Genomic DNA, 72089 nt, shown 5'->3' with positions numbered 1-72089 from the left:
AACATGATGAAACATAGCTTGCCTATTGATTATATGTCTAGATGAAAAAGTAATATGTCACAAATAGGCTTTCATATATTTTACTATCTCGTCGAGGGTTTCCCCCTTTCAGCGTATTTTTCAGTGTATACTACTTAGCCCTGACCCTAGTAGATCCTGCTTCTATACTTATGTAATTGTTTCTTAACAAAGCTACGTACTATAGAAGGCTGTGACAAAAACTGGGTCACTATAACTGACTGTGTACACATTCAACGTGTGCAACAACTGCGCAGATATTGAAGTAGTTCATAGGCAACAGTATATTGTTGACTGCAGAAAACACTTTATAGTCTACAACTTGTCAAGTAAGTAACCAGCTTTTACATATCAACATCCTCAGAAGTAGGATTCTTCATGTGTGTACAGATAAAAATAGTAATGCTTTACATTTTTGATGAGGAAAATAGGTTTGAAGTGTTTCTTTTTTTAAAGTGAATATTTGATATGTTGATAATCTGATGAATGAACCTACTTAGGATGCCATTAAGACTATGTGGGAGATGCAACGTTCTATAACATAGAGATATATAGGTTAATAACATCTTTCAATACATGCAGTATTTGCACAATTTAGGAGAAAGATCACTCGGACTCTTTTCACCGACGGCGATGCAAAGTAATTATTTTTCATATCTTGACATGGCAAAGATCATTGCCGTATCATTATTTTACGCATGATCGCTCCTCTATGTTTATGTTCACTGGTAATACAACCAATCCCTCCATTTATCTGTGTATGTCTAGGATATGATATCAATTACCTTTTTACAAAGGGAAAAGTTTAATGTTGCTACCCACGTATATTTATCTTCCGGTGAACAACCAACACAACAACTTATGCATGCGTGCTCAATTACAAATTACAAAAAATGTACCTTTTGCAAACTAATAGACCTTGTAGGGCAACATAAATAATATTTTCGTCTTCTATTTTTTTCAGATAAATGTTTAGTAAATTTCGGCAAAATTGTGGATGGCTAACCATTAAATTTCAAATATCTAAATTGAAAAGAAAAAGAAGAAAATTATGTAGTACACGTACGTCATGTTAACATTTTTTTCCATTGAGGAAACAGAAACAGACAACAAACATATATCATTCATATTTGTTATGATTACCAATATATTGATGCGTGTGTGAGAATGACATTATATTTTTAATCGAACACGTGTTCGATAACACAGTGGTTGAAAAAATCGCCGCAAAATATTCTTGAAGGAGCTATGGGTAATTGCTGCAGAAATAATTAAGTTAACAATATCCATTTAAGTATTTATCTTGACTGATCATGAAATACTGTTGCCAAATTATAGAATTTGTTTCATTTACAGAATAACTGATGATATGGCGAGCCCACCCTCTGTCTCTATGCCCATTTTACATGTTCGTGGTAATCACTATGATGTCGGATACCATACTGGTGTTACGTTCCAGAATAGAATTAAGTTGTTCTACCAGAGTTCACTATTAGTTCAGGAGAAACTACTTCCGTTCTACTCCCAAAAACGTGGACGAGAAATAACAGAAATTTACCTCAGAGGGGCACGTGATCACTTCCCCAAGCTGATTCGTGAGGTACAAGGTATGGCCGATGGCGTGGGAATGGCATTTGAAGACATTTTTTTGCTTAATATTGCAAAGGAAGTTTATAATTGTCATTGTTATGAAATGGAAACTTGGCCCCCGGAATCTGATAACCTGGGATGTTCAGACATTATGATCAACACCCAGGCGGTGAAGCTGATAGGACACAATGAGGACTGTGATCCACAATCAAGAACCTCTGGCTACATTGTCAGTGCTCACGTCATAGAAGACTCCACTGACGAAAAGTTCACAACCTTTTCGTACCCCGGCAGTTTACCAGGCAATACGTTCGCTTTTAATCAGCATGGTATGATATTTGGATGCAATGGACTCTATCCCATAACAGCTATAGTCGGGGCGACTCCGAGATTTTTCCTGAACAGATCTATGATGGCTGCCAAAACCGCAGAACATGCGCTAGAAATTGGCAAGAACGTGGGAGGCGGATGTGCTGTCGGGTTTAATCTGAACATGGGGAACTGGAAAAATCTTGGTGATATGTGGGGGTTGGAAATAGGCCCCGGCGCGAATGAAGGCATGACCAATTTGCAAACATTTAAAGAACAGACCAAAGTCGACGATTCGCCATGTTATCTGCATAGCAACAATTACAAACATCTGAGCGTCAAGGAAATGGATAATTTGTCATCATCAACAGCTCGAATGGAACGTATGCTAGAGTTTAAACCGCCTTCGACACTGGAGGAAATGAAGACGATCCTGGGTGACACGAATAATGCTAAGTATCCAATTTATCGAACACCTAGGGCCACAGACAGTTCACAGACTGTAGCAACGGCATTGTTTGACCTTATTGACAGAAAGATGAATTTGTACATGGATAATCCCAAGTTTGCTTCATCACCCTTCCTCACTTTGTCTCTCGAATAGTTCATGTCTATAGATATCGACAACCTGGCGGACTGAATTTATCGAACGCAATCACATATATGGCCTGATTTTAAGCAGGCGCTGTTTGACAAGCAGGTGTTTGATTAGCAGGTTTATGTGTCTAAATACCTAAATCAACAAAATAATTCCGTACGTCATGTGCAAGTGACTTTTACCGATAGCTTTAAGCAAATAGAATGAAATGTTTACGATATGACAATGTCTGTTTTCTTTCAATTGAACGTGTTCGAATGATTGTGTTGGAAGACAACCATGGTTTCATTTATGTCATTGAGTCCTTGAAGATGTCACCAAAGACAAGGAGAAGAATTGAGAATATATAATTTAAAAGTCTCAGTTTAATAAATTATCGTTTTCAAGAAGAACTGCAAAAGTACCTAAGTGATTGGATAAACATTATCTTGTATTAGTTTCCACTTTTATTTGAGATTCATGAATCTCGATTGAGGCTCTATAAAATGAATAATTTTTTTCCTCATATCATAAAAGGAACACATATATTCCTTGTTATCGTCAGTATTTTATTCTTCATCATGCACGATAGAGCAATACTTCCTTATCTATTTTCTAATAAAGTGTATTACATTTTGAATAATTTAATCTTTGTAGAATATTCGTGTTTGTTTTTCATAGAATATTGAAGGTCATAACGATTTTTGTCACAGCGACCACCTTATATCAACACTTGATATGTTCTTTGCCGTTTGCTAACTGCTCAGTTTAAGATAATAACTAATTTTTTCTTTGTCGCATAACAAGTAGCAAGAATCAAATAGTCTGAAATTTTCTGTCTCTTGTATAGTTACCGACAAAAAGGAACATTACAGGATGTCATGAGAGACATAATGTATCAAACATGCTTAATTCCTCCTTGGAATGGATTCCTAAGTCAGACATCAGACGCATGAGCAACATAAAATTTACTATCTATAGGGGAAAGGGTTTCATCAATGTATTTACATATGAATTAAATGTTGATTTCAATTTCAATTTCAAAGATTTTTCATTGACATATAAATACATATCTGGCAAGGGAATTGGATGTCAGACAGAGCCTATGTAAGTTCTCTCCCACAAATATTGTTAAGATCACATTGGTACAAGACAAAAACATTAACATACAACATAATCATTAGATAATAATACTGCAATTATATACCAGGCAAGCAACTCCTACCTACCTAAATGTGTTACTATTTTAAGGATAACACTTGGATTCAGGGACTTCTTGGATTCAAATTTAAATTTATACTCAAAAATGGGGAAAAACATTATATTATTAATCACTAGGCTATATATTTGTAGATATTGTTGAGATTAAATGTCTTCACCTCATCAGATACAGGTCCAAAGTCCATTTCAGCAATACTAGCAACTGATGAGGTTCAGAAATAAAATCTCATCAAATAATTTACATTATGTAAAAGTATAAATCTGTGTTTATGTTTACACTTACTTCTTATATTCTACACTATATAGAAAAGTTTGCTTCCATACTTAATTAAATATAAATATATGTAATTATTGATACAATTCTGTATTAGAGCAAGGGTAACCAAAACGTAGAGAAGTTCCATAAGAGACCAAAAACGTAGAAAAGTTCCACCAGAGACCAGAAACGTAAGGAAATTCTACCACGGACCAGAAACGTTGAAAAGTTCCATTATGGAACAGCAACGTAGAGAAGTTCCGTCACGGACCCGAAACGTAGAGAAGTTCCACCAGGGACCTTAACGTAGCGAAAGTAGCTAGGGATCAGAAACATAGACAACTGGAAATAGAGACCAGAAATGCAGGGAAGTGTGGCTAGGTACAAGAAACGTAGCGAAGTGTAGCTAGGAATCAGAAACATAGAGAAGTGTGCTAGGGACCAAATATGCACAGAAATGTGACTTGGGGCCAGCAACGTAGAAAAGTGGAACCATAGACCAGAAATGTAGAGACGTTGGGCTAGGAAGCAGAAACGTAATGAAATTTGATCAGGAATATTGAAACTTTGAGAAGTGTACCTAAGGAAACGAAACTTACAGAATGGTTGCTAGGGACCAGAAACGTAGAGAAATGTAACTAATAGGGACAAAAACATTAAGCAGTGGGACTATAGGCCAGCATTGTAAGAATGACTAGAGACACGAAACGTAGAGAAGTGGGACCACAGACCAGAAGTATAAAGAAGAATGACTAGGGACACAAAACGCAGAGAAGTGGGACCACAGACCAGAAGTATAAAGAAGAACTACTAGGGACTGAAAACGTAGAAAAGTTAAACAAGAGATTAGAAACGTGAATGTCTGACCAGGAACCAGCAACGTACAGAACTGGCTAGGGACTGAAAACGTAGACACAATTCACTCAGGACCAGAAATGTAGAATAAATGGGACTAGGGATCAGATATGTCAAATAGTGGAACTAAGGACAAGAACTGTTGAGAATTGTTATTAGGGTCATTTGTACGTAGAGAAGTGTAAATACGGACCGGAAATACAGAAAAGTGCTGCTATGGACCGGATGTGTGATCAGGGACAAATTAGTGAATTGTGATTAAGGATTATACACTGACTCATCACGATTTAATTTCAAGTACTTTAAACAGCATAGACAGTCGATAACTACAACACTCTTATTTAACACGTAAAGTTAAATGGAACGTGATATTAACATCAATGATATAAAAGCCTAGCTTCAAAGGGTTAAAGTATGATGTTTAAGGTACTGATGCATGTCAATATAATACACATAGGTAATTCAAAACCACGTCAGGAAAATTGATAAACAAGATGTCTAGTCATGCTTATATAAGCACATCTTGATAATTGGAATTAAAAACGTGTTTACGAATATTCTTAAGAGTATTATGCACAAACGACTTTCCGAGTCTTAAAACTCATACATTGTGAAATTGGGTTTATCTCTTCTCATAGAGGACATTTTTCTCGAAGATATAAAGAATGTCTATCCATAGAATATGACTAATTAAGGCTATGTCTGTTATCGAAACCCTTCTTCTTATGATTTGATGAAATGAGATTTACTGAAATGAAAATATTTGCCTAAATATGTTTTTAGATATCATTAGCATGAGAAACGTAAGTTTTACTTAAACTTTTTGGTATTCCTCATGTTTCTACTTTTGATTTGGTTGGTAAAAGGATATGATTTTAGTAAGTACGAGTATGTGCGAATAAAATAAGACATAGTAACACGTTACTACTGTAATACTTTCATTGCTTCTGTTATCTTGGTTCCCAGGGATTTCAACATGTCTGTGTACTGTTCGTCAACTTTTCCAGTTTTCGAATTCGTTTTTTGGGAATAATTCAATATTTCCTTTTTCATATATTTGAAATAAGATGTAAAAGATGTTTTTTCTCTCTATTTTTGTTTTGTTTTCCTTACACGATGAGATGTGTCATCGAAAGTTTTGATGAGTTTGCAACTAAGGCTTTAGACACTGAGAGCACAACAAAGTCTCCTTTGTTACAAACACAATAATTCTAGCAATACTCCTATGTGTCCTTGATATTCCTCGTTAGATAGGGTATAAGCCAGCACTTTGTTGCTCAAATAGTCGAGTTCAATTACTTCATGTTTTCATGAAATTCATTAATATTGGAAAAGCCATGATGAAGAAGACTAATTGAATTATTATCATTTCTTCAACTATTTCGGTTAATATTACGTTGGAGATATTGTACTAATTTGATAGTGCCTGAAAACTAAAAACTAGCTTCAGTGAATCTTCGAAACTGTGCATGAAAACTAAAAACTGGCTTCAGTAAAGCTCTGAAACTGTGTCTGAAAACTAAAAACTAGCTTCACTGAAGGTTATATCCATTAGTGTTGACATGGTGTGAAGCTTCCCGTGGTATTTGCTGAAACTTGTCTTACTTCTTAAACAGGTATACATGCTTAACTTATATATCTACCCACAAAATTATGCACTAGCTGAAATATACTATTAAAGGTTGATATTTACTGACAACAAAGTAAACTTGCTAAAATATACTATTATACTTTAATATTTACTAACAACGATGTACACTGGCTAAAAGATACTATTTTACATTGGGACGCATACTTCTAATTGTAAGCGAGAATATTATCTAAGCAAATAATGTTGCTTTTCCATGTGTTCTTGGAACTAACCATATCTGATTTAGTTTCCGCTGAAAAGATATAATTTGTTAAGGACAATTTTCTTAAATCTAATGTAAAACACTGTTTTAATTTATCTGATCTCTGATTAACTGAATTTTTATTTCATAATATCTTGACAGGCCACCTCATTTTTTGTAGCAATAATGGGCAAAGGTTAATCTAAATGTTTAAAATCTGACACTGGTATCGGATGCGTGAGTCAAATAATGCGAATTCCACAATAAAATTAATACCATTTTATATACAACGGTGTTCTAGTGTAAGACAGGTTAAAAATATAAATTTTTCATAATCCTTAATCTATGAAGCAATTCTCCATAATGTCAATCCATATCTGTTTAAAGATCTGATAGAAATAAAAAAAAATATTGACCAGTCTAAAATGAACGTCACGAGCAGGGTTCGAACCTGCGCGGGAAGATCCCATTGGATTTCAAGTCCAACGCCTTAACCACTCGGCCATCGTGACATATACAATATATATATAGCAGCAACTTCACGTCACCTGTATATTGTAGGACGATAATTATTTGTAACACTGTAATTAGCATATTTGTAAAAGGTGACTTAATGTGAGAGGAACATATACGGATCTATTATCAACGGACATTTACAAAATGGAAATCAAACGAAGATCAACGCTTCTCTTACCACTTCATAGTATTGGATGTTCATGCAATAAATGCGCCAAAATTAGTACCTAATACGCCAATATTTATCAAGCCGAGTTAACCACTGTGTCAACAAATAGTTAACTAATCTAAACATTCAGTGTTACTTCATAGAGGTAGATGAACGTCTTATTTAACATCAAAAATCTAGGTCGAGAAATTGTGTTTTAGTATATACATACTTACAAGCCGGTATGACTTGATTTCAAAGCATTATGCTTCCATTCATAAAGGATCACATTTAAATGCATGGCTTTCAAATCCATATAATTTTAAAAGATAATTTTGTTGTTTTTACATTCTACTTATAAAAGAGAGTTGTTTTTCAGGTTGAAAAACATAACAATAACAATTGCTCTAATTGGTGTTCAAAATCTGTTAGGTGAGTTTGCATAATATATGTATTGACAGGCTAGAAGTTTTCAACACCAGTGATAAAGGATGCCAAAGAGAACCTTGTGTTACGATTCCATTCCCTGGTGTAGGTAGAAAGGGAATATTATCGTCTTCTTATAAAGTGGATGTTATCAACACCTGCAATATTTTACACCAGGAAGTTGCCCACCCTAATTACAAGGCAGGTATATGCCTGTAATTTCCCTCATTTAATCCAAACCTATTCAACTACATTGTACAAACAAACACTGCAACAGCTGAATTTAGATAACCTCAGAACTAGTCCTCCGTCAGTTTGTTCTTGTTCTACCTCTTCTTATAATTATGGACACATCCGTACCTCTGTTCATTTAAACGATTTTATATCCACAATCTACATTTTACCTATATATTGTCACATATGTTGATCGCGTATAATAGAACATATGTATGAAATCTATATTGATTCTAAATATACAAGACGTAAGACTGTACAAAAGACAAACAGTGAATAGCACCTTGTAATAAAAATCACACAGCTGTTTCATCCTTCTAGGACTTAGTATTTATATCGATAGCCAATGGTTAGGGCGTTATACTTGTGAGCAGATGGGATTTTTCGGTACAGGTTCGAATTCAGCTCGCGTTGTACTTTTAGACTAATCCGCCCTTTTAAAGAAAAAAACATTGTGCTCTCCGTCCAGTCAAATGGCACCCTAAAGAATACCAAATCCGTTCACTAATTCCAAAAGTTGGTACTCGGATCTGTCACCCATTCAGATGTTCACCATGCTCGACGTTGCTCTACATCGAAACATGGACACAGTCACAAAATCGAGATATTGGACTATGTAGCTAAAATATGAATATTCATGAAAACAATTCCAAGTGAGCACTTGCACGTTATCGATGTAATGTTTCCTTTCCATGGTTTTTATGCGATAGATGATATCCAAAACTATTTCTGGGATTGTGTCATAAGTGGCCTCCGGTTTCATGTAGTTAGCCATGATTTAATTCCTGTTTGTGTTTATAAAATTCTTAAATTTAAGCTTAAAGTTAAGCTTTAACATAATTGCGCTTAATTTGAGCTTAAACTTAAGCTACTTACTGTTTTACATGTTTATTCATACATGTAAGGGTAAATTAAAAATAATGAATGCATTTTGAAAACAATACTTTTACAAATTTGTAAATATGACAAAGGTATAAAGTACAAGTGAGAATGTAAAGAAATGCCCTGTATACATTTTAAAAGTACCTGATACGTTTCTTACATGTATGAAATTCCTTTCAAAACATTTATTTGTTGTATTGAAAATAAGAAAATCTGCATTGGTAATAATTGATTTTCTATACTTTATAGTAGACGGTAGAAGAGACATAGATTACATCAACAGATATGTTTATAAACTACATTACAATAACAACTGTAATAGAGAAATGGAAATTATTTAAACATTTTCCGCCGATTTCTGGTCATCAAAAGCCATCTTTTCCAAGTCAACTGTTAAAAATACTTAAAATATCTTTTTTTTTCAATGCTCAACTTTTTCCAAAGGAAAATATTTTAGGATGCCTGTCTATCAAGCAAATGTTTCAGACAATGTTGACATGATGGGATATAAGCTTCATGGAAAGCTCTTTTTTTATTTTTTAAGGCACAGATTCGAAACTATCAAAATTATACAATATCATCAGTGTAATACAAACAAAAATACTCCTAAAGAGGATGAAATTTCAAATTATCTACTTCATCATGAGTTTACCAATTTAATTTTTCATAATTGTATGAAGGTTTTGGTAATCGGATGATGTAATCAAGAAAAGTAACTCCCACAAGGCTACACTATAATGATACTCGTAACTCAAGTACACGCTTGGCTAGTCGTAATGTCACAACCTTACATGGGTATCAAAAGACGTGTACATTTTATCTGGAAGACATAGGTCATTTGGGATTTCCAGTCTTACGTGAACTGTAATGATGTTCTGAGCTGGCGAACATTTGAGAGTCATCAATAAGGAAGCTGATTACATTATAGCGGATGTTTAACGTAAATCAAACAGGATTTCTTGATCTTTTTGCTTGGTAAGAGACAATACTTAAAAAACATTGATTTAAACATGGCATCAGTTAGCAATGTTAAGGAACCTAAACTTCGTTGTTTGTTGTGTTCGAAGGTATATCAAGAACCGAGACTGCTGCCGTGTAAACATACATTTTGTGAGGAATGCCTTAGTTCCTATATCGAGTCTGTTGGACTACAATTAATCACATCAGGAAACCAATTTAACTGTCCAGCGTGCAAATGGTCGGTCAAAGTAACAGTGCAGGTATAAATGTCCTAAACAAACACACTGTGATGTTTGCCTTATTGACCAAGTTACTAAGATAGCCAACGCATGGTGCATGGAGTGTGGTGAGGCGTTATGTTCAGGTTGCTGTGACGTTCACAAGAAAGTGAGACTTACAAGGACACATGAAATTAAAGAACTCGACTATTTGAGCAACAAAGTGCTGGCTTACAGTCGTTCTAACGAGGAATGTCAAAAACACCCACGAGCAATGCTAGAATTATTCTGTTTGTATCACAGGGAACTGTGCTGTACTCTTTGTGTTCCAACACATCATAATGGCTGTAGAACCATCAGATATATTGAAGACATCGCGAAGCAAGTAGAAAAACACAAAGATAAAGTAGCATTTACGTCGGAATTTGAAAATATGAAAAAGGAAATACAAAGAATTTCGCAGCACGAAGCTTTGCAAACTGAAAGAGTTGACAAAGAGTACACAGACACATTGGCATCTATGGATAGCTTGATAACAAAAGCAAAGAACAAGTTAGATATGCTGCATGAATCTTTTTAGTCAAAAGTAAAAGCTAAATGGAATAAAATTCAGAGTGCAAAGAGAAACTCAAATGCTTCAGGTTAACCTGGAAAACTGTGTCAATTTAATGGCGACAATTTTAGATCACGCATCTGGTAGACAAATCTTCGTCATTCAGGAACAGATGAAGACTCAGCTAACGGCTCATGTTCATACTATAAAAACAACAGTAAAAGATTATAGAGAAACACAATTAATGTTTAGGAACGAGGATGCAGTATCAAACATCGCTCATTCAATCCTTGCTGTAGGTCTGACAAGGGAAGTCGAGTGCCTTTACTAGGATCGAAGAAATAATCGATTCACTAATGTTGAAACCAGAGTTGTCTCTGATCGAAGATCCGTAATCCACGTCCGACTTGCTATGTTCCCTTGTCATCATTCGTCCTATGGGGAGTCTTGATAGTGTGGATCTTATGATGACTGCGTAAAGTAAAAGAGTGTAAGTATTTTGCATCGCGACGGAATAGATATTTCTCTGAAGGGACGTTCCTCCCAGATGGTCAACTGGTGAGAGTTGATAGATTTCTTCCGGTGTGACGACAAGTACATGATAAATACATAACAAGGCTTCGTTTACGTCAACGATATTACTTACAGAGTGATGTAAGTAAAGACTGATACCAAAATACAAAAATATACTCTCAGTGGTGGTACTTTTGTCATCAACAGTGCTATTCCGCTGCCGCCTCAGACCATATCTACCTATTAAGTGGTACCGTGTTCATGACGATTACAATCTAGTTGAAAGTGACACCTTTATTCACATGGTCGGAATGTGCGCAACCCAAAAGAAACGTATACCTCGGACGGGAAACTGTGCGTATATAACTGTTTTAGTGAACTGCAGCGAATTTGTTACACGGACGGCGATTGTTTTATGTTCTACAAATACCAGAAAACAGAAACATCATTATAAATCTGACACTGGGTATTTCGTTTGACAGATCATATAACATAGATATATATTGTGGCAGCCCTGTATCTTTGGAACATCCGATATCAAAGGACAGACGGACAAGTCGTGTCCTTGTTCTTGATCAATGTGTTGACAAGATCATCTAACGTAAAAACAAAAAGGACCATTTGAGGTTTACGTTCTCCAGAATAACAAAAATGATTTTAATATATTAATAAACCAAAAGTTTTTAGATTAAATGATGTTACTTTTCCATGTGTTCTTGAAACTAACCATATCTGATTTAGTTTCCGCTGGAAAGGTATAATTTGGTAAGGACAATTTTCTTGAATATAATGTTAAACACTATTTTAATTGATCTTATCTCTGATTAACTGAATTTTTATTTCATGATATCTTGACAGGCCACCTCATGTATCGGCAACAACCTCTCTTGTAACAATAATTTGGATCCATATCTGTTTAAAGATCTGATAGAAATAAAAAAAAATATTGACCAGTCTAAAATGAACGTCACGAGCAGGGTTCGAACCTGCGCGGGAAGATCCCATTGGATTTCAAGTCCAACGCCTTAACCACTCGGCCATCGTGACATATATAAGATATATTTAGAGGCAAATTCACGTCACCTGTATATTATAGGACGATAATTATTTGTAACACTTACCTGTAATTAGCATATCTTTTTAAAGGGTGACTTAATGTGAAAGGAACATATACGGATCTGTTATCAACGGACATTTACAAAATGGAAATCAAACGAAGATCAACGCTTCTCTTACCACTTCATAGTATTGGATGTTCATACAATAAATGCGCCAAAATTAGTACCTAATGCGCCAATATGAGTCAAGCCGAGTTAACCACTGTGTCAACAAATAGTTAACTAATCTAAACATTCAGTGTTACTTCATATAGGTAGATGAACGTCTTATTTTACATAAAAGGAAAGAATAAGTTTAAAAAAAAAACTGTGTCAATGTCATGGCGACAGGCCAAGTAACATAAATGTATATTGTGGCAGCCCTGTATCTTTGGAACATCCGATATCAAAGGACAGACGGATAAGTCGTGTCCTTGTTCTTCATCAAAGTGGTGACATGATCATCTGACGTTAAAAATAGTTATCCTTATTATCACTACAGAATCCAGCATTTCTAAGTCGTTATTCAATGCTGACTAACTTATTTGTGTTGAAAGATAATAAAGACAATAAATAATTGAAAATACCTTGCAGACTGTTTTCATTTTTTTCTGGAACACGAACAGTAGTATAGCACCAATATTATAACCTCGATAAGGTCTACAATTACGATAAACGAGCGAATACCACCTACAGAGACCGTCTCAAATGAATTTTTCAGCGTAAAGCTTTTTCTTGCCTCAGAATTGGAGACAAAATTTCAAACCTTTCATTGCTATTTCAATTTCAAAAAAGCATCTCATTTTCAGTACTTCCCAATGCTACTAACTAAAAGTATGTATACTGTATTTAGATATATCGATCCCTCCTTACATTAATTCCTAAAAGTGAAACTAGTTGTCGACTTAAAGTAATACACCCAAAAGAAATAAATTCACTGCACATTAGATGTCTATATACATACATGGTCAATTGCAGTCAAAGAAATATAACAGGTTGTTCAGTTGCTATGTTGTGTATACAAACATAAGAAACCAATTCACTGAACATTAGATGTCTATATATATATAAACACGGTCAACTGCAGTAAAAGAAATATGACAGGATGTTTAGTTGCTATGTTATGTCTTAAATCATGTAAACAAATAATTCCATGATAGAATTGAATGATGGTGGTGGTGAAGTTCATATCTAACCTGTGATTGATAATATTAGTGCTAGTGATTTTTATTACGCACGTAAATTATATATACATAACTATCATAACCGCGAGTCATGTTCTATTTTCCCACAGCCCAAAAAAGCAAGAAAACTAAGACCGGACTACAAGCATATATGTACAACGTAGACTAACAGGGGCTATATCAATAATTATTCTAATCTAAATTTAGAATCCAAGATAAAATAGAATTATAGCTACAATTTATGACGAAACAAAATCTGTTTAAAATTGATATCATTTACAGGAAAAACCTGCCCAGTTCATATAGATTAAATGACGTGTAACGGTTCAGGGAACATCCCCCTGGTAGGTATCACATTTAGTGTAGACATTACCCAGAGCCCTGCATTGTTTTCTCATATCACGATCCTCATATATGTTATAGAACATATCAGGTTTCCCATTACTTACATATTACTTCCTACTATTTATAAAATTAATCTTTCGTTTGTTTGAGTGGAGAAACATATCCAATTGTTTCATTAACAAAAGAATCCAAAACTTTAGTTTAGTAATCTGTCTTTGTGACTGTATAAGTAATGCTTATAAGTAGTGCTTGTTCAGCAGTATTGACCAATTCACAGTTGTACGATGGAAACATAAAAGTGAAAATGAAAAATTGCTGTGATGTTCATCGCCTGTATATTGACAATCTAGTATTGCATATGATTCATTGCTTGCCCTGGTCATCAGACAATACAAAACGAAATATTAACTAACAACAATATAAATATGTAATTTGATTTATTTTTGTAAATACATTTGTTTCAAATATTTTGATATTCTAGACAAAATTCAACGAGGAAAATTAACCAATTTATCAATTACTCGGTAATTAATGCTTGATCTGGATATCCATTTGTTTTAAAAATAACATGTCATATAATCAAGTCGCCTCGTATTGAAATATGCACTTCCCTGTATATTAATCATCTGAATTGGAACATATTCTGTCAAGACTTCTTTACGATTAACAAGTGACATATAATTTGGGTTTCATGAGTAAAAACCAGAAACAAAAAGTGTTTTAAGAATATATAAGAATGAACTATAAAACAATAAATGTGTAACATATCATGCAATGAGTAAGACATGTTTTATGGACATAATGTTTTGGAATTATAATAATACAGACATATTACATAGAAACGTCCTAATTTCAAACTATAACAAAACATTGAATAATACATCATGCAATATCATATCTTTACGAATTACAATATAATTACTGATAATGTACATGTTTAATAAATGACTTAATTAATCATTTATATTTTACATATGTATCCTAATTATATTGCACGCCTTCCAATATTCAACTTCATGAATATTCTTAAACATATGTACAAATCTATCATGTACAACAAAGTTAACAGTGGTTCTGTTTGAATAATTTTCAGTAAATGCATTACACGTTCTAATTTTAATATAAGAATGTGACTCGGTTAAGAAACTTGATCAAAATTGTGCCTTGTAGTTAGGTTGTCATTGCTTCAATATTTTCTTTGAGATCGCGACATTTGACCAAAGTTGAGCACAGGGGCGGGCGGAATGAGCATAAAGCTCCTCACAATACAATCTAAGTTGCCCTGTATTTCACCCCAATATTTTCCTTTGCTCTTATTTTGAGAGGGTTTAATTAATACTGATTTCGAATAAGGATTTTGTTCAAAAATTTTGGTATTCACCTTTTTTAATGTTTCTCCGGCTTATATAAACACAAATATACAACTGGATAAAATATCATTATAAACTAACATAATCACCTAATAATACCATTTACATCAATTTGCTCTGTGTACCAAAATACAACATTCCTATACAATGTATAGTTTTAAAGCAACTTTTCTTGGATATGTTTAGTACATCATCATGATTAACAACACAACAACAGGTGACGTGTGTTAAGAGTGAAATAATGACACCGAGTGAGTGGCGAGTTTAATTAGTGTTCCGGCTCATCGTACAATTTTAGGGTGTCTGATGTTAGCCAGTACCATGTTATATAAATTTCATACTGTCAGGACATTAGGCGTAGTGACCAGCCGATGACCAGTTAATGTTGTAGTATGCCAGATAAGGTCAATTAATGACCCCTGCTGGAGTTTCAAGAGTTTAAACAGACTTTAGAATTCTTTCACTCTTATCTTCATCTCTGATAATTATCAATTTCATCTGTTTGATTGTATCTGTAAATTGTCTGTATCATGCATGTTTTAATCAGTCCAATGTAAACCTCCGAGCTAGGCACACGTCTACTCGTACCTTCCAGTCTTAATACAGTTTAGAACCGAAGACAAGAGTTAATTGTTATTTTCTCTATTGTATCCGGAGGCTGAGGGTAACAACTGGTGGCAGCGGTGAAAGATTCTCTATCAAGTGTGGGACTCCGTTACATAACGAACTTGAAAGAGACTGAAAATGCCGACAGGCACAGGAGACGGAGAGACTGCCGACGCAGCCCAGAAGTTATCGGCTGCTCAGTCAAAAGTAGAAATCAGAAAGTTAGAGCTCCAAGCAGAAGTAGAAAAGGAGAAGATTCAGTTAGAACGTGAAAAACTTCAGCGTGAGGCTGAAGAAAGAAACTTACGTTCTGAAAGGGAAGCTGAAAAGGAAAGAAGGGAAGCTGAAAAGGAAAGAAGGGAAGCTGAACTTAAAGCTGAAAAAGAGAAAATGGAAGCTGAACTTAAACTTGAAAAAGAAAGGATGGAAGCTGAAAAAGAAAGGAAGGACGCTGAGCTAAAGCTTAAAATGATGGAACTTGAAGTTGAGAAACTGAAGCTGGAAAACAAAAACAATGCAAGTGCTGTGCCATGTAGAGTGAAACTACAGCCTTATGATCATGCTTCAGGCGAGGACATTATATCCTATCTCGCTGAGTTTGAAGCATTATCATCACAAGCTGGCTGGACTCTGGAAATGAAAATGCTTCAATTAAGAAGTCTACTAACAGGAGAAGCTCGTAAAGTTTCAGCTCAAGCCCACAAATCATATGAAGATCTGTCAAAGGCTTTGATAGAAAGGTATGGGAAAAAGCCATATCAATACTTCAAAATGCTATTGGATGTCCAAAAACATCAAAAAGATACATATCGTGGACTTATGGCAAGAGTGAAACAATATGTCATACGTTTCATTGATGACAGTGAAGATGTTCTTGGGAAAATAGAAGAGGAACTTTTCCTCAGTGCTCTTCCAGTGTCACAGGCACAATGGATCCGCAGGAACAAAGGATCTGGAACTGTTGTGGATGCAGCAGAGGATTATATTTTTCCGGAGAGGAGTACAACAAAAACCAAAACACAGGTTAGTCAAGCTTCCGTAGAAACATCAAAGACGGAATCGAAAAAGAACTTTTCTGATGAGCCAATGAAGAATGTCAGGTGTTATAATTGTAACAAAATGGGCCATGGATCTGTCAAGCCTAATGACCTGAAAATAAAAGTCATGACTGATTTTCCACTCCCTCAGTCCAAAAAGGGAGCAAGATCATTCCTCGGAATGACAGGATATTATCGTAAATTTGTGAAAGACTATGCACGAATCGCGGAACCATTGACCGATATGTTAAAATCAAAAGAACCTACAAAAGTTGTATGGACCGAAAATAGAGTGAACGCGTTCAGGGCTCTGAAGGATGCAATGACACAAGCTCCAGTGTTAATCAACCCTGACTTTGAAAAGCATTTCTATCTACAAACGGACGCAAGTAACACAGCTATAGGTGGAGTTCTGAGCCAAAAGGTTGACGGTGATGAGTACCCAGTCGCGTACACGAGTCGAAAACTACTCCCACGTGAAATTAACTATTCGACAGTAGAGAAGGAATGTTTAGCCATTGTGTGGAGTATTGAGACATTTGGATATTATCTGAATGGTGTTCAGTTCACGGTTGAGACTGATCACAACCCATTAGTTTGGCTGGAGAAAACCAAACTGAAAAACCAGAGACTGATGCGATGGGCCTTAGCATTACAGCCCTATTGTTTTGACATTAACTATCAAAAAGGCTCAAACAATGCAAACGCTGATGGGCTATCGCGCATCGAGTAAAGGCAAAGAGAAGAATGAAACTTTTAAAATCATTTTGTAACTTGTTTATGTTAATATTCTGTGCAATAAAATAATTTAATAGTGTAGGCAGTAGTGAAATAGCAAATTCCAACAGGATTAAATCTCAGTGCAGAGACTAAGGACATGAACTTGGACACGAACAGTTGTAGTGATAGATTGATTATTATAAAGTCACTCTGTGGATTATGTGTTCCAGACAACATTAACCCGTGAAATTTATCTTAAGGGGGAGATGTTAAGAGTGAAATAATGACACCGAGTGAGTGGCGAGTTTAATTAGTGTTCCGGCTCATCGTACAATTTTAGGGTGTCTGATGTTAGCCAGTACCATGTCATATAAATTTCATACTGTCAGGACATTAGGCGTAGTGACCAGCCGATGACCAGTTAATGTTGTAGTATGCCAGATAAGGTCAATTAATGACCCCTGCTGGAGTTTCAAGAGTTTAAACAGACTTTAGAATTCCTTCACTCTTATCTTCATCTCTGATAATTATTACTTTCATCTGTTTGATTGTATCTGTAAATTGTCTGTATCATGCATTTTTTAATCAGTCCAATGTAAACCTCCGAGCTAGGCACACGTCTACTCGTACCTTCCAGTCTTAATACAGTTTAGAACCGAAGACAAGAGTTAATTGTTATTTTCTCTATTGTATCCGGAGGCTGAGGGTAACAACGTCATATATGAACATTACGTCAATGAAGTCCATCCAGCCACGCGCTTAAGTTCTGTAGCTGTTGAATGACGCTAGCCTTCCCTGTCCCGCCATATGTACTGTACTGGTCTACAGAGTTCTCGTAATTCCAAAGATCAGCAATGTCACTCTCAACACAAGGACTGTAACAGAGAAAAATCACAATGCTGATGAAATCGGGAGGAAACAAATCCTTTGGGATTATGATTAGGATGTTTAAGAACCAACACCAATCTTTAAATCCAATTAATAACTATACAGATAAAAAGCATTTTATACGATATTGTGTACTTCTAGATAATGAGTATGGTAAAACATCAGTAGTATAGGGTTTGATGTAAACATGACATTGGTGATATTTCCTACTTATTTTTCTCTTATTACAGACCTGATACTCTTCAAATCCTCTAATGACAAATCGGACAACAAGCATTGTTTCTTCTCCGCCATCGCCACGCATGTACCAGAAAGACCATGAGCTTGTCGGAATGGCACCTAGGCGATGAGAAAATAATTGAAATGAATCAAAGAGTATAAATTGACTCAGACAAGGGGAAACAAGAGGTCAGAGAGTCAGTCATGTAGGTACAGTAAAATCTACCGATAATACAAAGGTGATTTTAAGAACCATGATACACATTATATTACAATTATAAACTGTTATTTTATTATTTGAGTCCATTATATTAAACCATCGGTAAGAAATTAATGGATGGTAAACACAACTAAAATTTCTAAATAAAGACTCTAAATCAACAGACAACCTATCAGAATTAGGTCCTTGGAAAAATATCAAATGTTCCAGAATGATAAGCGTTGACCGTTTTATCAACGACATATTTACACATATCGGTCAATCAAAGCGATATAACGTGAATAGTTAAGAACGACATCGAATACGTCGAACTTCATACAGTAGATGTGTAGTAGAATTTTTCTCTCTTACTCATTTCAGTAGTAACTTCATGTTGCTTTTTAAATTAGAATACAAATAGTGAAGAGGGCGACAGATTGCAAAATTTATGAAAAGTTATTTCAAGAACCTATTTTTAACTGTTAAATCTGACCAAGAACAAATTGGGTTAAACTAGCGTGTTTAATATGTGTTATCAAAGATGTTTAATGTACATGAATAAGATATACTTTAACAACTTATTACCTCTAATATACCAGTAATAAGCTTATGATTCATCATTTTGATAGTATATACACAAAAGGATTGTACACAAGACACAAAAATATATAACACCTAATTGAATAATCATACACCTGTTTCGGTCTTGTAGGTCTTGTCAGTGGAGTAAATGTATACAGTTATGATTTAGTTAGTGAACAATATTCAAGTAAATGCCTCAAATTTAATATGTAGCAACTATGTCTTTAAATGCAAATAATTGATAGTACGTGTATTTCGAGTTCAATTCATCTAACCTCTGCATATCTATATCAATGAAAACAACATGATTATTACTGTAAACACATATGACAAATTAAAAGACCTCAGTTTTCGATGGTGGTGAGTGAAAACTTAATATGACAAACCCCTTTTCGGACAAGGTAATAGGCAATGTCGGTAGCTAACATATCAGGACTTAGTGCAGCAAGCATCTGCTCCGGGTGTATCTGTTAAAAGTATAGACGGAAACTTATATAATGATAAGTCTTTAACACTAATCATATATATCCAATATATAATTAACCGTAAATTTACTCTTGCAATTTTCTTTTTTCGAAATTATCTATCAATCACTCTTTTTGGTCTGGGTGGAAGCTCGCAAGGTGTGGGAAAGAAACCTGGGTACCCGAGGAAAAACCACGTTTTCGGGTGTGACGCAATACGTTTTAAATCCTTTCTGGGAATCGAACCATGGACATCTAAATGAAAAGCCACCCAAAACCAACCATTTTGCCCTTGCGAATCATAAAACAATATCGTTAATGATAAGGAAGGCATTGATAATCAACCTTAAGAGGCTTACATACTGACATTATACATCTGAAGAAAAAACGTTTAAAACAAAATGTATACATTATCTAAACTTTTCTTTCAAGGAAACTACGACTTTCTCTGTATATTTTATTTACATGATACTTGTTTTCGCGATTTCGATCAATCCTCGAAAATATCGAGAAAGAAAAATACCTTTTCACGGTAACCATGCATTAGACAATCATGCCATTTTTCTCATTTACTGACCTGTAACGTAGACAACACACCTGTTGATACTTTCAGTATACCGCAAAGAGTGTCGTATGTGTCAAACATGCTCTCCTTATCTTCCTGTTCAAATAGAACAAAAATATTGGATTAAGCATCATAAAAAGAACAATTCATCGGATTATTTGTAGGAGTTTCTTTTGATATCCAATTCTACTGATTGCAAAGCATAACAGCAAAAGCGCAAACGGCAACTGACAGGTATAAAACCATACATCCTATTTGACAAATCACATGCATTAAGCAGAATAGATTTACAGAGAGCAAAATTATTGCAAACCTACTGGATATTTGATGGGAAAATCGTAAACAAACTGTCTGCAGCTGAGTCAAAATTTACAGCTTTTTGTGCGTAATTATCCCGCATTTACTAAGATTCAATGCATTAAATGATAGATTTTTTTAACATTCAATTAGACATATTAGCAACCAAGAGACTGTTCATACAAGCTTTTATGTGTGTGAATATTTTACAGTTCAACTTTGTAATTCAATATGTTTGGCTGAAATAATAGGTTTTGATGAAATGAACCGAAATCAGGTTTAGTCCGAGAAAAGTACAAATAACGGTCGAATCAAAGATTGTGACCGGTATTATTTGAAATTTAAATAGTTGTCTGGTATAGGAAACCGTGCTGATTACACCGATATCGGAGGTCATATTATTAAACAAGTCATGTGAGTTCACTGCGCAACTGCGTAGCTGACAAAGAAAAACAAGAAAATACCAACATGTCAACATAATCATAATCCAAAATGAAAGTCAATAAAATAAGCGCAGAAAATGAACAGCAGAAAGGTCTACAAGGAGACTCCCTAACAATTATAAGGAGTATAAGACTAGAGGTTCCGGGACATATAGCGTCTTCTGTTTCATCGACAAGTAGTTAAACTTTCACCTAAGCATTCCTTAATTGTATAAGCTGTCTGAAAGATTACACATTTGTCCTGTACTTTTCATGTATAGTACACTCATAATGTCATAACGAGTTTATTCTTTCATCAGAAACAACACGTGACCAACATGTGTCATTTTGTTGCTTTAAGAAACATACATTTTTTTTTTACTTTCTTTACACATCAGTTTCAGACGGTCTTATTTCTTAAAATCAAATGAAGACAGACAACTGGTGTCCTCGTCACGTATCATTCATACATAAATTATAAGACACATTTAAAGTTTTAGATCTTCTATCTATACAAATGGACAAACATGTATATCATGGTACCTCTTCTTTTACAAGTACCGTCACAAGCATAAAAAAATTGATTATTTAAACGGATTTTGTGGTATCATTGAATTGGGTTTATCAAAATTTATTTTCCAAAATTTTGAAACTCGATCAAAGCATTTAAAAAAATTTAACTGAGTAGTATTTTATGATATGTGTGTGTAAATTGTATATAGTATCATTTACCTGTAAATCTTTATTATATGTACTTGGTATACCTTTAAGCGTCATCATGAAGCCTGAACACTGAAACAAATAAAAGGAAAACGATTTCATGTTGTGTTAAACAAAATAATTAATTTTTCTGAAATACGCGAATAAGTTACCAAATGGAATTAAGAAAACGACAATATACATTTCCATATTCATATTAGCACGTCAAACCAGTTCTCCGAAAAAATCGCTTACTTATATTCACTGGATAACGTTGTATACCTGCCTGAAGCTTTAAGTGAAAATCCAAATAAACTTAATAGACGTCATATTTGTTGTTCACACATAATCTGTTAAAATTGTGAAAGTGTGTTAAAAATGTGATTATATATTAGATTCGCATTAAGCTTAAAGTACAGAAAAACGTGTGCTCACCATATTGGGAACCATTTAATGAAACATCTGTCGTCTATTCTTTCTAGGAACAGTAATACAAATGGCAGTTATGTGGTAATTACTTATAAGGTTTAAAACTCGGTCTGACCTTTCCGAATAGTCTTCCGGCTTTTCCACGTATCAACTCCAAACTATCTGCATTCTTTTTCTGTGGCATTAGACTGCTTCCGGTACTAGAATAGTTCCGTACTATTACAGCAATGCAATCACCGTTTTATATACAGCATAACAATTCAGGTATTTTAGTTATCAAATACCTTTAAACGATTCCAATTTCAGTTTTATCATGTGTTTGGATTAAAACTAAAATCAAAATAATATCATACGCATAAAACATATGATAGGATAACATCAACTTTCTTTATTCCTGAAAATACCGGAAAACATCATGATTATCGTAAAAGACTATAGAACTGATCATATATATATAAATAATCCCAATTTAATCTAAATTTAAGAAAACAGTGTTTACCTGTACGCATCTGATAATGTAATGAAGCCAAATTCCTTACTGCAGTACAATATTAAATCCTCTGCCCAACGACTCAAGTGAACCCCCAACATGGAAGCCCAGAATAGGAATTCCGCTGTAATAATAACAAAATGCATTTTTATAAATGAGATGTCAAAATAGTGTATTTTCTAGTTGTTCAGAGCAAGTACTCCCTACGAGAACAAAATTGCACGTGTCTATTGTTGGGACTGAGAACTAGCAATCTATAGGTAAATAAATGTATCATAAATTAATACCAAATGATAAAAAGTGGAATTCATTAAACTTAATTCGAAACAAGGTATGAAAACTGATGTATTTGTAAAATGAATTAGCATCGCTGATGAGTCCTATAAGAAAGAAAAACATGTATGATACAGTTTAAATCATTGTTTGGCTCTGCTCTATCTAACTCTAAATCTTAACTAAAATATGCTCTCCACTTGTGTGTCTTTTGAGTAATCTTATCTTACACTATCTGTTTCAGCTCTTAATATGACTATACCATCTTTATCCAAGCTCTTTCGATTACCTTAATCATGTGTAGTTTTATTTTACCAATGAACCCCTCAACAAATACATTACATAACAAATATAGTACCACATACACAACATACAGCACGAAACTACTATATGATTGTTTATAACATATTGATGTATACAGTGTCATTATCTTCAAAGAAATGCTTGATCTAGAAAATGGTTAATGATTACCAACAAAATCTCGGTCGCTAACAGCATCCAAGCTATTCCCTGACACGTCAATAAATCCAAGCTCTGGAAAAAATATTACACACAATTTCAATTTTCAACAAAAGCAGTCTACAAATAAATAAATATTTCTTAAAAATTGTTTATATTCTATCATAAATAAAACAAATCTAGACACGTTTTGATTCTAGCAAATGACAAGTTTACGATATATATTTATTCGCATTGCTTACTTTTAATTCTTATTTAATTTCAGACACGTGTTTAAAAAATCGTCATCAAATTAAAAAAAATAAATAAATGGAAGTTTACACATGGTGCCCTCATAGTGGCATAATATGAGATATGTTATTTTTAATTAGTCATTGCATTAAAAGTACTTCGAGATGTATTTGACAAGTATAAGTAATTCCAATCAATTACCTTTGGCAAGAAAGCCTCTGTCCACAGCGAAAGGATTTCCAGCTAGAGCCCCACTAAAAAGAAAATTTAGGAAATCCAAAAACGGAATCAAAACATTACTACGCCAATACGTCATCATCTGATTCTTATTGTACTATCATATTAGTGTTATCACTAGGGTTAATTGAAGTCTCCAATAATTCGATTACACACGAATGAATAGCATTCATTAATTTAGAATTAGATAAAGTAGAGTTATATGTATATAACTGCATCTGTTCTGTAACTCTTCAGTGATGTTAAAGGCCTAAATTTTGAAACCTTTGATGCGACTAACGAAAATCATTTTTTTTTTAATTATTCGATATAAATGTCGAAGTATACTTGCAGCGATACAAATTATGTTCATGAAGAATATCATACCTCCCCAAAGGTAAAATATTAACTCTCTCAGATAGTTCTGTAAGGCGTTCAACGTCTCGTCTTAGCATCCAAGCATAACTGATAAAAAAAGGATAATGTATACGAGTTAATTAAGAACGTATTTTATACAAAATCATTCAACCAGTCCCTTTCTCTCAACAAAACTGACTGACTGCATGTGGTATACCAAACGTGTATGTATTGTTAACTATTTAATCCATTGAAAACCATATTTATATAGTTTACTTACAAAAATGCATCACATATGACGTGTATAAGTCACGCATGTCACCTAAACGGGGTTGGACATACTGAAAAAGTTTGACCTTAACTATCATACGCTACAGTTTTCTTGCATCAACGGGCTTTAATAAAATATTCCAAAGAAAAAAACGGAAGAAGAAAAGCTTTGCCAGTGAGAACCCTTTGATGAATTTTCAGCTACTACATATAAAATGGGTGCCATCATGTATATGGATAGCAATCAAGATGAACGTAAAGGTAAGTTTTTTTTTTTATTTTATTTTCAATTAAAACAATAACATGAACACTAAATTGTTTACATCATGTACATAATGGATACCTTAGCAACCAATGGCTCCATCTGATTGGCTGAGCTCTTTGTAGATGGGTATAACCAGGCATAAGTACATCCATCTCCCTACACAGATCAAACATATACCAATAATTACTAACCAGTGTCTCTCTTTTTTCTTGCAATTTTTGTCCTTTGATCATAATTCTGAAAAACTCTAGGCACATTTAAATACATCAGAGTTCCATTTGAAACCACAGTAAAACTGCATCACCTATTCAAATGCGGGTAATGTAATGATATAAGATAATTCAATCATAGGTTATATATGTAGTGCTGTTTATATTCGATTCTTTTGCAATATTCTTGTATACTACAGTTCAAACTGAAAAAGTATATATGTGATAATTGGACAGTTATTAATTTCAACAATATAGGAGATTTCGAATTGTTTGTTTGGGGTTATCGTTTGTCTGATCGTGTTTTATATTGTCAATTTCAGATGTTATAAATAAAAGCTTAATGAGTATTTTCACCGATAAAATTGTTGCAAGTTTACGACTAAAGCGACAAGACTCGATTCATCAGAAATCACTCAAATTGCAACTTCATGTCAAACAAATCATATTACATACTGTTTAGCCCTGTTGATCATGACTTTGATCAGGTCCAGAACATATGTTTTCAGTTCCCCCAAAGCGGTACGTAGCCACAATCTCATGTCAGTGCTGACCTGGTCATTTCTACTACGACCAGTGTGTAGTTTTCCTGCCGTTGGTCCAATCAGCTCCTGGCTCAATGGAAAACAGTGAGATTTGGAGAAAAACATTTGGATATGGCTTGCAGTTATCAAACATTCCTTATAATTTCAACAATAAGTGAAGAATCAGTACATGTATTCAATTTAATTCCTCTGGGCTTATTAAATGACTTCGAATGGTTCAGTCATTTCAAACGTCCTTGTATTTGTTGCCATTACATCTAAATGTCTAATGATTCATGGAATTAGTGCTGAAAATTGGAAGCATTTTAGGCAAGGAAATAAGCTATGGATATTTCTCAATCTCCGCTTAGACTTCAAAATTCAAGCCCTTATCATCAACGACGAGTCCTGAATGGACCAAATGCTTTATGATGCAGTTTTGCTCGTTGTTTGGCTCTAATTTATCCAACTCAAGTTTTATATTGCAATGTGCTATTCACAAGTGTCTTTGCTAAAGTCTTTGATTCAATACTGGAATAAAATTAACAATACGAATACTTTGAAAATATTTTTAAAGAAAAAAGACGGTTTAGGATTTCAGTGAAAAACACAATGTACAGTCGAACGAACCTCGTTACTTCAAACTCGTTCAACTCGAAGATGCTGTTTTGTACTAAGTATTGTCTCTGTCTCAGCCAGACTTTTCGCCAAATATTCTATCTTACTTCAATAGGATAAGCGGATAATTCGAAGTTTTCCAATGAACCCGATCTTCGAAATAACGAAGTTTCACTACATAGATTTTGCCTAAATTAACCATTAAAAAGAATATGAATATTTTTATTTCTGAGCTGTTTCCATGTTTCTATCTACTTAGAAAATGATCAGATTCACTAATGTCCACCATTCGGTCATTGCTGGTTCCAGATTAACGTCATATCTTAATGATACAAATTTCTTCACTAGGAAAAGACAAAACTAAAACCCTCTTTTTAAAGTCAATTATCTGCATTTTAATGTTCTCGATACAGTTATGCGTTAGTTCTTTGTCATTGAAACTCCGTTTCCGGTTCGAGGTTCAGTGATAGCTACAGAAATGTTTACACAAACATTACAACTGTCCTGTATGTACATAAAGACATATTCGTGTCTCAACTCTCAGTACATAAAGTTAATATCGTTGTCTTAAATTTTGTGTACTCAATGTATATATAATGAATCAAGGACACGTTTTAAGTACACTTAATGTCCTGTGTCATTTTTATATTAACATTTCCATGTCCAGGAGTGTAAATCCCTATGCGAACGTATAATTCATACGCTTTTTTCTTGCAAAATATAAACACTGTATTGATAGCAGTTTTGTAAACATCGGTTGTATACCGTAAAGTCATAAACTTTCTGCAATTATAACAACCATAAAAATCTACATTACGTGATATTTGGTGCCAAAATTGAACTACCTTCAGACGTCTCTCGTTTGCAGTGTGGATATCTTCATCCCCTGGACGAATATCAAACACGTTGTTTTCCCATTCTTCTGCGATCTTTTTAATACAAACAAACTTTTAATATAATCTAAATCATGTATATGTTTAAGGGCTAATAGGATGGTTAAACCCGTAAGTATCGTGTTACCCTTACCAATTAACTGAAAGTCGTATTGCTTTAAAGACAATAAAACTTGAGAAATGCAGAGTAGGAGATCATTAGTTGAAACATCTTTAAAACGCCGTGTACTGTAAACTGCTATAACACAGATATGAGATTTGCATAATGGTTCTTTCATTCTATGGTTTTATTTTTCATTGGTTTCGGAGATGTAGGTGAATGAAAACATTATTAGACAAAAATTACTGAGAATGCAATAGTCTCCTTCATGAATCAGTTAAAATATATAACGTCTGACTGATTCAAACCTTTAGTAAAACTGCAAAAAAGTGAACCTTTACGAAATACTCGTACGTGATTATGAATACATCATAACTTCCCATTAAACTGTGTGGTTATGGAATATGATGATGAGGAAGTTTACTCCACTGAGATAAAACTGAAAACAACATTTATCAGTTGAAAGCGATGTTAAGATTTTCACAATGTTGTTATTCTTGGATATGTTTGCTGCTACATTAGACTAACCTTGTCAAGTCCTTGACGAATGGCGTCCCTCTCCTGTTTTGTGACTAACCCTGCATTCTCTATAGCAGACACGTACGCCTTGCTTCCCTATGATCACATTAAATGACAACAAATCAGAAAAAAAATTTTTTTAATGATAATATTCAACATAAATTGTCTTATAGATGTTAAATAAATGTTTTCATACAAAAATAACTTAATGTCATTGTAATTGATATTAATATTGTTATTTGTCGTTGGGCTGTGACTCTGAGGGACTCTTAAACTCCGTCATAAATCTTCATTACTTGTATTTTGATAATGTCGTGTCCGTATTGCGTATTGCATTTCAAATCTTTTGTGGGTATAGTAGCTAAAACATTGTAAACACCTGTGAGTTCAGTGCGACTATTACAACGTAAGGAACACGCAGTTGATGTGGGTTATCTTTTCGGCATCTATGACGAGAACATTTTACTTCCATAATATATCATCTTTCTCTAAAATATTTCACATCTTTTATTTCTTACTGAGTAAAAATGTGTTTTAAATCATTATCTGGTCTGGTTTCTTCAATAAGATTTCAGATTGGATTCTTGAAATAAATTTTACCATATTTCTCCAGCTCTTCCATTACTAAGACTTACCAATAAAAGGATGGGTAAATGAAATATGAAATATTCAAATTATGAAAACAATGTAAAAAAAAACAAACCTGTACGTCCGCTTGCCACATCCGTTTGTCGTAATGAACGGAGGAGTTGAAGGCTTCCATCACCGGATCCGTGTTTCCTGTAAATCTGCCTCCCCATAACTTCTCTTTCTGTACATACAGTTCACAGATACGTTTGGTTTATTGTTCATTAAATGTCCTTTTAACATTGTGATCATTTAAGGACGGCTTCTTCATGTATGCATGATGATTTAGCGTGTTACGTGCATGTGGTTTTTTTTGTTTTTTTTTTTGTTGGGGGGAGGGGGGACTTCAATATGTCTGCGTAAGTTCTAGTGATATTTCGGAACTACATCTTTGTTAAATTTATAGCGCTACCATACCGAAGTATACTACTGCAGAAAGCCCCGTGAGAACACCACAACATCTCTCATTATACTGACATTATCGCGGTGCTATGACAAGGGTAACTAGCCTGCATTGTTTATAAAGGCAATTACCCTGTGTAAACACAACACACATGCAGGAAATGTGTCAAATGAAAATATACCTTTAAAGGTATACTTGCCTCTCCATCAACCTTGACATAAAACCTAAAGCACATTTATTGATACAAAACCATGGCTACCGCAGTATCGATATTTTTACATTTCTAATAAACATTGTAGAGGTTAGAGTCGGTTCAACTGTATTTTTTTGTAATTCTGGGAAGCCTTTGAAGTGTGCTCTCTTGAAAGAGAGTGACTGAGAATTTCTAAAATGATTGAATGTAACAAAACAAATAACTGGTGCCCGCGAGGAAGGCGCTCTGTCGTTTTTGTTTTTGTTTACTTAATTCAAACTGTCTTCAATGTTCAATTATAACTACACAATACCTCTTGTTTCGAACTCGCCACACGGCTTTCGTCTATGCTATCCATTCGGAAGGGCCGTATAACAGCAAAACAAATCCCACTGTGAAGTAAAAACGATAGAATAGTTTATCATTGTTAACTAAAACAACACTACAAAATAGTCAATAAGGTAAATTCGACATGAAATCTATGACGATATATATATATATAGCCAAAGAAAGATTTACACGGAGTCGATTGAGCACTTACAAGGAAAATATAACCATGCCCCGGTTGTTCAAATACTGGTTACAGTTTAACCAGTATGGACATTTTCGAATTTACCAAATTAGAAAAATCTTTTCTTCACAGCTGCAGATTTATTGAAATAGGTCATATCCATTAATGTTCTTATACCGGTGGGTGACAATTTGAGAGGAGATGTTGTTCCACTCATTGTTCAAGGCTTGCATTAGCTCTTCACGTGAGTTTGACGGTTGTTTTTAACATTCTCTCGTGCATTGCTCAATAACGTCCCAAACTTCTCAGTTGTAGACAAATCAAACGAAGCTCTTCGCCTCCACATTCTGCCTTCCATTACTGAGTTGCAGACAAAATCTGGACACGTCTGAGAACAGAACATTGTCCCATTGTCGAAAGGCCCAAAGACGGCAATTACTACGGTGACGTCACAACGAAATTGATCTAGTGTAGGAACGCCGCGCTTTCATGCTGGTAGGTTTTCAACCTTTTGCGGACCATTTGGGCAGACAGTCTACCATATTTATCCGGCTTTAAAGGCAAAAGTTGATAAACAGCAAGCTTCGATGGATTAGAAAACCCCAGAATCTAAGGAACATGTGTCAGTCAGATGTTTCATCATCTTCAAGTGAAGATATAAGTTAGTCGCAGAAACATTCGAGGAGCTCATCTGTTGATAGACCTTAACGCTAGAATAATTTAGGTAAAACCCTTGAGTCAATTGCCATTTGGGTTTAACCCATTCGCTAAGAAAATTTACTTTTTTTAAATTGTATTTACCAAGTATATATGACGTACAAAATCTGTTGTGTTCTGTGATGGGTGTTTGTGCAGGTGCTCGTAATTAGTACAAGTAAAAACGTGTAGTCACGCAGCTTATGATATTTTGATATCACTAAATATTAAATGTAACCGACATCTCACAGGATGTGAATTGTAATTTAATTTCGTTCCGTTACTTGATCCAACAAGCAGGTTGTTGCTTCATATAATGAATTCATTGTCTAAAGGCCGTAGCTAACCTTTCACAGGTACATTATACAGGTAAATTTTACAAGTCATGTTTTTGTTTACTAGGACAGGCGGTCAATCCTATGTTTAAAGTGCTGTAAAACAAGTGCGACCTCAAAATGAAATTTGCTCACAGATTGATAATGTACACAATAGGGCTGGATTTCCATCTCATGACTGTGTATATGTGTACTAAATGACGTTTATTTTACACTCCCGGATATAGAACCATCCTACAACATCAATACCATCGGTAATTTTCTTATTACGACAGTCGTTCGAACGATGACCACAAAGCAGGCATCCGTAATGATGGAGCACACTTACCTTTTTTACCAGCACGTGCTGTCTCTTACGTGATCTGACAATTCACGGGTAAGTTGGTAACTGTTTCTGGTACCCAGGGGGTATATGTGTTATCTGCAGGTCAACCCAGCGTCCTGTGTTTGAGCATGTGCTGTACCACCGTTGTAGCTCTCAGGTCACACCACTGTATCTGGACCAGACGGCTAATACAGAGAACTAGGATTCATCGATTTTCCCGCCATTGATGTTTGCTTTCCACATGTGAGCTTGCTTAGTGTTCGTTGCGTGTTAATTGTCTTACGGAGACATAATTACCAATATTATTGATGAGGAACAGATGGCAAGGTTTACAACAAATCTTAAATAATATTTATATCGGAAAGATCGAATAGAGAAATATTTTTTATGTAAAATGGCAACCAAAGACCTATATAACATTTTTTATTTCTTAATTAAAGAGCAGAATGTTGATTTTCCTCTTTCCTCGTGACGTTCTCCGTCTGAGCTGACAACTTGTTCTAATTGACAAATATTTCACAACACTTTATATGTATAGATCCATATCATTTCCACTTTAAACAGCTGTCCTTAGTGGTATAAAGTCCATGGCAACGTGACCGTCAAACACTTTTTTATCGTATACAAACTTCACTACACCAGAGACATATATACGTCTCTGACTACACCACTTGACCAAAATATTCCAGAGATGAAAATGTTTAATATCGTACTTTTACGCAAATCAAGATCACTATTTTACTGAACAAAATATTACTTTCGGGTAAATAGGTACATGTATATAACCTATATATTACGTGGTATATGACAGGTACATACCTCTATATACACGTGTTTTAAATCAAACAACATCATACATACATAATTCTGTATAGTAATGGCATTCGTGTATTGAAGTTTTTTATCATTTTTTTATCACATGACGCCTGTTTTCTGGATTCTGTATATACATGTGGATGAATGATCACATGATTACATGTAAGATAGAACGATAACGCCAAAAAGATGTACTCCAACTCCGCTGTATGCATCTGTGCAGTAAAAGCTTTATGGTATATAGGACATAAGTTGTTTGCGTCGCTCATCAAGCGTTGAAATGAATGAGAATTATGTTAATTAAAATCAAAGTACATGTAAATTAATTAATTTGATTGCTTACTTAATTCATAAATGTAACTGCAGGGAAATAACCTCATAAAAACAATCAGTTACCTGGAAGGAATTAACCTGTTTAAAATGTTATATATTCGGGTTCCGTGACATTCTGATTTCAAATCACGATATCCCGTCCTTGTTACATGGCAGTAGGAAAATCGAAAACTATTATGTTGTTTCGTTAGAATTTGATGAAAAAAAATATGCTAACTTATAGTAGAGTAAACTGTACCATGGACTTTGATATATACTTATCTAAGTTCGTGATTGTACATCTTTCACGGATATATATATACAGTATATGATACATCCACTTCAGTAATTGCAGCCTGTAATCGGGAAATTCATCTCGACTTAAAAATTATGGGGAAATTTAAAGAAATCATTATCTTTTTTTTTTCTATTTTTTTGAAGTAAATGTTTTTCATAATTTTTTTAAAGTATGGTCCCTCTATAGGACGCATATAAGATGACGCAAACATGATCAAGATTGCAGAATTACTGTGCTTTTTAAGGGGAATATCCCTTTGGTGCCTCACTTTGTCTAGTTCGTGGTTACCGATACGCTCTAGCATAGGACCTTCGTTCGAAGTTTACGTCTGACCATGATTATTGACGTACGCGGCATTGGTGACAATTGGTAACGGGAAGGAAAGGTATGGTAGAACAATTGAACCGTGACGGACTGGCGAAACGGAGTAAGTGTCACCCTCAATGTGAAACAAACACAGCAAAGGACGCAGTTTGATAATTTTGGTAAATCATTCTTTAAATTATGATTTTGGGTGCATCATTTCCGTCATGGAACAACGACCATTTCTTAATCGTCATTCACATATTTATTGTTAAAATATATAATTACTAGTTCTCTGTTTACATCGTATGTGTGTACTGTGCACAAGGAATGAGTCAACTGTAGTTTATGTCACTTGTACATTCGCGACTGTATGTCTGCCTACTCGCAGACAATGTGTACAACTGGCAAAAAACGACGTCGCTGAGACTTGTACCAGGTATATGTCGCCTAATTTAGACTAGACCCACAGGAATATACAAAGTAGGACTACTTTTGGCATGATCTGATAACCTTCGATGGGGTTCTGAGAAACACCATATGTTTTGGTGATTACTTATTTACTTCCTTGTTTATATTAATAGTATGCTGTACTGTATGCATTTGATTTTGCATATAATATACTTTTGGTATGTAATGGTGTTAACCAGGAAATGTCATCACTGTGCTAGCTATTGGCAGAGGTAAGAAGAAAGATATTTCATTTTAATTAAAAGTTTAAAATCGACTTCGTATTTTAATAACAGATATATATGCGTGTTTTTTAAATCATAGCTGGTCATTGACATATTCTCACCAAGGACCAATTCTCCACCATGCTTTGGGAAATGTTTATTAATCTTCACAATTTAGTTTGACAATTTATTCTAGAAATGTTGGAAACAAAATGTTTTATATCTTGAAAAATCTTCAGTGTAGAAATACTATATATTCGCTTCCGTGGGCAGGAATAGGTTTGCAACTAGTTGTGATAGAAATTTATTGATTTTAATTAACAATATCATGTCTGTTGGTAAAAAAGGAAATTGAAAGATGGGTAATGTTGTGTATAGTCATTTTCTATACTGCTTCAACTAAACATCACATAATTTACCCATTCTAAAGGTTTGTGTGTATATCCATGGTATAGAGCATACAACAATAATAATAGTGAGGATTTATATTTCTCAGTCAGCAAGTGCTGTGGTCATTGCCATCAGAGCTGTGACTCCAGAATACTTAATAACATCAATTTAGGACAATAGTTATTATATAAACTTACCGTCTGTCAATGCCTAGGATTTGACGTTACCTTGACTTACAGTAAACTCCAACAGTTGAGAAATTCATGGAACAAGCTTAATACATATATTCATTTTTAAAATGAAAATAAAAAGATGGCAACAAGGTTTATGTGTATAACTCAGAGAGATAATACATTACTTCTTACACAAATTCAGACAGATATTGTATCACATAAAGAGCGATATATATAGATGGATTTGTTACAGTGATCTAGTATGGACCTATAGTGGGAGATACGGATGCATGTGGTACTTCACTGATCATATACTACAGTGCATACACATAGCTTATTGAAAGTCTTTACTTCACTTGACAAGTGGTGTTGAAATTTATGTACCTGTTATGTATATTATCCTCATCCAAATACATACTAGTAATACCTTTTTGTATGTATCTTCTAAAGAGGGAAATGACTTGCAAATCCTTTATGATTCACATCATTTTTTAATCTACACTGAAAAGTGTGTATACCACATAATTGTTTCCTTGTTTAGGTTAACTTTTCACAAGAGTATTTTTATTTATATCTCAATATCTTAACAAGTGGTATGCAGAGATGCATGATACATATACAGTATTATGTAATTTAGTGCACATGTGTGACTGTACAGGAGGAAGAAAGTATCATAGATGTTATGTGCTTTGTTAAACTAATAATTTCTCAGGGGAACATACATGATTAATTTTCATAATGAAGGTACATAACTTTTTCTAGGAAAGATATTAATTTAGATAACACATTTTTTTATGATAACACACTATGTCTAATAATCAATTAACTAATTTCGATGATAAGCAGTTTTTTCTTGTCATTTTCTAAAGCTGAACATTAAAATATATAATGATACTGATCACCAATATCTCTTTTATTTCATTTTTGGAAGATATATTCTTCCCTCGGTAAATTTCTCCAACTCCAATTCTGACAGGTAAATAATTATTTACCGGTAATATATTTAAAATCAAAATAGTTAAGTAATTTTCAAAAACAATTTTGTCCTTAAAAATCCTATAGATGGTAGATTTTGGAGAGTTTTGGCATGTTTCCATCCAGGTTTGTTTAAATTCATTACTTATTGTAAGTTTTATTTCTAAAAGCAGCCATTTTGGATTTGTCGTATTTTGGTTTACGCATATATTGGAAAGTCCACAGTTATTCAATATATATCTATTATACACTTGGTCCATGCTACTGAACCACCATATTTTTCAATAATTGATACTTATTAATTGATCATAAATTACTGATTTTATCTTTAGGTACTCTTAACTTTGTCCAAAAACTTCTTCTGATTTCAATTTCAATATCAAGCAGATATCTACTGAGCTTTCCATATACCATAATATCAGGTGTAGAGGATTTAAGATAAATAAGCAGTTTACAAAACTTTAAATGCACTCTGTCTATGACTGTATTATTAGAAAACCTCATATCTCACAACCATACAATAATACTGGTGTTACTGTTTTATCAGATAAGTCCAGTTAACACTGTATCGTCAGATTATGTAATCTGCCTTTTTAACACCTGTTAAAGGGCTCTAGTTCCGTTTAGAGTTTGTTTTCTTTTTGTTCCCATAAAATTTTCAGACTTACAGAAATGCCAATATAATTAGATTCCTTGACTATATCTAAGGTCTTACCATTGAAATTGAATTTTAAATGACTTGGTATCTACTGTCGACAAAATACCATTAAATTTAATTTTGATACATCAACCCTCACATTCCATTTATTGCAATAAATTCTGAAGTCGTTAAACATATTGTGGTGATCATCTGCACTTTCTGCTAATAATACAGTGTTAGTGAATAACTTAAAGGACACTCCAAGCTTGTCTTCTAATAATTTAGATATTTTATTAAGACAATTAACATTCATTGTTGATAAGAAACATTTTAGATCATTAAGAAAAAACGGAGAAAAGAAAAGATGATATAATTTTTCAAAGTTTTACCTCATTTTCACATCTGAAAATGTTTAAAGTTTCTCCATTATTTACTAATTTGGACTTAATTTTTCTATACATATTAGCAATGATTTTATACATATATCCATTAATGTTATTCACTGATAGTACCAGTTGGTATCGCAAGCCTTCTCAAAATTAATGAAAGCATAATATAAACTATTTTTCTTTTGAATTTTCATCAGTTACCAGTGTTGTCACACCACAAACCCTGTACTGGTTGTCTCACACCACAAACCCTGTACTGGTGGTCTCATACCACAAACCCTGTACTGATGATCTCACACCACAAACCCTGTACTGGTTGTCTCACACCACAAACCCTGTACTGGTGATCTCAAACCACAAACCCTGTACTGATGATCTCACACTACAAACCCTGTACTGGTGATCTCACACCACAAACCCTTTACTGGTGGTCTCACACCACAAACCCTGTACTGGTGATCTCAAACCACAAACCCTGTACTGATGATCTCACACCACAAACCCTGTACTGGTGATCTCACACCACAAACCCTTTACTGGTGGTCACACCACAAACCCTGTACTGGTGATCTCAAACCACAAACCCTGTACTGATGATCTCACACCACAAACCCTGTACTGGTTGTCTCACATCACAAACCCTGTACTTATGATCTCGCACCACAAACCCTGTACTGGTGATCTCACACCACAAACCCTGTACTGGTGATCTCACACCACAAACCCTTTACTGGTGGTCTCACACCACAAACCCTGTACTGGTGGTCTCACACCACAAACCCTGTACTGGTGGTCTCACATCACAAACCCTGTGCTGGTGGTCTCACACCACAAACCCTGTACTTGTGGTCTCACACCACAAACCCTGTACTGGTGGTCTCACACCACAAACCCTGTACTGTGGTCTCACACCACAAACCCTGTACTGGTTGTCTCACACCACAAACCCTGTACTGGTTGTCTCACACCACAAACCCTGTATTGGTGATCTCACACCACAAACCCTGTACTGGTGATCTCGCACCACAAACCCTTTACTGGTGATCTCACACCACAAACCCTGTACTGGTGGTCTCACACAATAAACCCTGTACTGGTGATCTCACACCACAAACATATTTTAATGCAAGTAGAACATTTAGGTGTTGAGTTAGTTACTAATAGTTTGTGCTCTAAATAAGGTTCTAATACATGATGAGAAATTAACTCACTCTTTTTACCTGTATGTTTTTTTCGTAGAACAACAAGAAACATCGGTCATATGTGTTTCATAAAATAGTTTTGATAATTAAGCTCCAATAATTTTCAGTGTATATCCTGTTGTTATGGTATTTAATGACATTTTTTGCTAGAAAGATTTGGTTTATCAGATCAGAGTCTGTGATGAACATGAAGTTAAAGTTATATGTAAGGGTAAATTTTGAGAAAAAGCAGATATTCCATAGAAAATCAACACCATAAAAAAGAAAATCTTCCTTTCATTTCTATCATTTCAAACAATGTCCCCTCCCTCACTCTCACAATGCAAAATAGTTTTCATCTCAAGTGCTTTAAATACACCACATATAATTTAAAAAGAAATTGCTAGCTAATTTGAATCGTTATATAAATGTTTATAAACTGTTGCATGTTAATTTTATGTGGAAATTGTTTTCTTTAATCTTTATATTGTTTTTTGTTTCATTTTAGATGATAGTGTTGATGTGAAGTCTGTAGCTGCTGATAGAAAATTGTGTTATCAACAATTTTGGACACCTTCACGCTTGGATCACTCAGATACATGACGTTGACCTAATTTCCTGAATGACCTTGATATATTTTTTATTACCTGACCTTGAGTTTTTGACCTGATGGGTGCAGCAGCAGTGAGAGGACAACATGGCACAGCGACCTTCACATTTCATCCCTCAGGATACACAACTAATGTAAACTTCAATCAAAACCAACAGCAGTCCACTTCTCCAAACATGACGGCTTGTGAAGCTTGTCAAACCAACTTCAATCTTTTCAAAAGAAAGGTAAATTTTATACACATTATACTAAATCGAACTCAAGCTTGCCTCTGCATGATCAAATCAATTTAAAAAGTGCTATAATACACAAAAGTACCTTTTGAAAAAACAATATTTATTTTCTTTTTTTTTTCAGAAAATATGTAAATACTGTGATAGAACCTTTTGTTCCAATTGTGTGCACCGTTATCGGGATCCGGACAATAACCGAATGACATACAGACAATGTAACACATGTAAAGTATTAATGTCGGGGAAATTCACCCGTTCTGACCTGATGAAGTGGAAAGTGAAGGAATTACGAATATTGCTCAATAAACGGAATGTCTCCACCAACACATGTAAGGAAAAGCATGACCTTATTGACCTGCTGTTTATCAACTTTGCTAAATCCCCGACTCAGGAGTCTGCTGAAGTAGAGGACTTGGTGAGTTGTGAATTGTACAATGTATTTTTCATTACCATATTTATCTGGCAGTAAGACCATGCCTTATGATAAGCCCTGGACCTACATGAACTTTCAGCTTAAGAGAAAATGACACCAAATGTATTCTCCGAACTGTAACAAAGCCACCTCTTGACTTTGGGTTGAGGATAATTTTTTGGTCTTAGGACAAATTGGAAAATTATCACAGGAATCTACTTTTGAAAAAAAAAAAATATTATTAAAAATATTGTTTTTTTCCTCTCTCACTTTTTCATTTTTTTGTATTTACTTATTGCACAGAGTTACAATACATTGATTAGAGTCGTAGTAATTATTTCAAATTCTGAAATGAGCAAAAAAAAATTATAAAGTTCATGTCCTCTGAATTTAGGTTTGATTTGATCAATCATCAACTTAGTACAGGTGTACTAAGATTTAGCTATATATGACTTGGTCATTATAATCCAATGTAAATTGTTTTATATTATTTTGTAGATGAACATATCTTGAAAAAATAAAAGCAAGCAGTTTTCCAATTTTCATGCAAGATATATGTATGTTTATTTATTGTTTAAAATAGAATGAAGTTCTGTCATGCTATTTTCATTGTGAATGCTAAAACCAATTTTTTTATTCAAGGATAAGCAATTCACAAATGTAAGAAGCATGATAATGAGATTTTATCCTCAACAATATTGAAAAATACCCAGAGTCAGATTTTGCATAAAGAAGTAATATTTGTGTGTAAAATTGATCAATATTGTGTAAAGGTAGAACTTTATCAAAGTTTCAACAATTTAATCTGCTGTAGGAGTCTCTGTCTAGACAGCCAAGTAGTCTGTCTGGTAGTACGATTAGTAGTGGTGGTACTCAGGACACAAACAACACCAACCACTTTTCGGCAACGCAAAACTCCAGTCCCCCACAGCCACCCCAACCCCCAGGACCAGAAAGTGAGACAGACAGAGAGGAGAGGCTGAGACAGAGACAGGAGCAGGAGATGAGACAAGCCATGTTTAGACAGGAAATATTTGGAGAAGATGAAGAAGAGGAGGTAATGTGTTGAGATTGTCAAGGGTCTAAGAAAGCTACCACCCTGTCTCATAGATTAGACAAAAGTGTTATTTAACTATTTTCACAAAGATTCAATAAAATTGATATGTTAGAAAATTAAATCAATTGAGAAAAATTTTATATGTAACAAAACATTTAGCTCTTTTATTACATATACCTATGTCCAGGGTTCATGAATTCTAAATGGCATATTCAAAATCCAAGGGTTCTGTTCCAAAAATACCTTTTCTGACCAGTAGTACCTAGAATCACACAACAAAGCTTTTGTAAATTGAACAGGAGTAGATTATTGATCTTCAAACAACAAGTACCAATCAGTTTTAATGTGTAGCTACAAATCTTGAAGTCTCGTCATGACATGCAGTATGTCACAGCTATAGAAACATTACTGGTACATAACTGCAAGGTATGTATAGTGTAACCCCACTGTGCCCCCGCTCGCGTTGTGTTTCCCGAAGAAAAAGCCAAGTCCAAATTCCTTTCTACTTGTTGTTTATATAGCACAGTGAAGTCCACAAGAAGGCTCGCTCCCTATCACGCTTCCGTAGAGTCAGTCCCACAACCGGAAGTTGTCCCTTTGGCGTCCCTAGATCCAAGTGCAATGAGCAGCGAAAACTGCCCAGTATTTATAGGGGAAGCCAAAAGTCGGACAACTCCGCAGGTGGAAATTCCTCAAGAACAATGGTTGATCCTGGCGACCCAACCATATCAAGATTCTGTCAAAATTATACCGATTTGGACACAAAATGCAGAATCTTGGCGCCATTTGTTATTGTGTATGGGATAAGTGCTGATGGATTGGGGATGCACATTTAGTGCAACGACCGTTGATTGGTCCATTCCCCAATCCCAGGAAGCTATTGTCTGGAATGACAATTGGTACTACCAGTCTTCAGACCCACCGCATATTGGTCACTATTTACATATATAATAATCAAATACTTAACAATTACGCAGAACCTAACATCTGCTAAATCGGTCATGTTTATCTTACATACTCGTAATGCTGTACTAAGCAACTACATACAATTCACTATCTAAACTATTATTTTCTCATGACCTTGAAATATTTTACGTTATAATGATACAATCATCGTTACTCTAACTGTACTGCACTGTTTATATATACACATCACATTTGTTTATATGAATTCTGGCTACCATTGTTTACATAAGTCCCTGCTTGGCTATGCAGTGCTGGACAGGTAAAGGTCATATTTGGTGCAATATACTATGTACATATTTAACACTCAATTCCTGTTATAAGCTAAATTAAACAACAATAAATTCATGAAAATTATTATTTTCATATTTTAAATTTCCAACCAACATTATATACAATAAAATACTGCTTCCTATTCATATAACCATTTCCGGTTTAACAACAGAGTGATCTACTTGATAGTGTCACATCCGTCCCATACACAAAAGAAATATAGGCGGTGCTAAACCACTGACTATATTTCTCAACAATTTTTAACAATATCAAGGCGAAATTTTGGCGCTGTTCTTTAATACAGACTTTTACCTTTACTTTCTTACAGCTTTCACACGCCAATCTTTCGCATGCTACATGCAAGTATTATTTTAACTATCTACTTGAATTAACAAATTATTTATATGTTTATAAATCGCTAACAACGGTTATAATTCACTGTCACTTAATAATATATATACTGAGAATTATTCGAAAGTCACTCAAACTGTTCCGAATTATTCGAAAGTCACTCAATCTTGTCCCAATAGTCATTTCACTGTGACCCTCACATCAGTTCATGGAGATATCCCATATAATAATATAGTTCCTTTAGAAACCATCACATTTCATCTGGAAAGTTGCACCACATTTCCCGTCTTAAAATGTTCATAAGAATCACGAAATGTTCATAAGAATCCCATCTTCTGTTCTTCCACAGTTAGTATAACAGATACAGAAGTATACATGTGTTGTAGTCAGTCTTGTTAAATTCACGTGACTTTATCCTTAATTATCCTTATTGTCACGAAGGACATGCCAAAGGGACTAGTTCCCATCCAGTTCCTTTCTTATATCAGGATAAAGATCCTGTATCACTGTCTTCCTGGTGGATACCAGAGGGTTATTTTTTACTGTTTTTACCTCCTCTGCTACTCCACCTGGTGATGAGGGGTTTGCACCGCCCTCAACGTTGTCGTCGTTGTCAGGTTCACCTGACATCACCTGTAAGTCTTCTCGGTTCCCATTTAAGTTGAGTTGAGGTGGGAAGATTGTCAATTCTTTTAAACACAATTCAGCAAGTCGTCTGTCGAAAGTCGAATCCGGTCTAGGGAAGTCTACTTCAGAAGTGCTGTGGCGATGTAAGCATGGTACCATTGTAACCTTAGATTGCCTTGGTAAATCTTGTGGTACATCAGGCTCTCGACGAGGCAAATAAGGCATTGGTAAAGAACTCAACTCCAAATCTCCCTTAACAACTGACCTTTTACTATACCTACTATTCCTATAATTTTGACATTTATCTTTTATTTTATGCCGAAAGCAATATCCTATCACTAAGAAAGCAATGACTACACTTCCAATTATGAGGTATGTTTGGATAGAATTATTTGATTCCATAAGAACCAATTTGTGCATATTATCTAGTTCCGAAATCAAATGATCAATAGGAATTTCTTTTATAGACTTCAACTTTGGAGGGATTTTGATTGAAGTAATATTTTGAAATTTCTGAGAAAATGGCTCCCATAGTTTAATTGATCCCATAAAGTAATTATGTATTAAGGCGTTAAAGTTATTAGACAAGTTAAAAGTACTTTCATAATGATGGTAAGGTCATGAACTCATTTGAAGCAGAGCAGCCCTCATTTAAGCTTATAATATCAATGGGACTTTTCGTGCTAAGGCTGTCTAAAGAGGAAGTAACAGGACATTTTAGATGAAAGGTCAATGATTTTTCTGAAACAACTACCCAGTGTCCATCAGACAAGTGTTGGGCTTGAGGAGTTGAAGTTCTAGCTTGCACCACTGTGGTACAGTACTTATCAATATCTTTAATCCATCCCATAAAAAGATATATTATACACATTTCGTTTGACACTAAAGTATATATTGGATTACGAAATCTGCAGTATTTCTTGACGCTACCTCCACATTCCTTAATTTCATCAAGAGATAAGATAACAAATTGTGTCTTGGCTTCATTCACCGCCAAGGCTTCTGCTTCTAATCTATAAGAGGCCAAAAGATTTGTTTGGTTTGTTTCCAAATAAGGTAATAAAAGACTGTGTGCTCTATACACAGTGAATTTATCTGATATATCAATCAAAGGAATGGCAATGACTACCATTAAGTCGTCCTGTCCAATCAGGGTTGTACAAGTCACAGTCTTATAAAATGTCCAAAGGTCTACGTCAAGGTCAAAAGGAATTTGCATATTCATACTTAGCTTACTTTTAACATCAATTAGTAATTTCCTTAGGTCAGGGGGTGCAATAACAGTTGGCGAGAGATGTCCAAGAGACAACATATTAATTTGAAGCTTCAAGTGGTTTAAGTAATCTCTAGCTAAACCAACTATTTCCTTAGCTTCACTTAAGGCTCTATCTATCTTTGTATACGTATGTAAGTATTTGTCAATATCTTGAACTGAATGACTAAGATTCATCTCTAACTTTGCTAGATCAGTTAAAGTATCTATTACTTCATTAATATTCTTTCTGTTATTTGCTATTTGGCCTTGGGCAGTATGAAGGATAGTTAAACTTTCCTTAACAACATGTTGAAGGTGTACCTGATTATTTCTTAAGGTCCTAACATTAGTTTTGATTGTATCAATATCATCTTCATCTAATGTACCAAAAAGGAAGGACAGTGCCTTACCTACAATTGGAATCAACGCTCTTTTAGTTCGAGTCTGATGTAGTGTTTTTATATTTCTAAGTTCTTCTTGTAAGAATTCCTGAGTTTGTCTTAAATTTTTAACTTCATGGTGAAGTACTAGTAAGTTATAGGCCAGATTAAGGTCAATTTTTGGGTGTAACTGTCACACTTGAGATTCAACATAAATCTCATTACTTATTTCAGAAAGACTGTTGTTTAATTTGGCTAAGATATTTTGGTACGGATTTAAGTCTAAGACAAATGCGACTAACCATTTAGATCTAGTAGTTGTGACATCATTTATTTTCTCAAAGACTACGTTTTGTCTGATGAGAGTTGCTTTAACACTACCTATTATTAGTAAGACGAAAAGGAGTGAATTGTTCATTTTAGTAAGTCAGGCCTGGGCCGTCTTTCTGCAATTAAACATAAAATAAACTGTCTAAGTGTTTGGTATTCTTAACAATATCTTGAAATACTTCTTCTGCAATCTTCAATTGTCTTGCACAATAGATTTGGTCTACACCATATCGAAATTCATAACAAAACCTTTGCCAATATTTTATTCTTGAAGGGAGAATTGTCACACTTGGATTTTCCTTACGTAACTCATCAATGTGAGTAAGACGGTATATTTTAACATAGTGCCTAAATTCTTCATGCATTCTTATCTTAACTGATGATTGGGACGCTAAGGCTAAGCGGATGTATACAAGAATGATGTTGTAAATAATGTGAGAACATCTCATCACATCATGTATTGTCTCCAATAAAGGGTTAGTTATTTCTTCTTGTTTTGTTACATCGACTTGAGGCCATCTTTTACATTTAGTCGACCGTCTACGAGATTTTGTTTGAATACATTCTTTTACTTTGCATGGTTGTTTCTTGAGTACTACTGTTTGAGGTTTCCTGATTATAGCTACAGGTTTCTTGGTATAAGAAGGCTGACATCTTAGACCTAATAATGAACTACGTGAATAATGTGTATCTATTGGTTTATTACTTTTCAGACTTAAGTTTTCGAATCTACTTGTAAGGGATTCAGTTGGAGGTGCCTTGTAAGCCATCGTTCTCCAAAAAACAAAAAGATAGAAACTTATTGCTGGGAATCAGGATGTTTTCTTTTACATGAAGTTTTGCCTAAGGTTTTCTTCCTCAAGCTAATTTGTCTAGCCGATCTCTGTAAATTGGCAAGTCCCTTGCAAAATCCAGGGTTAAGATTAAAATCTAAATCTAGCTGAGCCATTAACATAACATAGGAAATTATTATTTTCATATTTTAAATTTCCAACCAACATTATATACAATAAAATACTGCTTCCTGTTCATATAACCATTTCCGGTTTAACAACAGAGTGATCTACTTGATAGTGTTACAATAGTTAGACCTCTGTATTTCAAATTAGGGAAGGCTTAATACAATGTGTAGTTTTATAAGTTGGTGCAGACAGTTAGAAATGGGTGTGCACTAGCAATATTCAAAGTGAATTTGATTTGTTCCTTGTCATTGAAGGTTCCCCAAGGTACAGCCACCCCTCGTGTGAGGATGAATCTGGCAGAAATCAAAACACTTGAGGATGTTGACAACCTCACAGTCAGGCAGCTAAAGGAAGTCCTTGTTACCAATTTTGTGAACTACAAAGGATGTTGTGAGAAACCCGAGCTAGTCGACAAGGTCAAACGGTTGTGGAAGGAACATAAGACCAACGAACAAAAAGGTAAAACATATGGTGGTTTAGGTACACATGATATGATCTCAAGAGAACTTCAATAGAATAATTTAATGAAACTTACCACACATGATCATTTAACTTGAAATCGATATTGATTGTATTGACATGCTATATATACTTCTACAGTTACTTACTGTTAGTAGTAATGAAAATACCTTGTCACATTCATTCATTCGTTCGTTTGTTTGTTCATTTGTTCATTTATTTATTCCTTCATTCATTACTTCATTTCTTTATTTATTTATTTCCTTCCCCCCTTAGCTTCATCACTTTTGAGTAATTTCCGTTGTCTCTAATATGGCATACAATATTATACTACTAAATACGTATCTAGTCACTGATTATGTACCATCTTCACACCTGTATCTGTAGACATTTGTTGATTGGAATAGACAGACTTACATGAATGTAGTACATATTGAGTTTAACTTTGATCACTGGTATTTCCTTGACTCAAACAGAAACAAAGGCATTAACTTCAAATATAACTAATACATATATATATATATATATATATAAGTTTTGAATAATTTTAAAGAATGCATATGTGATATTTATGAAATTATCAAATTGTTGTATTTTTTATTTTTTACAGTAAAAGATTTAGACTCAACAGAAAGTAAGTAAATTTAGCACTAAATATATCAAATAAAACTTTATATCATTATTAAATAATAAAGATATAAGTCCTACTACAGACAAAATACTAGAGATTCCTGTCAAGTTTTTATTAACTTGGCGATATCCTATCACGTTATTATAGAACTAGTAAGATTGGGTTTCTATGCCTCTGATAGTTTATGTTGGTTCTTCCCATCCCATCATGTTCTACAACAAATCATTGTCTTATCTTGAGAATCTCAACAGATTTGGATCATATCTACCAAGGAATATAAAAAAGGATAAAGTTGGTCATCAGTCAGTGTTAAAGGGTCAAAGGTCACATCAAGCATGACTGTTAGAGGGTCAAAGGTCACATCATGCATGACTGTTAGAGGGTCAAAGGTCACATCAAGCTTGACTGTTAGAGGGTCAAAGGTCAGGTCACATCAAGCATAGAAGTGGGGCCATTCAAGTCTTTCATAGAGATTTCAGTTTATTTTATTCCTGAAAGTATTCACAAGATTTTGGTTTCATTTAAAAAATTTAGTAATCATAGGAAAGAAGATCATTGTATGAAATACTACAGAGCTATCAGTCTTTTGGATATGAAAAGCAATCTGCTGATACACATCTGTAGCTTTTGAAATAAAAATGATTAATTTTTCTTCAGCTAAAGACACGAAAGGGGAGCCAGTCACTGGGGAAAAACCTGAAGATGATATATGTAAAATCTGTATGGATGCTGCGATTGACTGCGTGCTCCTAGAATGTGGTCACATGATCTCCTGCACACAATGTGGCCGTCGTCTCAACGAGTGTCCAATATGTCGACAGTATGTTGTACGAGTTGTACATACCTTTAAGAGCTAAGGACCAGTTCTGGGTAGAACCATGGTGTGTATTTTGTGATTATATAAGTATTTTATAAATCAGGGGCCTAAAATTTGGTAAAGCAGCAATGTTGGAAAGCCCTGGGGTCGGTGATTTTGATAAGAGATATATAGAGCAGTGACAATTTTGATAAGAAAGTTAAGGAACAGCGACATTAGTTAGAAAGTTAAAGGACATCAGCATCACTTTCATAGTTTTGATAGATATCTTTATGCTGATACTTTAAAACACAAATATTTTACTTGTCTTATCAGAACGCAGATTGAAAACATTCTCAAAGAACATTTTCTGTATACAAATGTTTCTAACAAAAAACAAGTTTATGATGTGTGAATTGGTTTTAAGGTATCGAGAATAATAAGCTGGCCTAACGAAAGTAATGCTGAAATCTGCTGTTACAGGCTGTCACATATTATACTTCCTGGTCAAATTTTTTGTTCTGTTTGTACCATAAACATATATATATATATAAAGCATTGTTAAAGATAAGCAGGAAATATGTTTGCATGAGTAATGTTTCATACAAGAACAAAAGTAAGTGCTGTGAAAAGTAATCTGAATATATTTCAAAATGAAAAATTGTTTTATTTTGTTGTATTTTTGAAAATAAAGAATTAGATATTCAGGATAGTCTTTTTTTTTTGGAAAATCAAATAAAAAATGCTGTATGCTTTAAAAACGAAACATTTTCCAAAATAGGCTTGGATGGTTACTGTAAAATTTGTGAACGTTTGTTCATATAAAGGGGGCTGATTTTGCAGTATACATGTACATGCTTCTGTTTTGAAATTGTACAACTAATGGCTTTGAAAATGGTGAAAAAAGTACTGCTTCAATCTTGTGTGTTATTGAACAATAATGGAGCGAGGGCTTTTGTGTCTCTTAAATAATAAGATAAAACATATTGAAAATGAGATGATTGAGCTGACATGTAATAATTCCTAGTTACCTGTGTGTATGTTAAAATGATAACAAAAATTAACCACAGTTTTCTTTTAATCTTGCCTGGACTGGTTTCCATATTGTATACAAGATCTAGGTAGTTTCAAAGGAGCGACTTCTTTAAACACAGATGTAGAAATTGTCTTTTCTATCAGTTGTGTTGTAGCCTCTTAACCAATACAATACACTGTAAAATAGTGATTCTACAACCAGATGTACAGCATAGTTAGCACTTTAAAGGGTTACATCAAGGGTGATCAAACTCAATTAAAGAGAGGAATGTTAGCATTAAATAATTATGATAGCCAAATCATTCACAGAAATTGTGTCATCGATGTAGATGACCAGAATTTTTTTTTTAATTTTCACTAGTCATTTGTCCCAGTTTTTCCTCTGTGGTGCTTGGTACTTGGTGGATCATGCATCATGTAAAAACATGTGTTTCATTCATCCTTGTTCATCCTTTTTGAGACAAACATGAATTTCTTTTATAAACTTATGTTATCACAGAGACAAAATCACAGATGATATCAATCCAAATGATACAAATCAACTGTTATCAAAATATATATTTTGATTTTTTTTAATGTTTTGAATAAAACTATTTTTTATCATTCGATCAAAGCAAATAATTTCATTATTTTTTTATTTTTTTTTTATTTTTTTTTTTTTGCAATGCTACCAGTAATATAACTACAGAATCTATGCGTTGTGATGTGTCATTGTAAATAAGCACACAGGAGATATCATAAACTCATAAGATTATCAAATGATCTATTTTTGTAGCATATATATACAACTAAGGAAGTCAAAATTTACATATAAAAGTGTATTCTCATTTGTAAATTTTTCCATACAACTTCACATGTTTTCTCAATTTTTTTTTTAACGAATCAGTGAAATGATTTTTAAATTTGTTTGTGTGCATGTATATTTACAAGGATTCCTCTCACAAAATTCTTTGATTTTTATCAGACTTTATGTAAACTTGTAGTAAATTGAAAATAGACATTTTCATGTTAAGTTTTAATTTTTTTCAAGAATCAACTGCAATGATTTTGGATGGTTCATGTTTGTTTGGGTCTATTTATAATTTCAGTGGAGTTTGAATTTTTCATCAAATTTTGGGGAAAAAAAGTGTTTCCCTTATTTTTGACTAGCTGTTGTAGCTCTGGCAACTTCAGAAATTTGAATATAAATATTGTGTCTGTCAGGGTAGGAGGCTGTTATATAACATGTCGTATTAATTTCTAATCTGATGCTAAACATGCCAAGTAGGTTAATTATAAATTGCTTTGAGGAATCCATTAGAAATATGTAAATTATCATTGATAAAACGTACTAAAACTCTGCTTAGTAAAAACTCCTGGTAAGGTGATACATGTTAAAATCTTACTGGATTTCTTCCTGCTAGCACTGATATTTGGTGTTAGTTTTATGCATTTTTTTATTTTATTTTATTTTTTTTTCATTTCAAACTGTTAAGGTTTTTTTTTGTGTTGTTATGCAATTCTGTAACATAATCATCCAATGATAAATAGTTTATCATGTGGAGTGATATGATGTGCCATTATGTATTAAGATTTGTTTGTTTGTTTATTTTGTATTTTCTTTTAGAATTAGAAAGTATATGGATTGCTACATATATTTCTTAAATCTTTAACAATATTTTAACAATCATGTATTGTCAAAGTTTCAATAATATATAATATTTATATATTTCTGATGGTTTTCTTTGTTAAAAGGTACAAAGTACTTATATATGATATATATGTATGTACATATTTAATTTGTCTCCATTTTTTCTGTATGAAAAGCGGTACCGATAACTGCAATGATGAAATTTACAAAAACTCATCTCCGTGAATGTTGAAATTATTTACAAATGAATGTTAATTTTATGGCTATGAAGTGTACAAAGTTATCATTGTAATGGAAATTGATGATGTTCTTGTAATGAATAACGACCGGTAAATTATTTCCCTGTAACTTTTGTAATAAGTTTTTATGACTACCGAGAGAAAGATAAAACTAACACTTGTATGTGAAAGTTGGGTGTTCAAACTATTTGTCAAGCCTCTTGTTCATTGTTTCTATTTCTACGTCTCAGTTTTATAAATAAATAAATAGATAAATAAGTATAAAAGAGAAGTAATAATGACAGTAACAACAAAATTCTTTGTCAATTTTCAAGGGGATCTGTCCACCCCAATATCAAGTCAACACAAAGATTGACATTCTAAACGCTGAACATATAATATACATGTACAGTCAAACTTCTTTATCTCAAACTTGATGGGACCATAGGTATACTTTTTGATAAAGGAAAGTTTGATTTAAATGAGTTTGGATGTTTTGTGTAAAGTTTGGTAGGGATTGACGAAATGATTATTCAAGATAACAAGATTCAACTTTGTATATACCATACAACTTGTATATACTTTTATCAGTATGATCTATTCACTTCTGAATAAAATGTTACTTTTATTCATGATCACAGATATAAAACAATACAATAGTAAAATATTTAGTAAGTGAGACAAAGTACTCAGGTTCTACCAGACTCTTAGCATCAATGTCCAAATATTATAGCCGTAATGTGAAAATTTTACACTTATTTTGATAAAAATTTTGTGCATTGATTTACTACTGGGTATCATTTTTCGTTGCGACCTGTAGTTCATATTTCATCTGAACTTTGACTTCACTCTGTGGTTTCTGAATAATTTTAGAGATTTTTCATTTGTTTTTCTGTTTTGATAAAAGAAATTATTAGCTTTATATGTTATTAAGAATATCATACCATTTGATAAATACCGACATTGTTGATATTTTTATGCCACCTTGTCAAGGGTATAATATTACCTTTGGCCATCATTCTTTTATATTCTTGTTTCCACTTGTTTACTTGTTAATGTATACAAACAGCTGTAATTTGGTTAAGCTATTTCTATTTTAACTTAACTTTAATTTTAATTATAATTTTCACAGAGCAGTATGGCCAAAGTTGGAGAATTTTAGAAATTTAAAAAGCTCAACTTTTTATAGTTTTTCTTTATTTTGATCTTTTTTTTTTTTTAATTATTATTATGTTTTTTGTTAAGAATCCCTTCTCATTTTGAAAGAGGCTGTTGAAATTGTTGATGTGTTCAATTTTCCCATTTATTTTGTCATAGTTTTAATAGGATGGGTTTAGTTTCCCAAGAATTAAGCCAGTTGATTTGATTATGCATCTGAAAACTGACAACCATGAAAAAATCATGAACAAATGTTTTTTTTTTAGTTCATTTCCACATTACTAATAAACACACACTTTAAAAAAGAGAACAAAATTTCAATGTGAATGAGGGTATATCAAAATTAGAGAGAAAATATGAAATTTACTGGCCTGTATATCAAACTGTACCATTATTTGTTAATAATGCAATTCATTATGTACTTGAAGATTCTTGTAAAGGTAAATTTATTTGCATCATGTATTTAAATGTGGTATTACTTAGGAGATGTAGCTGTTGCAAATGTTACATACTTATGTACTATATCAGGACCATTAAATATACTGGTAGTGTATACATGGGTTTTCCAATGTAGGAAACAGTTAGTGTATGTGATATGCCTTTACAAAATGGCCGTTTGGAAATACGTAACGGTCCGGAATTGATGTCCACACAATACGCTTCTTTTCTTTTCTTTTTCTTTTTCTTCTGCTGTTTTTTTTGTCCACATATAAGTTATAACGTTATGTAAGCCGCCACCCGACTGCTGAGGGGGAAAAAAACTTGGCTTATAACCCAGAAAATATGGTATGTTATAGATGTATCCATGGACTTTGATATAGATCTATAGAAGTCCATGATCTATCTTAACTAGGAAAGCGGTATTGTAAATAAATGAGATAACAAAGCATGTGATAGGCATGTAGAGATTATTTAGTATCAGTTTTGAAATATGAATGTAATACATTTTACACTCGAACCATAGTTACAAAAATAATTCAGAATTTTCAGGTAGGAAATATCTATATTTCAACATTATTTGACTCAATACATTTTCTATACATTACTTTAGATATTCTGAATTTTAATATTAAATGTGACAATCAAGCTGAAAAACTGCTCATCAGCAATTTTATTTTGATTTTTTTTTATTCCCAAGTTACCTTATTTTGAGGAACTGGGATTATGATTATTTCAGTGAAAAGGAAAGTTGACAAGTCCTGAAATATTGGAGTATACCAAGTCCCAATATGAATGTAATATTCAGTGTGGTACCATAGTATCTCAGTTAGTAAATAGTTATTTTGTGATAATAATGGTTTTTAATTATTATTATAACTGTTAATGATAGTCTCATAATTGCATGACATAAAATTCTCAAATGGTATTCAACAAACTTATTGTTGAGAAATTTGTTTTTTACATTAATGATAGTAAGTATTGTATGTTCATCCATATAGTAAACATGTATGTCCATGTTCTTGAATCTAATCCTGCTTTATCTCGTTTCTCAATTTTGATATTATGAATGAAATATGTTCAAGTTACAAATGTCTCAAACCTTGCCTAATTTGACTCGGCTTTTAAAGTCATTCCAGGACTTCTTACTGCATTTGACAACATTCCTCAAATTTAATCACAGAAGACATTAAGACATGAGGGAAGCCAACCTTGTACAGTACTGAAGGACCGCTTGTATATGTACAAATCAGGCTTGTTATTCAAGATTTACCTCTCTAAACAAGGGGCATAACCCATGCTCAATATTAGAGTATACAATTGTTAAAAACCTTGTTCAATGGGCAAGTTCAATCACAAACTCTGGTCGAGTTTCTCTTTGGTTGGACGAAAGCAACCAGACTGTCTGTGCGTGCATCATTATTTGGCCACACAGCTGTGATTGGTTGGTGTTTATTGGCATAAGTAACCACATTGTATGAAACAGTGTGACTATAGTTAGTGGTCAGTGATTGAGCTCGCCTGTTATTTTTGAACTTCACAAGTGATAATACCAATGTTTAGTATAATTCCAAATACAACCCATGTACAATGTAAGAGAAGACAAGGGACTTAACCCATGTACGATAATAATAATAATATATTACTGTAGAACATGGACAAAACCCATGTACAATATTTCTTTAGGAATCTTTACATGTACAATATTGTAAACAAGGGACATAACCCATGTACAATATTGTAGACAAGGGAAGTAACCCATGTGCAATATTGTAGACAAGGGATGTAACCCATGTACAGTATTGTAGACAAGGGACATAACCGATGTACAATATTACTTGGTAAGAATTCTGTATACCTGTGTCAATCTTTTGAACTAATAATATCATTATTTTGAACTGAGAAACATTAGTAATATAGAGTACAGTTTTACACAGACTAATTGTTATCATAAGTGCAATGAATTTGTCATGGTTTTTTTTTTTTCTTTTTTTCTGTGATTGTGCCAATCATGTATTATAGACAATAACAAATATTGTGTAGACACAATGTGTTTAGTCTCAACATGTTTGTCCTGTGTGTAAGGACTATATATATCATCAGTGTTCCCTCCGGTGTGAGATTTACTTGTATTTTATGGTGTGATATTCCTACTCTCTAGTTCCATGTTTAACATTGTGACATCAAGTATAGTGTCAATTTCTCCAGACTAGTTCTGTGCCCTTAACAACTTTTTATCCCTCCAGACTGGTCAAGTGTCCTATCCTTTAACAAGTTTTCATCCTTCTAAACAGGTTCTGTACCCTAACATTTACAAGTTTTCACCCCTCCAGACAAGGACCTGTGCCCTATTCTTAAATTTTAAACTCTCCAGACAGGGTCCTGTGTCCTATCCTTAACAAGTTTTCATCCTTCTAAACAGGTTCTGTACCCTAACATTCACAAGTTTTCACCCCTCCAGACAAGGACCTGTGCCCTATTCTTAAATTTTAAACTCTCCAGACTGGGTCCTGTGTCCTATCCTTAACAAGTTTTCATCCCTCTAGAAAGGGTCCCGTGTGATATACCAACTATTTTGTTCCATGCTTCACATTATGACATCAAGAACAGTGATAGCAATCCCCCAGACTAGTATCGATCTCCCCAGACTAGTTCTGTTACAAATCCTTAATGAATTTTAATGAATGAAAGGTCCTGTCTTCACAAAGCACAGTATGAATATTTTTCAGTCCTCCTGATAATCAATATAAAATCTAAATGCAGAGAGGCCTTAATGAGAAAAAGGAACCAAACAATAATAAATTCTATTTGGAAGTGCAAATTATACCTACCTTAGATATTTTAAGAGAGAATTTCTATTAGATATGTAATAGAACCAGTATTATGTGATCCACCGTTTCAATCGGGGATCAAACATGTGGTTACTGCTATTTATTCTAACAGTTGTAAAATTATTTTCTGAAATGAAGCTTGAATGCATTCTGGTCCCACATATATTAATATTTGCCACATTCCTATCTTCTTATATAATTCATTAATCATAAAATTTACTTAACTGAAGTTTTATAGCTCAGAAGATCGGTCACCACAGCTTGATTATCCAGATACCCAACTGTACTTGTACACCTTACCAGGTCAAAAGTGATGTACAAAGTTCTGATCTGTCATCGTTGGTTATTTATATATTAAACTACATATGCCAATAACGTAAAAATTTTCACATTTGGAATTTTTTATCAGAAAAGCTTTAACCAATCAATTAATTCATCCCAAGCTTGTTTCCCAATCCTCTCTTACCGACATATTCTAACTCTAACCTTGTATACTACATCATTCCCATACAAACACAGTTCATATACCATTATTTTTGTTTTCATTGTTATAGTCACGATAATATAGGTCATGCAGTGGTATTTGATGTCAAATATAATTTTTCACAAATAAAGACTGAATTTCAAACGTTTTTTGTCATCTTGTATGTTTAAAACCTGTTGAGTTTGAATGGTGAATACATATTTTTATTATGATTTCCTGTTGAATAATGGAAGCCTTAACTGATTGTTAGCTCATCAGCTCAAACAGCAAATATAACCTCTCCCAAGATGAGTTGTCTGTTGTGTCAATTTTTCCCTTCACAAAACTTTTCAATAACCAACAGGCCCTAATGTCCTGACTATGAGTCAGCAGAAGATGGAGATAAAGAGCTTACAAGTTTGTTTATATGAATAACCTTGACCTACTCAAATGGGTCAAAATCTTTTAAACAACTGCATAAAAAAAGAAGCCAAGGGTTGTGACACTAAGCCATAAGCATACTGGAGTGAAGAGCTTCCAAGTTGATTAAAAAAAATGACCTTGACTTTTCAAGGACACAGAGGTCAAATGTGTTAAGAAGTTCAAACTTCTTCTTTTCAAGATACAATAGGCCCTTGGTCATGGTATTGGTGTGATACTATAGTATGCTGGGGAACCAGGCTTTCAAGTGTGCAGAAATGAAGTTCTTGAACTAAGTACTGTAAGTGTGAATAGATTTCCCAATTTCAACAGGCAATCTGCACACTGTACATCACAGACTTCTATAACTGACCTATGGCCATGTCTCCATCATGATGCTTTCTTGATTTCAACAAAACAGGAACACAAATCATGGGTATTTGTTTCAAGTATATCTGCATGGTTCTGATGGACGTGTTGTTTTCCCATGTGTGACTGGATTGTTTAATATGGTCAATTCACACTGGTAAATATATAGACCATATCTATCGTGTAACATCTTTCATATCAGTTAGTGTCTAATTATAATACCCTGTTATTATACCATCCATGATAATGTTAATAAAATGTTTTGTCTGATGTTACTTTGTCTACACAAACTTGGGAGTACACAGGTTATTAACTTTCATTTATCAGCTTCAGTGATCTTATCACAATGTTTATTTGTATAGTGTTCATAATAACATGTATATTGATAAGAGTATAAGTGGGTGTAGTTGTGGTATATCAGTTACACAGCGGTTTGATATCCATATCTTTAATAAATTACGATGTTCATTTTACATACCCGTTTCACAAGTACATGTACCATACACAGGTAAATCACAAAATCATCCACATGGGGTAAATTTTACGCAGGTGAATGACTCACGTATGTAAAATTGCACCTTGCATGAATCATATGGTTTACAGTACCATTTTCAAGCTGCAGAACAGGTGAACAATTCAGGCCCATTAGACCTATCATTTAGGGATAAGTACCGACTTAGTTTCCTTTATTCAAATGACAGCTGAGGTTGAAATTTGATTTGTATTCCAATGTCAGCGGGGTTTTTTTCATGGCAAATCTTCACTACCATCAGAAGTTAAAAATAAACCTGTCTTGTGATGTTTAGTAAAATTTTACAAGATAGGAATGTAGACATTATTCTTCAGGAGTCAAAGGAATCCTGTGTACAAAACAGTTTTTGGACAAATATTAGGACTTTTTGAGATCCTTTTTGGGCTGACAATGGGCCTCATTCCCAGTTGAAATTACTCCACATTCAAGCTAAATTCTCCAAATTCGAAATTTCCTTGCGAATTCACAAATTTTCTTCTAAAATAAGGTAAAAATGCCCCATCTGAAACCAGTAAAAAAGCCTTGAATATCTGTCATCAAATAGTAAGACAACAAACAATAGACAATCTGAAAAAAACTACTACCATCTTCAAATGGCATTCTATAAAAACAATGAAGAAGGTATTTCATATAAGTTTTTAATAAGATTCACAAAAACAAAATTCTATTTGTCAACATGATATCCATTTCACTCGCCGTCGGATTGTAAACAGACATGTTGCATAATTAAATATTGTCACTATACATATATATTTTATTAGAATATATATTATGTTAGAAAGAGGTGCACTGAGTCTATCACAGAGAAAGGACAATAGTCTAAATTGGTACAAAATTAGTTATAAAACAGAAATAACTTCAACCCACAAAAAACAACAAACACCTGTGAGCACTGTCTTTACAGACACTACTCACAATATACTCCAAACAAATTCATACAATATTAATACAGTATATCAATGTGAAAGCAGTCTGACTCCTTAAAATCCAGCTAGTACTTGGTATGTATATTTGTTCTGTACCAAGCACTTTTTTCTTAATTAATGAAAATGCAATTAAACACTAGGTTATCACTATTTCACTATACAGCTGCACAAACATGACAAGAGTTGACTATTGGTGAATTTCATATTGCTGTGTACATCATATTAGTTTTTTTCGTGGTTTGTCAACTTATGTTGAAGTTGTGCAGCTGAAGTGTAAGCATCTATTTCAAACACATTTGTCCAAACAAAGAATACAAATTAAAGTCTAGGTCATCACACATGCTTTCATCTCACAGTTGTAATTGCACTTGTATAAACTTTAATATACCAGTTGACACTTAGATAGAAATCTAGATGAAAAATATGAATGATAATATAATAAAATAACACAGATGTCATGTTCATAATGAAAGTTTTAAATGCAGAGTTGAAATTTACCAATTTGCATGCAATGGAAGAGATACTTTTTTTCTTAAACAAGATTTAAGGCAGAATACAATGAATTATGCATGAACAAGTACAAAAAAATTCTTTGCTAAATAACAAGCATTTAACTTTTTAACCACAATTGAATATATATTGGTCAATTAAACATTAATTGGTTGTTATGTACCATACTTGGTTATGATAATTTAATCTGAAATCTTGCACAGAAACTTCACTATTACAAAATATCTTATAACACATAACCATGCCTTTAAAACCTCATTCTCATTTTGGTCCAAGTTGTCTGGGGTAGAAATGTCTGTCCATAATAAATAATTTGTTTTCAATGACCAGAAGATGTGTTTCATCCGACCATCAAATTTTGATTGCAGTGTGTAACAGAAATATGACCAATAACAATTGGCCAAGAAAACAAACAGTGTAAAGGGAGAGTACTCTTTTAGTTATCTGCCCTTTAATCCTCCTCATCAGAGTCACCTGGAGCATGACGCCTTTTAGCAGGAAGCAGCTGGCCACCAACAAGTCCGTTGGCAGTATTGAAAAGGTTGATTGGACTGCTGCCATCTGTAATGAGTGTAGACTTCAACCCTAGAGCGGTCAACATCTTGACCTGCATCTCTGGACCAGAGACTGCAATGGACTGGAGTGTGCTAGCTCCGATAGCATCCACCATGTTCTTGAACTTCTCAGTTTCGATGAGGGACATTTCCTTGGATTTGTTGAGTTCCATGTCATTCTGCTCCCGAATATATTTCAATTCTGCTTCCCTGGCACTGGTCAGTCTTTCCAGATCAGACTCCTACAAATTACAAACACAGAAGTGAATGCGATTGGCATGAAATTTACTTGATCTATGAATAATTTTGTTCGCTATAGGCAGCTAAACAAAAGAAGATTTTATGCTTAATGTGACTGTAATGAGTTAACCTATAAAGAATTGCATACAAAAACTGAACCTTTAAAAAAGTAAACCTTTTTCGTGTTTTTTCCCCCAAAACAGCTTGTAAATATGTATATCTGCTAGAATGTACATCATGTCTTGTTTTACAAAAGAAGTAACATGTGAAACTATATGCTTTAGTTATGATAAGACAAGTTGTTGACCACAATAAACACTTACAGCTTCAATCTTCATAGCCATAGCCTTGAGTTTTGCCTGCTCAACAGCTGCCTCTCCTTCGATCCTTGAAGCCTCAGCACGAGACTGGGCTTCTGCCTTGGCCTGACCAGTACTTTCCACAGCTGCACTGTTGGCCTGCAGTTCCAGCAGCTCCTTACGTGACTTTTCAGCCTCAGCCTCGTCACTGATCTTTTGGCGCTCTAAGCGACCCTTAGCTTCCTGTTCGAGACGTTCAGCTTCGTGTCTAGCTGTAGCCTCCTGGGAGTTGGTGGTGATCTCGATGGCGAGCTGGACAGATTTTTGGAGAGCATCTCGAGTCCTCTGGTCCACTGGTTCTACTGACTGGATATCAATGCTGGTAATCATCAAACAATTCTGATTAAAAACAAACTGGTCCCGCACTTTATCTTTCTCATCGAAACCAAAAACAGAAGATCGGATAATCCTGGCCGAGTTCTAAAAGAAAATGAAACAAATAAATTAATTACAGATACTTAATTCATTCATTAGATGGAACAAATATTAACTTATCAAAGCAAGTTATGATAAATACAACACAATGTTTTACTCACATGAAGACAATTTTTAATTGATAAAAAGATTAATGAATGATATACATCTATCAAAAGCTACTATACATATATATATGTTATATTTTGACACCAGAAAATTTAGAATATACAACTTCTCCCATGAAGTGTTGCTAAAACATTGGCAGTAAAATCATTGTAATTTGTTGATAAGACCATTTTTAAAGCCCATTACTGTGAAATCATTTACTTCTGTGAGGGATTTATTTTCACTGATTTCGTGGATTATCCACGAAATCAAATATCCTCAAAATAACAATTTTGTGGAAAAGCATGATAACTGAACCTCATCAATATATATGATTTTACAGTAAGTCGGCATCATAACAGAAGATCTTACTTTACCAGTAGTCGTCAATTCAATTCAGTTTAACATTTCTATGAGTTCTCTAATGGTTAGTTAATTTAAGAATATGAACCATGATATCTTTGTCAAATTAGAATTCTTCATACGTTCATCAAATAATAGTCATTGTTATATCCGAGCAAAAATAACTGTCCTTGATAATCACCTTGTGGAAGTCATCAAACTGTACTTGAGCCACAGCTCCTCGCACCCTGGATGCAATTGCTTTGCAGGCATCACCAACAAAATCAGGTACACTGAAGATCTTGTGGGATTCGGAAACCTGCAACTTGTCCTTGATCTCAAAGTGCCAATTGTAGGATAACTGGAGGCTGAGTCGAGCGTGATCAGCTGTTTCCACAACGATGATATCAGTCATAAAGTCTGGACCGAGCAAGAGGCAGAGAGATTTAATAGAATTAGGTTTCTTTGGTTTGCCACCAGACAGACTGAGCTGTGTAAATTGTTCATCAGGACCAAGCATGACCAGTTCTGGTCCAAACACAACCCTTGCTTTCTTCTCCTTGTAATCATAAATCTGTACTGCTGCATTGTGTGGTACACGGAAGGTGACAACCCTAGTTTTGTCACGAGCCTTTGAGGACTCTGTACTTTGTCCCCTTGTACCCCGATCAGCCAGAGGATCCTTGCCTTGGGCTAAGAGTGTCTCCACTGCAGGAGGAAGTTCCTTCTCCCAGAGTTCCTCATCATGACTCAACATATATGTCTCAGCTGTAACGGCACGAACCTAAAACAAGACAAATCGAACAGTTTCTTACTAACAGACTTCCTAAAATACAAATAAAAGGAATGAATCTCCTTCAAATTGAAGTATTCTATTCAAGTGACTGATAAAATCAGACCCAAAATTTGAGTTTTCATAATACATTTTGCCCATGCTAGAAAACATACTGAATTGTGTGAGCTAATTTCAAAAACTCTGATTTCAAAATCAATAACTGACAAAGTATGAATGTCCTGAGCTATTACTACTTTGATAAATATGGATCCCATGGTCTTGAGAATGGAAACATATACATATCTCTTCAATACCAACTTCAGATGAATCATTCCCACCAGTCACTTATGCCCCTCCAATATTTATCTGTTAGCTTACCAGACAAGACATAATCTGTGTAAAGACATTTTCCCTAATCTTCTCCAAAAACCTGCAGAAAAATTCCCAATTTTGATCAATTACCTTTCCAGATTTGATGTCCCTGACGTAGATACCCTCATTTTCATCTAATGGAATTGCACGTCTCTTGAGCACAACCTCTACCTCAGTTGGTGGTACATACTCCTTGGGTCCACGGATCATCCATCGGTCTCCGGGACGACGGTCTTCTTCGGCATCTTCATCCTTGAATGTTTCTGTGGCCTTGAGAATAAGACCTTCCTCCTCACCAAGGACATATATGTTCTGTATGCCTCGCTCCAGTCGCTCACCAGGAAGAAGGAAGAAGGATTTCTCTCCCTAAATTGGCAATCAAAATTTTAAGAACATGAACAAATGAAAAATTATGTCAATTGTCCTGGCTTAATCATCAAAATTCAACAAAGAAGTTTATTTTCTTTTTTTTTTCAATTCTATGCTCAAATATAAATAAACTTAAAGGATTTGTTTTGTTTGTATAGATTTGTTTTGTTTGTATATTGAACCTTAAGCTTACTTTGATAATTCAAACACAATTTTTTGTCCTTTATTCTTTTTGGTCTAAAATGATCCTGTTTTAAGATTGTTATGGTTCAGAAAACTTTGACAAAAATTTGTTTTATAAAATATGATTAAATGCTGCAGACAATTTGGAATCATAACGCCATTTTTTTGACAGAAAAAAAAATCCTCACAGCTATCATACATTGTATTTTACATTCTATTTTCGTTCAAATCCCATGATGACTAGACAATGTCCATGACCTTAACCACTAACCTTGACCAGCTTCTTGCGTCCAAGTTGTGGTCGCCCAGATTCATCACAAGGATCCAAGATAACACAATACTGACGAGAAGTCAAGGTCGTGATGGAGACCACACCCACAACCTGTTACCAAAGAAACAGTTAATTTTCTTACAAATCAATATTACAATATAAAATACAAAAAAAATCTTATTATACATTTCTGGAAATGTTCACTAAAAACACTAATAATAACAAGCAATGATTCATCCTGACAATTATGTTTAAGATTTTGATACTGACCTCCTCGTAAACATTGGGGATATGTGTTTCTGTCTCCGTCATCGTTATAAGCCATTCCTCTCCATTCTTCCTCACCACACCAAAGTCATCCTTAAATGTTCTAAGGGACCTCATGTGAAGAGCTTTCTATAAATACAACAAAACAAGTTTATGATTTACTGAATTAGAATATACAGTTGATTACAGCTTCAACAAAATATCATATCACATCGCCAACAGTAGAAACTGAATTAATTACAGATTTAATTTTTTTTTTTAAAACAAGTAAAAAAATATTTTTTTCTACATATGCCATCAATATATTGTATTATAGCATTTCTGATGAAGATGTGATGCTTTTCATATAGGAAACTTATATTCTTCCAGGAAGATATTCATTCCCTACTGGTTAAATACATTTGTCAATAGAAAAATATATTTTCTTATATAATAGGTTGAACTGGTGAAAAAAATGAATCACTGAAAAATAAATCCTAATATTAAATTTTACCATGTAGTCCCATCACCCTAACAACAGAATATGTGTAGAGATCAATCTATTCATATAGACATCAACATTAGAGTCTACTAGCTATTAACAGAGACTACGTTCAAAAACTACCCATTCTACTTAGTCCTAAACAAATTCTTATCATACCTTGTCTGTGAGGACGAAAGCATTGACAATATCAACCACCTCCTCGTATGCCCCAGGGAGATAAGCTCCAGTCTTTTTAACCAGCCATTCCTCACCAGTCACTCGGGGAGAGCCCTGTCGGTCAATTGTTTCCTTACGTGCCCGAAGACGAATAGCCTGATTAGGACGGATTACTGTGGCACGAATTGTCTCATCAATCACCACCTCCTTGCGTGGGATATAGGTCCCGGGTCCCTCAAACAGCCACTCATCGCCAGCTGTTCGCTTGATATCTTCTTCAAAGTCAAGAATTGCTCTCAAGCGCAGAGCAGAGTTGGCATTTACAACTTTCAGGGGTGTCACAACCTTGAGAAATAAATTTTTACATTAAAATACAAAACTTATAGTCATTACATTTTTCACATTCACTATTCCCCAGTACATAATATATAAAAGCATGCATAACTTGAATTACAGAGTATGCTCTAAACAAGTTGTATAATCATGACTTTTTTTACCTGTTTCAAGACCTCGCCTGGGTATAGAGGGAAAGGGTCCTGTGCTAAACGGATCTCCTGGTCAGCATGGAGGAGTTTGGCTTGACCGCTGTTGTCCAGCACAACCTTATTGTCCTTGTCTCGGACATGGGGGTTCTCGATGACACAGTAATGCCTTGGAGGCACTGTGATCATCTTTTCAGGGCCAAACACAACTCTGTAAACAAACATCATCGTATACACTTCCAGTTCAATCATAACAAAGGTTCAACAGTTTTACAGAAAAACGAACAAAAACACGACTAAAATGATTTACCCCAAACTAATATTCTTATCTATGTCACTTAATTTTCTTAATTATCCCTAGAAAATCAGCCACAACTGTCACAAAAAGGAAATAAACATAAGAAAAACAAGCAGGGGTTTTTCATATCATTTTTTTGGTTAGTAAGCACTGACTCCATTACGAATTAGTCATTAATTTATCAAAGAAAATCTTTCACTCAAATGGAGTTTCTTTTTAATGTTTTAATGGTCTTTTATATCAGATATCTATATAAAGATCATAATTTATTTTGTGAGACAACATCAAACCATTTAATATTACAGGAGTTAACAATTTTCCTTCAAATTTCTTAAATTAATTGATTAAACCCCTGACCAGTGAAGTTCATTGTCATTATAACCCCCTTATCCTGTGTGCTAAGTACTGAGTCTCACCTCTCATTATCCTGTCGGATGTATGTCTGGGGACCAATCTCCAGACGGGTCACATTAAGATTCTGGTCAAGGACATGAAGGTAAAAGTAGGGAGGAATCCTGAATAGGGACAGCTCCTCCCCTCCACGACGTGAGACGGACATTATGATCAGTTATCTGTAACAGAAATGGTATTTTCATCAGTTATTGTAAGATTACCTGGAACTTATTTTATGATGGATTCTCTGACTGTATATACTAAAAACACTGATCAAAATTTACCATCACTCTTATTTATCACCCGAATAGAAATTATTAAAAAAGTAATAGTATTTTATTCCTCAAAAATTTTATCAAATACTGAAAAAGAATCCCATCTATAAAAATATGCCTTGGACTTAGTTACATCAAATAGACAATCTGATTGGCTACCATGCAAAATAATGAATATTCTGCATTGTTTTATGCACTTTGCCAAAATAACTTTTATTGCGGGTTGAATCTGCAGTAGTTAAATTTTTTTGTAATTTTAGAAATTTTAATGGTGAAGACAATTGGAGGAAGTCATTATTTCAGTACATTGTTGGTGTCTATGAAATTGAGTTGTCAACTATAATAAAGGGGATACAACTCTTGTAATCTAAATAACGTAAATCAGCCTTATAAATTGAAAACACTTCCTTGTATCCATCAAACCTGTGTAAAAACTCACAAAAAAATTATCTTTAATTTTTGTTGTTTCATAATTACATCTAATACATTCAATACTCGCAGAAATATTATTCCCTCAAAAATAGACATATTGGCACCAGGCAAACATATTGAAATTTGTCACACCCTATAGTTGTGCAGTCTTTACAAATCTGTTTCTTACCAGTACACTATACAATATTACATGATCATAGCATTTAATTATGATATGAAAGATTTTCTTTAACTCTAACAAAGTCAAGCATGATTTCAAACATATCAAAGAACATCTTGAGAAAATACCAGCTTAACTAGCAGGGCCTTATGAGCATGCCTAAAAAGTCTCTCTGTTTTTTAACCACCATATCTGACTAGTTTTTTCTTGTTCCAATATCTCACTGAATGTCTCACTAATTAAATGTTTGATCAGTCATAAAAGCTTGTCTTGTTGATATAATACTGCATACACTATTGTAAAATAGGCCAAGGTTCTACAGCAATCAATATATTCTAGACTACAGAATTAGGTATCACTGACCCAAATTTCACGTGAACTATTGGTTTTCACACCAGTTAAAAGATTATACATGGTTTGGTTTTGAAATTTTCGTTTTAAATCTATATTTATACATAGATAACATATGAAACAGAATAATTCAGACCAAAAGACAAGATTACATACTAGTGACGTCAGGACAAAAATAAACTCTTTCAAGTTTTTAAATTAGCTAACATATAGCTCACACTAGCTACGTAGTCTATTATTGTAAGCTGAACGTAAAGTACAGAAGAAATTAAATATCCATGGCCAGCTCATATCCAGATAAATAACACACCTGGATTTGTGCCAACTTGTTCAGGTAATTCAGATTAAATACTAAGTACACTACATACAGGTTACCCTGATACTGTGATAGGTAAAGTGATTGCCAATAAATGTTGATGACGAAGCAAGAATGAATCTCACTATTGTTATGTATTACCACCACACTCTTTCTCCTAATAGTAGACAAAAACGTTTTTTACATTAACATGTTATTCACATTCAATTAAAAGGTTTGTCTTAAAATGGCACTATGTATTTCATCAGATGAAATATTATCTGGTGATTGGCCAATACATAATGGTTTTTTTTATTTTTTTCCCTGCTCTGCCAACAAATGCTATTTTGTCTGTCATGTAATTAATAAGCAAATCCAAATAATCAAAGATTATTTGGTCACTTGGCATGTGGCTAAGGCCACTTTCTGAATGTCAGTATTTGGCTAAGGCCACTCTCTGAATGTCAGTATTTGGCTAAGGCCACTCGCTGAATGTCAGTATTTGGCTAATGCCACTCTCTGAATGTCAGTATTTGGCTAAGGCCACTCTCTGAATGTCAGTATTTGGCTAAGGCCACTCGCTGAATGTCAGTATTTGGCTAAGGCCACTCTCTGAATGTCAGTATTTGGCTAAGGCCACTCTCTGAATGTCAGTATTTGGCTAAGGCCACTCTCTGAATGTCAGTATTTGGCTAAGGCCACTTTCTGAATGTCAGTATTTGGCTAAGGCCACTTTCTGAATGTCAGTATTTGGCTAAGACCACTTTGTTTCATAAATTCTTATCCAGGGCTTTTCTGTAATACATCAGTTAAATATACATGATAGGGTTTATCATTTACCACTCGTAATGCACAACTTTTTACTCCTGACAAAACTTCCAGCATTTGACATTAAAATCTTATGAAATCAAAAACTCAAGTTCCACATGAGCAAAAACTACTGTGGCATAGTAACTTCTAACTAAAGTTAAATTTAATTAAACATTATGTGTAGGAGTGTTTTCTGTCTCCATTTTTTCAAGATGTTAATAGGGGCAGGTCAAACTTTCATAAATGTTTGAATTTCCATTTGCATTTGGTTTCACATGCTGTAACAAATTTCACTGGATAAAGTGCATGAATTACCTTCCTACTTAGTCTACGTGAATGAAAACTGTCACACCTGTCCGACCACATTTACCAGTCTGATAAAATCTGAATTCAGACATGTTACATATTAACATCCCAAAAATGACCAAAAAAGAAAGGAAGAAAAGTATAGAAAATTATCCTGTAAAAGCTAAGTAAGTTACATAAGGAAAAACTTTCTCATCCTAAATACATTACACTTGAGAAAATTACAACCTGTTATCTGATAACATCACAAGGAATTGAAATCTTGTCAATGCAGGATGTTTTGTATTACATAAATATGTGTATAAGGAAATTGATAACAACCGTGTACAAATAAATAGGCCCTATTAATTACATATAAAATACTTCCTTGTGCTTTTAAATAGCAATATCCATTTATATACAAACTAATCTACAATTGTACTGTAATAAGCATGGTAATAATTACTTTCAATATATTGATTTTTTGTATACAATGAAATATTTTCTAGCAAATGTTTCCTCTTTTCCAGTTGAAAAGACAATATATTAGCTGCTATATCTTCCTGGGGTCTAATATACTGGAGTTTGGATATTAATTATATAATTTCCTTATGTTTATTTATACTGGATTAATTGCTATAAATTACCTGACATCTAATTAACACAATTTAACTGTGCATTACTAGAGTATATATCATATCATATAGCAGTGCACTAGACACACTTTTGGCAATTACCTCTCATTCTTCCTTCAGATACAATCACACAAACAACATTAAAGCTCAGACTGAATCATCATTAAGAATAATATGCAGGTATCTGGGTTATTACACACTATGAAATATGCATTGCCAGACTTTCTAAAGTGGTTAAGAATGAGAAGAAGAGCATGGTTTAGAATAAGGACATTATAACCCAATGCCTTAAAATACTACAATACTATTAACACTATAACTGCTAAGTCTTAAAATCCTCTCTAAACCAGTGTGTCCTTTTGCACAATTTAAAATGAACATGACATTGACTGAAAATTAAATCTTACTTACAATATACCAGTGACCAGCCAAAAAATAATCAGCACCAACAGTAAGACTAAAGAAAGTCTAGGGAAAGCAGATAGTGATGTCTTCAATCAAGGCATGTTGTACTTCAGCACATGTCCCTATATTGTACTGACTTTAATTTTGGAAAAAGACTTGGTTTTAAAGGATAAATTGTGCTGACATGAACATGCTTTGTCAGCACTCAACCTTTTACATCTGAGGTAAATGTATTATACACCACTAGGACATTGCACAACTACTTCGAAATCACTGTAAATGCTTACCTGTCACTCAAAATGTTTGTGTGTAGTTAATGCGAACTTGGGACATACCCATGTTTAAATATAGCCATGATAGAGTTAATGACGTCAAACAAAACTACCCCAACAAGAATGTACATGCGATTCAGATTACCAATAAAGCGAGAGTCGCGATAAAATACACAATAAAATTATTTCATATGTTGGTACCAAAGCATTCTAAATGGTTGTGCTATCAAGTCATTGATATATTTTGTCTACTTGGGGGGGGGGGGGGGGGGGGGAAGGTTTGGCAACAAAAATTACCTGTATGTATGCCACTGGCGTTGTGCGCAGTAACTGTAACTATATTTTAATGCAGCCACACCAACCGGTGATAAATTCTATCATTTAATAATTTGCCACAATAGTTAAATAACAATTAATCATAACACGTTCACGATAATTGCTGACATTGTATAATTACTGCTGTAATGTTGATGCGTTTCCAAGTTTACGTCAATAAACATGTCCGTCCGATCGATAAAGCGGAAGTAAACTATGCACTTTGCACATTTTACAAACGATTTTCCAAACATAATCACAGACTGTCATTAACAAGAAATGTATTTACTTTCATAAACAATATAAGCTTCGTTGAAACACCTCGATTTACGTGTTTAAAACCAATCAAATTAACGCTTACCTGTTCTTCAAGCTGCGTCAGCACAGTTCTGAGTTTCTCAATGTTGAGCAAGATCCTGCAGGCCGGCAGGTGGGGTGTGAACTTTCATCTGACCAATCACGTTACTTCTATTCTTATCGATGACCGGTTACGGGAGAAGGGAGACAACTCGTGTAAAGAACCCCGTGTCTAAATATATGAATGATAAAGTTTTACTTTGCGACGTAGTTTCAATTACGTTCTTTCTTAAGACGGAAGAGTATTTCATCAGACATTTTTGACGATATACACACAAAAAACACAGTTAGAAGCTTTGTTAACTTACACAACTGAGCAGGGTATAAAAGGATTATTTGATATTTACACAACTTGTGAAAAAAAATTAGGATGTGATATCAGGTCATTTATATTTGTGAATTTTTTTAAATATTTTTTTAAAAGTGACTGTTTCCTTGTAAACTTCCATAACTGAAACTTATAAATCAATTTGTTAAAAGTAATTGTTTTTTCTTTATTAGTTTTTCAAAACGTTTTTATAATTTCATCATATATATCCGTAAAAATAAATGCCCTGTGGTTCAGACTGTTATCAAACCTATCAGCATACAAATATACAACAACGGTGAAATAGATGATTTCCACTTTTATTACTAACAGTTAATATACGAGTTATATTACTCATATGTTATATAACCCATGCGACGTCAAAATGAATTTTGGACATGAAAATGTCACTTTTCTGCAATATACGCCTAAATAATCATGTGGTCAAATTAATCTTCAGTTTCTTTTTGTATCTAAGATATGAAATTCGTCAATTTCATTCGTAAAGTCTTTTTTTGCTATAGAAATTATAACAGCATTTCAGAAAAATACAAATATATCGTTTTGTAAATAAACATTCCAAAATGTATACCTCGGATCAGTAAATTTTACACTTCTTAGTTACAAACATATCATCTTTTAAAATATTTAGATGAAAATTAGTTGTGCCATTTTTTTAAGTTGAAACTTACACATGAATCTTCTTCATAGTCTTACCAAATTTTTAACAAAACGATTATTTTGACAACTTCAGTGTGAAATAAATGCATTTTTATAAATATATCTCCAAATGTATGTCACTGACTCTCAAGTATAGTAACTTTCCAACACATTGATATAACTTTGACAAAATTGAGTTAAAAATTAGTTGTGTCATTTTATAGGTAAACACAACATCAATGTACGTGTGTCGTGGAGGCAATAAGACCGACTACTGTTTATATATAGTAAATAGTTAAGTTGTTTTCTGATTAAAGTACAATTGATAACTTATATTAATCAGATATGAAGTAAAGGATTTTATACGCAATTAAGGAAATTAATAATAAAATATAAACGACATCTCCACATAGCGGCAAAGTTATAACCAAAACATAATAGTTCACCGAATGTGAATATCAACAATCGCTGGAGTTTATTTTAATGTTTTATTTATTTATTTATTTATTTATTTATTTATTTATTTATTTATTTATTTATTTATTTATTTATTTATTTTTATCACTTTACTAAAGAAGTTTTAATTATGTGGGCGTGCTTCATTGCATTGGACTTGAAAATTAAGAACATAGAATGATGTTACAACAACCAAGCAAATGAATTACATATGTAATTGACCATAATGAAATTTCCAAATTTTTTTATATCAGTCTGGGCCTGAGGATTTGGCGTCTTTAGTATGTTTGGGACTAAAGATAATGCGTCTTTACGATTTCAAGGAAACAATATTTGACACTTTTACTATGACGTGGTTCGTAGATTGGGCAACAGTTCTATGCCTTCGACATAGATCTTAAATCTTTACTATGCCCGGGACTCAAGATTTGACGTCTTTACTACGCCTGGTACTCAATATAACTAGAATCATATCACGCGCTCGATACGTCAGAGTTCAAGATTTCAGAAGTAAGTAAGAATGATGAAATAATAACGAATTTCCTAATTTTGGTAAACAACAATATTCTATCCGTGAAGGGTATTAGTGAAAGGTTTCTGAGGAATTGGTTTGGAAAGTGAATTTACTGTAATGTCCGATTCATACTAGTATTTGATTCTAAAATTCATATAACAGATAACGCCCTAAAACAGGAGGGGGCGTGTTTATCATTCTGAATGGAATTGAATGATGACCTAAAAAATATTCTTAAAAACGATCGTTTATGTTTAACAATATCTCTCTTTTTGTGAGATAGATCAGATACCTATATTTAACTCAAGACGTCAAAAAGTTATTGTATTACAAATATATACATTAATGTATAATTTTCGTAACTTTGCCTTCTTAAATGAGTTGTCTCCCCTTGGATTACTGAACAACCAGTCAAATTTCCTGTCATAAATTTGTATGTTATTTCAACACTCTATGTTCAATACCTTGAATAACTCAAATAGAGTGATAAGTAAAACTTCAAATGAAATGGAAGGTATTTAATAAGAATTGTTCAGAGTAGGGTAGGGTGGGGGAGTGGGGCGATGGGCGGGTCATACAACCCAAACCATGACACTTATGACCTTTGAACTTTCAGCTTTGATGTAATCAGAGACGTATATATTACATTATATATGTCTCTGATGTAATTAATGAAAAGTTTTTTTATGTTGTGACCTAAAGTGACCATATCCTTCCAGCCTCCAGCCTATTTCCTCTTGGGTTACATTTATCTAATGGATAAATTTACAATCGTAAGATCGGTCTTTTTCTTCATCATCATCATCATAGTGTTATGTTTACATTTTTCAGCAATAGTTGATTCGATATGCTGTCTCATATGCTTCCAATATCGTGATTTAAGTGAAAGATCAACAGCTAACAGGTTTCGAGAGTTAGATTAACGAACAATTATGAAGTTTTTAATGTTGACAACCTGATCTCACTGGGTAAGCTACTACGTTGTATTTCGTTTTGTGAAGTTAGATGCATATTACTTCATTTAGTGGTTCCGTTGATCTTCATTGCGAGCTGATTGTTGACGAAGCTAAGCGTATTTTCCGGAAGGTCTAGTTTATTTTTTTTTTCTTTTGGTCTAGATTTTTCATACTTTATCAATTGTTAGAGGGGGCAAGGTATGATTAACATGTCGATATTATATATTAAGTATCAATATTATTTTATACTAAGTATATCTACCTTTGATAAGTGTACATGCTTCTGTACTTTTTAGTCATAGATGGCTGATTTTGAATTAACATCGTGTACTTCATTTTTTATGACTACTTCTCTCTCTCAAGTTATCGAGGAAATTTGTATACATTTTAAACTAAAATATATTATGTCTATCACGGTCTCTTGGACACTTTTGTTTGCACTATTTGCAAAGTATTGTATTGCATTGCTGAAAATTTGAAACAAGTTTAATCATCTATATAATCAGATACGTATCTAATATAATGTGTCTTTTTGAAGGAAAAAAATATGAAGAATATACTTGAATATATGAATAATTAAGTACTATTCATAATGACCAATCTTTGTGAGCGTTGTGATAAGTGGTTATGTACAAATGTTATCTTTTAATGAATTGTTGGATTTAACAGCTACCTATTGAAAATTTCCGCCAAAATACATTGGGTTATCTCCCTCTTTCTGGGTCATCTGCGAGTTTTCATCGTCAGAATAAAGAGCCTTATGTTGATGCTGCACATAAACTCATCTGGATCAGAAAAGTGCTTAAATTATCACAATACACAATCACGAAGAGACGCTCGTCGGCGAACACGTTCTGAACGTCAGCAACTATGCAAGGCTTTATCAGGTAAATATGAAATAATGGTGATCACACTGGAGTGTTCTGCTGAGACACCGAAAGTGGTTTGACACCGCATGTATAAAAATGTGTGTCTGGGTTATAAACTTCAGTCATTGACCACTTCCGCTCTTACAAATTTTACTTGTAAACAATATAGAGTTGCGATCAGGCATGACCTTACGCGTCGTTGATACATGGATATACAATTTTCGACTTAGATAATAGAATAATTGCACTATGCATACACTCACAGCAGTTTCTTAAATGCATATTATGTAACGACGGTATTTATAGATTGTTAACATGATACGATGTTCTCGGGTGGATGATTTTTAGCTTTGTGGTAAACGGCCCAGTGTTAAACACATTGGTGATCATATGTTTGTTATTACAAACATTATTACGTATGTGCATGTATTTGCATGTAAAGCTAACACCAAGTATCGGGTGTGCAATTTGATACATGGTATGTCTTTACATGTCCTTCATAATGTTATAGAGCATTAAATGCTTTGTACTGCATTCTGCACAAGCAGGCCATATTGATTAGTGTAAATATTATATTAGTTCTAGAAATGATGTCTATAACAGTTAACATAACAATGCAGGCTTCTTCCAGCCTTATGTCAATTGCCCTAGGCAATCAATACGTTCATTGATATGCTGACTTACTTTCAGCTATTGTTGTATTTCTGCAAAAGAGACCAATCATACAGTTGTTCTACTGACTGATAATGTTACATAATGTACACAATAACAGGGAATATGTAGGCAGACTGGTAAGTAAACAACTACACATGCTGTAAGCTAATCTACATTCATGTAGCATGTAATCAATGTAGGTATTATATACTGCAACATGTTATGTAGTATGTGTTAACATTATATGTG

The 72089-nt window shown here is 33.9% G+C and overlaps 4 protein-coding genes and 2 non-coding genes across 6 annotated transcripts; 2 read left to right on the top strand and 4 right to left on the bottom strand.

The window, feature by feature from the left end:
* Window positions 1-276: 276 nt before the first annotated feature.
* LOC132559106 (beta-alanyl-dopamine/carcinine hydrolase-like) lies at window positions 277-3142 on the top strand. Its single transcript, XM_060223715.1, has 2 exons — window positions 277-347; window positions 1375-3142. Exon 2 carries the CDS (start codon window positions 1388-1390, stop codon window positions 2519-2521), a length of 1134 nt encoding a protein of 377 aa, XP_060079698.1. The 5' UTR covers window positions 277-347; window positions 1375-1387; the 3' UTR covers window positions 2522-3142.
* Window positions 3143-7088: 3946 nt separating this feature from the next.
* Trnas-uga (transfer RNA serine (anticodon UGA)) lies at window positions 7089-7170 on the bottom strand. The gene has a single exon. It is a non-coding gene; the product is annotated as a tRNA-Ser (tRNA).
* Window positions 7171-12073: 4903 nt separating this feature from the next.
* Trnas-uga (transfer RNA serine (anticodon UGA)) lies at window positions 12074-12155 on the bottom strand. The gene has a single exon. It is a non-coding gene; the product is annotated as a tRNA-Ser (tRNA).
* Window positions 12156-18022: 5867 nt separating this feature from the next.
* LOC132559112 (argininosuccinate lyase-like) lies at window positions 18023-30808 on the bottom strand. Its single transcript, XM_060223724.1, has 17 exons — window positions 30749-30808; window positions 29192-29270; window positions 28359-28466; window positions 27665-27751; window positions 26989-27072; window positions 25458-25612; window positions 24871-24948; window positions 24288-24365; window positions 23886-23938; window positions 23466-23528; window positions 22731-22845; window positions 22347-22431; window positions 21836-21895; window positions 20397-20480; window positions 19742-19822; window positions 18588-18694; window positions 18023-18342 (listed from the first exon to the last, which is right to left on the bottom strand). The coding sequence occupies exons 2-17, from the start codon at window positions 29234-29236 to the stop codon at window positions 18201-18203; spliced, it is 1425 nt and encodes a 474-aa protein (XP_060079707.1). The 5' UTR covers window positions 29237-29270; window positions 30749-30808; the 3' UTR covers window positions 18023-18200.
* A 6757-nt stretch (window positions 30809-37565) lies between these two features.
* LOC132559117 (E3 ubiquitin-protein ligase RNF34-like) lies at window positions 37566-46296 on the top strand. Its single transcript, XM_060223726.1, has 6 exons — window positions 37566-37733; window positions 37864-38154; window positions 38966-39208; window positions 44604-44808; window positions 45419-45442; window positions 46097-46296. Exons 1-6 carry the CDS (start codon window positions 37566-37568, stop codon window positions 46294-46296), a joined length of 1131 nt encoding a protein of 376 aa, XP_060079709.1.
* A 9657-nt stretch (window positions 46297-55953) lies between these two features.
* LOC132559103 (major vault protein-like) lies at window positions 55954-67484 on the bottom strand. The gene is made up of 10 exons (XM_060223713.1): window positions 67429-67484; window positions 62856-63011; window positions 62157-62352; window positions 61660-62004; window positions 61023-61148; window positions 60753-60863; window positions 60020-60295; window positions 58985-59566; window positions 57883-58338; window positions 55954-57561 (listed from the first exon to the last, which is right to left on the bottom strand). Exons 2-10 carry the CDS (start codon window positions 62996-62998, stop codon window positions 57217-57219), a joined length of 2580 nt encoding a protein of 859 aa, XP_060079696.1. The 5' UTR covers window positions 62999-63011; window positions 67429-67484; the 3' UTR covers window positions 55954-57216.
* Window positions 67485-72089: the final 4605 nt, after the last annotated feature.

This window comes from Ylistrum balloti, unplaced genomic scaffold, assembly GCF_031769215.1.
Source record: "Ylistrum balloti isolate Yb309-2 unplaced genomic scaffold, AGI_CSIRO_Ybal_v1 Utg370856, whole genome shotgun sequence".
Taxonomy (NCBI): domain Eukaryota; kingdom Metazoa; phylum Mollusca; class Bivalvia; order Pectinida; family Pectinidae; genus Ylistrum; species Ylistrum balloti.
This window is presented reverse-complemented; position numbering and strand designations above follow the sequence as displayed.

Coding starts and splice junctions, on each gene's coding strand:
- LOC132559106 (XM_060223715.1), top strand. CDS start 1,388: ATGGCGAGCCCACCCTCTGTCTCTATGCCCATTTTACATGTTCGTGGT.
- LOC132559112 (XM_060223724.1), bottom strand. CDS start 29,236: ATGGATAGCATAGACGAAAGCCGTGTGGCGAGTTCGAAACAAGAG. Junction 23,939..24,287: donor AATATTTTACCTTTGGGGAG/GTATGATATTCT, acceptor TTTTCTTTTTAG/TGGGGCTCTAGCTGGAAATC. Junction 18,343..18,587: donor GAGGATTTGAAGAGTATCAG/GTCTGTAATAAG, acceptor TCTCTGTTACAG/TCCTTGTGTTGAGAGTGACA.
- LOC132559117 (XM_060223726.1), top strand. CDS start 37,566: ATGGGTGCAGCAGCAGTGAGAGGACAACATGGCACAGCGACCTTCACA. Junction 38,155..38,965: donor CTGCTGAAGTAGAGGACTTG/GTGAGTTGTGAA, acceptor AATCTGCTGTAG/GAGTCTCTGTCTAGACAGCC. Junction 44,809..45,418: donor TAAGACCAACGAACAAAAAG/GTAAAACATATG, acceptor TATTTTTTACAG/TAAAAGATTTAGACTCAACA.
- LOC132559103 (XM_060223713.1), bottom strand. CDS start 62,998: ATGTCCGTCTCACGTCGTGGAGGGGAGGAGCTGTCCCTATTCAGGATT. Junction 58,339..58,984: donor AGTTTGATGACTTCCACAAG/GTGATTATCAAG, acceptor ATTTTCTTTTAG/AACTCGGCCAGGATTATCCG. Junction 57,562..57,882: donor TGGCTATGAAGATTGAAGCT/GTAAGTGTTTAT, acceptor TGTAATTTGTAG/GAGTCTGATCTGGAAAGACT.